Genomic DNA, 72089 nt, shown 5'->3' with positions numbered 1-72089 from the left:
AGAGGATCTGCAAGGAGGAATGGCAGAGGATACCCAAATCCAGATGTGAAAAACTTGTTGCATCTTTCCCAAAACGACTCATGGCTGTATTAGATCAAAAGGGTGCTTCTACTAAATACTGAGCAAAGGGTCTGAATACTTATGACCATGTGATATTTCAGTTTTCTTTTTTAATAAATTTGCAAAAATTTCTACATTTCTGGGGTTTTTTCTGTCAAGATGGGGTGCTGAGTGTACATTACTGAGAAATAAAATGAACTTTTTTGATTTTTGGAAAATGGCTGCAATGAAACAAAGAGTGAAAAATTTAAAGGGGTCTGAATACTTTCCGTACCCACTGTATGTCTTCAGTAGAAACAAAAGAACATAGGACTGGAAGCCACAGACAGGATAGTCAGAAGACTAACACATCGTTGGTTTTTGTCTTTTCATCTTTATTGACAATAAGAAAAATATCAGATCAGACATAATAGCGTCTAAGCCCAAAGAAAATGATACTTTATTTTAAAATTACTTAGTTTATTAGAACCACATTAATTTGAGTCCAGTGATTTCAGTGTTTTTGATAAAGACTTAAAACATGTGGAAATGAAATCAGATTAAACCTCGAACCAAGGCAAATCATGGCAGACCCGAGACCAGGTTCAAGACAAGTCAGGTGGCGAATTCCTAGAACCTGTGGACCTCAAGTATTAAATTTGTGCCATGTTTTTCTGTTAACAACCAAAACTGCCAGGAGAGCTATTTTTTATTATCCAATTTTCACTCTATAAAATGTCTCACACTCCCATCGCTGTCAGCAGCGACACAGGTTTTATGTCAATAAACATTCAATCAGGACTGAAACTCTCCTCCAGGTGTTATGAGTTTTATAATCCTGAATTCATACTGAGTCCTCTTTCTTCTTATTCTCTCTCTCTGCAGATCATTGCAAGCTTCGGAGCTTGCTGGAGGCGTGAAATCAGAGTTCAGTGACTGCACATGTTTTTTATTAAGACTTTATTGTTGAGTGTTCATTCAATAATGGTGGCACAACAATTGCAACATGCAACTGCAACATTGTAAAATCAACACACTGAAATCTGGACCTGAGACTGTATTTTCTTCTTCTTTTTTTCATTTCTTAAGCAAAAACATTCTTAAATATATAAAGCAAATATTTATCTTGACCATTGCAGAGTTTAGACTGATAGCAGGAGATGGTAATGTCAGTGAGGGACTATCTAGTGGCCCAAATGTCACAGATTATGTACCTCGTACATCTAATGTAGGTCGTTTCTGGGGAGAGACAAGGTGAGACACACAACATTAGTCTTGTGATTACCTTTATATTCACTATAAAATGTATTAGTATAACAGATAGCCTACCTATATACCTGTAATACTTCACACACACAAACCATAATCACCTTCTTTATCAATGAAATGTTTATTAATCTACAAACTACACTCTAACTTATGAACATTCAAATTAATGAATAAATGCAACAATGACTGAAGCAATCAATTCAGGCGATGAATGAATGAATGAATGAGGACCACCATGTCCCAGAGAAAGCAGTGAATGATACCTTTTCAAGGTGGATTAACTTGTGGAAACAAATGAGACTAGATCAACTAGATGAAACTGCAACATTAACCACTTAAATTTTCCACCATGCAGCAGCTGTGAAAGATTGATTGTTGGGAAGAAAAGGGGAAATACTTCAAACTATCTAATATCATGGACAGACTGGACAGGTTTCTTTCAGCAGGTTCCTTTCTTTCCTTGTTAACATATTGTGTAGAGCTCAGGGATCCAGCTGAGTTCCACGCGAAAGGAGAGAACACCTGGAAGGGCTCACGTACCATATTAGCCCGTCATCACCAGAAAAACAGCTGTATAGGTTTATCACTATGCAGGTTATTATGAACCATATTTGCATTTTTAACGGTAGCAAAGGAGGTAGTCAGATAATGTAATATAAATAGTGCCGAGGTCTGCATAAGGAGGTAGGATGCAGCACTTTTACACAGGAAAACAATGATGAGTCTCACATAAAACCAAGCAACTGTTGACTTATTTTGAGATTTATGTAAAATAGTGACTTCCATCACTTCTGTCACATGACTTGCGTAACTTTACTGATTTTACCCAAACCATGATCTTAACCTAACCATGTGGTTCTGTTTCCTAAAACTAACCTATTGACCACCCCTTTTTATGTTTTCCATGTGTTAAATGGATGTATATGTCATTTTGGAAAATTAGATGTTATTTTTATGACACTTGATAATCGACCTATTTTGTCCTTTAGGTATGAGGAAGTTTTGACCAGGAAGGCGGTTGCATAGATGAAGTAGAAGAGAGTAGAAAGAGAAAGGAGAGGAAGAAGAAGAGAACAGAACCTAAATTTTCACTCTGTAAACTGTCTCATGCTAAACACAGGTTTTATGTCAATAAACATTCAATCAGGACAGAAACTCTCCTCCAGGTGTTGAGTTTTATAGTCCTAAATTCATATTAAGTCTTCTTTGTCTCACGCTCTCTCTCTCTCTCTGCAGGTCACTGTAAGCTTCAGAGCCTGCTGGAGGAGTAAAATCAAAGTTCTTGTTACAGTTTTTCCAGTATTGTCTTTAAGGTCCTGAAGCTTTTTGAATCAGTTTTAGCCTCGCTGTAAAGAGGAAGAGAAATAATTTCTAAGTGAATAATAGATAAGATTTGACTATAACCAGTTACAAAGTTTATCATAATAAAACCCTTAAAGTTTAGTCTTTACCAACCTATGTGTAATAACAATCAAATGAAGAGAATACTTGTATTTGGGGATTCAGCCAGTGTCATGTTTAATTCAGAGGAGTCTGAAGTTTGAAGTATAACAATGAATCATTTTTCCCAGGGGGATGCTCAACATTTTCTCACAGAGGTTTAAACGTCATTGGAAAGCAACATGACTTTCCTTTGCCATTGCAGCTATTTAGGCTAATGACTCGCTGTCCTGCTGCTCATTACTTCTTGTCTGAGGACAGGCTAAAGGATGGTTTAATGAGGCAAACCAGAGTTTTCATTCCTTTCTCGTGCCGGCGCGGCTGTTAGTGGGATTTTTCTTTGTGCCACTGTGGTGCTCACACCTCTGCCTACACAGATATTTACAAAGACAGGATGTTGTACTTAATTTAATTGCACTTTAAGAAAACTGTTGACACCCTTGTCCTTCTGTGGTAATATCTGTAGTATCTGGTAGTATAGTATAGTAGTATAGTATATGTAGTATCTGGGTCCTTGATTTCAGACAGAGGGAGTGAAAAGCAGTTTCTCATTTCTAGCCAATGGCCCTTAATTTTCAACAGCTGTAATGACCACTATCTAACAGATTTTTTCAGCTGTAGCTGGCTAATTCACATAAACATACTGACTATTTGTAATGGAACCTGTAAACCCCCAAATTAATGTGGGGAACTATTTATGGGTGGTGGGGAGTACTACTGCACATTTGAAAGAAAAGTTGCATAAAGCCTTTAGTGGCTCCAGCGAGAGCTGGGTGAAATCTGATAAAGTACTTCAAATGATGTCACTTGAGTCAACTTCAGTTCGGTCTGAAAAGCAAGTTTGAAAAAGAATAAATCAGTGGGTGTGGACTTAGAAAGAAGTGAGCTCTCTGTAGGCTGCATTTACATTTATTCCTTTAGCTGACGCTTTTATCCAAAGCGACTTAAAACTGCTATTTATGTCAGAAGTTGCACGCCTCTGGAGCAACTAGGGGTTAAGTGTCTTGCTCAGGGACACGTTGGGGGACGTGTCACAGTAACATTACTTGCATAACTTAGGCAACTTACGTAACCTATGTAACTTCAGTGTGTAACTTATAGTCCTCGGAGGGTCCCATTTCCTGAGTTGTGAAGTTGTTCTTCAGACTTTACTGTGTGTTCATGTGCTCTTAAGTCGGAATGTGGAATCAACATGGACGCTACTACAAAGATGTGTTGGATTAACATTATCAAAGCATATAAACAACACGTAGACATCTAGTTCACTTTACATGGACAACAAACTAACCATATAACCATATTACAAATTACATGCTTGCAAAATGTGTATATGCAATACATTACTTTGCACGAATCAAGGTTCCGTATATTTCTTTATGTCCCATGTATTTCTCTTTCTGCAATAAAGATTTAAGGAGGAAATGGCTCATTCTAAGGTAATAAAAACATAAGGGTTTGGGGGGGTTTTTTGCTCTATTTTTCCAAGATCTGATCCTGGGGCACTTGCAATAGTTACAGCAGCTACCCAAAGAGGTTGAAAGGAGAAGTATGATTTATTCACTTTCCAAAACCTAAAACAAGTCCAGAAAAATGTAGGCTGTGGATTGTTGGTAATTTAATGTTAGTTAGCTAACACTAGCTAACTTACTACTGTATGCAACCTTATATAAACCTACTGTTCTGCTTTTTAATGATTGTAATAGTGAATAGAGAACTACCCAGATGTACCCTAAATATAGTTGTCCTCTTTCTCAATAGTCAGGTAACATGGTGGTTCACTTTTACTCTGTGATCGGTAGTGTTTATTTTTTTTCACGTCAGTTTGACAGCCTGAATACACCCTTCAAATGCACAATGCAACTGCAAAACTGTCTGCTTCTTTCTGAGATTGCTTTTTCCAAAAATTAGACAATATTTCTCTTATAATAAGTAAGTATAATTAGATTTTCCACTGCAGTTATAATGCATGGCAAGACTTAATCCAGGGACCTTGTCTGAACCTATGTAAGTAATCAAAATCAAATCAGCATAGGCAAAAATCTCCTGTGACAGGTTCTTTTAATTTTATTGTAGACTGCATTTCTTCACTTGTGCTACTTATTTTTAGTCATTTAACAATTTTTTCATATACCATATCTTGTAATTGTGTTTACCATTGTAACTAAATATAAAAGTAAATAAAGGACAATAAAATCTTTTTTATTTTGTTTTATGACTTTGCAACTTCTAGCGTTTCTGCATTTGTTGTGTTTTATCTTTTTACTTGTGTTTTTGATTTATTTGTGTATTTCTCTTTCTGCAAATTAAGATTTAAGGAGGAAATGGCTCATTCTGAGGTAATAAAAACATAACGGTTTGTTATGTAAGGTCTTTATACAACACTGAAAACATATAACATATATTGTTTTTCTATCAACAGATCCTCCTAAATATTACACACTGAACCTTTAAAAAAAAACATTCATTGTTTCACCTGGGTGAAAGTCCGGTTTCTGGCCCACACATCTAGCGCAACCACTTGCTGACTTGGACTGTTAAATATCTGAAGGGTCTTGACCATGCTCCACATTTGATGACTTGGGAGTTATAAAAGGTTGACATAACACATCCGGAATAAAAAAGTTCTGGTTCTGCTGCATCGTTTTATTCGAAAAATATCAATTGTTAGTCTAACAATGTTATAGCAGTGCAATGCTAAATCAATTTGCAAATTCATCTACATTTGCAGCAAAACATGCTGCATATGAATGGTTTAAATATGAATTAACTGATTTTGTTTCTTAGCCAAGAGTCAGATAAAAAAATGTATATGAATCTCATGTTTGTGTGTTTAGTGTGGAGCTGGAGTGAAGTTGTGGTTAGCCTAGCTTAACATAAAGACAGAAAACATACAGCTAGCCTGGATCTGTCCAACCAAATGCTGTAAAGCTTAAATACACAATGTATGCATTTTGTTTGAAGAATCCATACATAATCAGGAGTGTTAAAATAACACTTTTAGATTTTATGTAGTATTGAACTATCCACATTCCCTTCCTCTCCCTTTTCTTCTGTTTCTCATTCCTTCTTTTTCCCATCCCTCTTTGCTTCATTTTGTGTTCCTCTCTTTTTCTCTATTCATTGACTTGTCTTTTGTTTTATTTTTTCTTTCAACCTGCCACCCCATTCCTCTCTGTCTTTCTCTCATTTCCCAGTCCACTGAGTTAGATATGGGAAAACCAAACCAATCAGGCCATGACATGGTTATTATTTTTAAGTACTGATTTTTTTTTTTATTTCCTCTCTCTCACTCCATCATTATCAGTTGTCCTCTTCTTCCTTTCCTCCAATGCTTTTTATTTTCTAGCTCTCTCTCAAGCAGTATTCTGTCTATGACAAAAATAGTCATTTCCATTGGGCCAACGTGTGTGTGTGTGTGTGTGTGTGTGTGTGCCTTTTTGAGGATTCTCAGAAAAAGCCTACTCACCATGAATTAAGAAATCATATACGCACACTCAGAAGTGTGCACTGAAGTATTCAATGAGAGAGTTTTAACATGTCCCCTCAGGACAGACATTAGATTACCAAAGGTCCTCTCCAACAGGGTGATACATTCTTTGATCTCTCTTGACATCAAACTGTTAAATGCACATAAGGAGTCAGCTAATGGTGAATCTGTTATATAAATGTATGTGAGCTTGCATAGTTTGAAAAATGTGTTTATAATACTTTTTTTTAAATAATGATGATTAAAATGTAATTTCAATGTCTCTATAGAAGTTCCTGTTCCATGTAATATCCCAAATATATATGTTACAATTTGCTAGATTAATTGTATAGCAACATTTTTCCTCTCTCTCTCTCTCTCTCTCTCTCTCTCTCTCTCTCACTCTCTGTCTCTCTCTCTTATTTATATATATATATATATTCCCAAGGTTACAAGGCTACCTGTGATGCTCTCCTGCAAACCTGTACGCATACACCAACACATGTGACCCTAAGAGAGCTGTACACTGAGAAAGAAGAAGGGACATATTCTCAGATGTTCAGATCCCACAGGACAGCAGTTTTCAACTTGCCCGGTCATTGTTAGGACACTGACAATTAAGTGGTGTAACTACCCTTTAATTAGATATAGGAAAAAATAGTGTGCTCATTAAGGGCGTAATTAACTCAATCAATGAACGTTTTCGAGCAATACCAATTAAACTTCATACTCTGTATATGTACAGAACCTGAATGCATGGAGTGTGGGTGTGTGTGTGTGTGTGGGTGGGGGGGGGGGGAGAAAGAAAGAAAGAAATATCTGTTTATTTTTGTCTTGTGGTTGGGTATGTGAGGGTTAACAGTAACTTAATAAATGTATAGAGGAGAGAGTGGAGTGAGAGAGAGAGAGAGAGAGGAAGAGATTTAGAGAGCAGGATGTCCTACATGCATGGACACTCAGGTCATTCCAGATAATTATACTACCTATGGCGTTTCCTCTCTCTCTCTCTCTCTCTCTCTCTCTCTAAATCTCACTGTTTTTACTTTTCTTCAACCTCTCCTCCCTCCATCTTCTTTGTTCTTCTGGGCCGCAACACCTCAATAACTCTCTCATTCCTTCATTGTCTCACTTCACCAGCCTACCACGCCCTTCATCAGACCTCCATCTCCGGACTTTAATGCAGACATCAAAATGCTCTGAGTGAACATTACACCAGTCTAAAATCTGATGCAACTGTCCTTTGTGTTGCATTTTTTAAAGAACCCAAAATAAACTTAAATTAAAACTTAAAATTAGCTGACTAAAATTTCATTCTTGACCTTGTAGAGAGAAATGTAGAGAGAAAACAACAATGTCTAACCTTTAAACTTTAATGCATAAACGCTTGGAGAGTGCAGAGTTACTTAACTTTTATTTGAGTAAACTTACACTGGATTGTTTTATCATATTTGTTATTCTAATTTTCAGGTTTTTAATGTCAAAGGAACACAGATTTGTTTATGTCAAATTCAAGTCTTTGGCTCTAGAGGAGATTTGTCAAGTCTGAGAAAAAGTGGCTGCAAAAATAATCTCAGCTTGGACTTGAAGGCAACACATTTTTTAATAGGAAGCTACAAACTGATAATATGGAGTTTAAAAGACACGGTTATTACCAGACAGAGAGAGTCAAATGAGGTGCACTGTGGGAATTATAGGATCTGATGTTTTTGGAGCTTTACACTTACCAGGAACTAAAAGTCAGGATATCTTGGCAACCATTCTTTTTAAAATCTGCGTCTTGTGAGTTTCACAACTTTATGGATGCGCAATATTGAATCACTGGAGTAATTTTAAATATTTAGAAAAAAACTAGACCTAGCTGCACTGCTGCTCAGTGTGTCAGGACAGATAAAATCCTACTTCTAAATAAATGGATCGACACCTGCAAGTTAGCAGTCAACTCGACCTGCAACGAAAACACACCTGACACGCGTCACATTCCTCGTCATCAAGCAATCACGCCCTTTCAATTTGGCGGTCTATTTAAGCTGCAAAAATGTCCCATCTCTCCCTCTGCTCTGTCATACTGCTGCTGCCTGCATCAGTGTTGCTGCTGTTCTTTCAGCCCCAGCATCCACCTACAGGCTCCGACAGGAGGCTATAACAATTGTGATCATCCCTACCCCAGTGTCTCCATGTAAACATATCTGTGGAGAGTAAAGAGGTCGGGGCCTTGATGGCAAACTGTACCTATGTTCTGCTGTAATAAACATATTAACGTGAGTTGTCTTACCGAACTAAATGAACTCTGAGACAGAGAAGTGGAGTGGAGGGGAAGATCTTTCTCTTTTCCCTCATTTCCCCCTATCATCCTATCTTTTTACTCTGTAGGAATGATGTGCAGTTCTCTGGGAAATTGTCTTGGGAGATTATCTGTGTGTGTGAGAGTGTGTGTTTGTGTGTGTGTGTGTGTGTGTGTGTGTGTGTGTGGATTACCAATGTTTGGCATTTATTTACAGAGCTCCAGAAAGCTCTGTTTGACTTTTTCACAACATGGGGTCTTGCTTCAATCACATCCCCCCTGTGTGTGTGTGTGTGTGTGTGTGTGTGTGTGTGTGTGTGTGTGTGTGTGTGTGTGTGTTTGTTTATGGGTGCTTTTGTCCCTATGTGAGACTGGTTGTCCACTTGCTACGTGTGTCTTTGTACTTGCTTTCTTGTGTTTCAGCAGGTTTGTGTGTGTGTGTGTGTGTGTGTGTGTGTGTGTGTGTGTGTGTGTGTGTGTGTGTGTGTGTGTGTGTGCGCAAGCATGGGTACGTGTGGGTGTGTGTGTCGTCCAGGGAACATATAACTGGATTAGCAGTCATGCTTTTATTTCTGTAATGGAAACATCAGCCTCAGAAAGAAAGTAGGGCTGAGGCCAAGCAGTGTGTACAAGAAAGTGGGGGGTTGGGGGGTAGAGAGAGAGAAAAGAGGGAGGGACGTTTGCTTCATCACCACAAAGTGAAACTGAACCTATGTTGAAATACTGGAAGAATAAGAATCTTATCTTGTATTTTTTTAATCCAGAACCACACACACTGAAACAACAGTGTGTCTGAGAAGCAATAAAGGGGAAAAAAGGAAAAAGAAAGAGTCAACAGTTCATCTTTTCTGCCGCTTCCATGCTGTTTCTGTCTTTTGGATGTGGTGCAAAATATGTGTTTTGCAGTGAAGCCGTTCTTTCAGCCTCATTTTCTCTGTGGTACTGGGTGAGGTTACACAAACAACTATATCATTTAGCTTGTATTTTGGTTTATTTTCAAAGTAAGGCTGCATTTCTTGAATATCAATCAATTTGCTTTCAATACATTTTTTTATTTTTTTAAATATTATTGTCTTTTTTTAAATATTGCATTATTTTAAATTTTGAGACAGATTTTCCACATAATATATAGTAAATATATACATATTGTGTGGATGTATAGGTTTGATTGTATAGGTGTGAGTTTTGGTGTAATTTTTCTGTTTGTTTTGTATTTGTGTGTATTGTATTGGTTATTATTGTTCGTTTAAGTTGTGTATTTTCGTCTTAAAAACATGAATTAAGAAATGGAGCAGAAGGTGGAAAGACATTATCACAAACAAATTGAATCAATAAATCTGTTAGCAAATGAAAACACTAACATGATGGGATGTGTTTGCATGTGTGTTTATGTACAGTGGATCGATATACTTTCACTGTGTGTGTGTGTGTGTGTGTGTGTGTGTGTGTGTGTGTGTGTGTGTGTGTGTGTGTGTGTGTGTGTGTGTGTGTGTGTGTGTGTGTGTCTGTGTTGGACTTGATGAATGTGTGTGTTGAGAACATCTACAGGTTTGCATGACAGACAACGTAACAGAGAGTGACATGACGATGGGGGGGTGTAAAAACAGGTCACTGGACTGTGTGTGTGTTTTGTCTCAAACATTATCAGTGTGGGGATCAACATGCCTGTGTGTGTATGTGTTTGTAGAGGGGCAGATGTGCAGGGTCCCATGCCATAAGCGAGCTGAGCTTGTGTGTGTGTGTGTGTGTGGCTGTCTGTTCATGTGTGTGAAGTGATGTGCAGCCAATCAACTCAATATCCTTCCTGTCAGTGATTTCTGAGGCCGACAGCGAGTGACTGTTGACATGAGTTCAGTTCACGTTTCAGACTTGAAGCAAAGTAAGAATGTTTGAGTCTCAACACACCAGATAACCAAGTGCAAACAAAACAATATGATATCATAATAGTGTTGTAACGGCTCTGGATTTGTAGAGACAATAAAACAATTAACTCCAACAACATTCTTGTTGTTTTCTTTCACCTGCAGACTTATTTCAGTCACTCATGTGTAGGCATACTTGCACATTTTGAGGTGTACCAATGTGAGGAATATTGGCTATCTCAATTAATTAGAATACAGTAAAAACACAAATGCAATGCCCTACTGTTGCTTGTCATTTTGGTTATTTAAACAGGCTTCTTGATTTCTTGCAGAAATGAGGTCATGAGTAGTGTTTATTACACTGAACCGTAGCTGACAGTGGATGTGCAGAAGTGGAATAATGTGGCAAAATGTAAGAGGAAAAATGTGTAGAAAAGAATGATGTCTAACACTTGACATTTTAAACAAAAGCAAAAAATCTTGAGACCAAAATGATAATGTGCAATATATTAAGCATTATTTACTTTAGCATAAATTAAAATACTTTACCTAAACATAGAGTTAACACCTAACCTCTGTTATTCAGTTCAATTTTATTTATATAGCACCAAATCATAACAGAAGTCAACTCAGTGCACTTCGCATATACAGCCAGACCAGACCGTGCGGTTTAGAATATTATTTACAGAGACCCAGCAATTCTCAAGTAAAAAAAACATACCTACCTTCACATTATGTTTTTACACTCTTGGAAGTTTCACAAGAGTGCAGCTCCGATGAATTAATTGCTGTGATTACACAGAGCAGCTGCACCATCTGGTGGTTAACACAGTTACATGCACACCTGGTTCATGTATCTGTTGATTAGGGGGAATTATCACTATTTGTTAATATTGTAGTGGCTATCCCGTTCCAATATTATAGCCACTGCCCCAGCCCTAGAAGAGTAGTTTCAACGCACCTTTGTTCCTTTTTTGAATCCAGCATTCTGCCTTTGCTGTTTGGAAATAACAATCTAATTTTAATATCCTACCTATTGAAATAAACTTGACCTACCAAAACATTGTAGGCTAGTGTATGTGTGTGTAGTGTAAATGAGGGAAAATAAATAGTAACCTACAGACTCAAAGATGATATGAAATAAGGTGAGACAAGGTATGGTTAAAAAACTGTGTTTGGTCTCAACAAAGGCTAGGGCCTTCACTCCAACTTCCCTTAATTAATTATACCACACCCACCGCTACTATGGTGAGGCTGATTTGCTAATCAGTGGCCAAACTGTCCATCACACCAGTGAATCAGAACTATAACCAAAAATATGGGAAGTCTTAAAATAATAACTACTGTTCTTTAAATATAAACAAAAACTGCAATTTTGGCTCCTACATTCCGGCCCCTAATTGTGGCCGTGATTAACATAACAATTATTCCAACATAAGTCTTCATGGAGCCTAAACTTAAAGTTTCTTCATAACTTTCCCTTTTTTTTGTCTTTTTTTTTTCCTTTATAACGTGCTAGTCTTGGTTTTCAGTAGCACACTTCTTACGAGCCCTCTTGCATCAGTTAATGGTTTAATCACTCTGGCCATCAACCAGGAACTGCGTCGAGCAGTGTCATCTACAATGAGAACGACATCACCAGTAGCAAGATTCCGCTTTGAGATATTCCATTTCTGGCGCTCCTGCAACAAGGGGAGATATTCTTTGATCCATCTCTTGCCTCCATCGTTTCCTGGAATACAAATCCTGCTTGCAAAAGAGTCCGGGTGGCATGATTGGCTTTCTCTTAAGCTGAAGCAAGTGGTTGGGTGTGAGGGCTTCCAAGTCATTATGATCATCAGACATAGTTGTTATTGGACGGTCATTGAGAATCGCTTCAACTTCGCAAAGTGCTGTTTGTAAGCCTTCATCGTCTAATGCTTGCTGTTTCATGACAGACGTAAGTATGTTCTTTACCTGACGGATCAAGGGCTCCCACACTCCTCCATGATGAGAACCGGAAGGAGGACTGAAGATCCACTTTAGCCCATCCTGAATCAGCAGATGTGCTGTCAGTCCAGAAGACTGAGTCTTTGAGCACAATCTGAAGTTCTGTTTTCAACATTAAATCCATTCTGACTGCAAGCACTGCAGCTGCTAGCTCGAGCCTTGGAATGGTCATTTGCTTAAGAGGGGTGACTCTTGCTTTGCCCATTATGAATGCGATGTGAATTTCATCCAGGATGTTTATTTGCCGCAGGTAGGTGACAACACCATACCCAGACTTGCTGGCATCACTGAAATGACGCAGCTGTGCAGACTTTATAATGCCAAATCCATTTGGCTTTATGCATCGTTGAACACAGAAACCAGTCAGTTGGTTCAGGTCTGCTCACCATCTTTTCCATTGTAGGGCAAATACATCCGGTATCTTTTCATCCCAGCAGCACTTGGATTTACACAACTCTTGAAGTATGTGCCTTGCGGTCAAGATGAAAGGAGCTAAGAATCCTAGAGGGTCATAACCAGAGCAGGCTACAGAAAGAATACCCCTTCTGGTGATTGGCTGAGTCTTTGTGGCTGTTCTGAATGAGAGTGTGTCATTCTCCACATCCCAATGGACTCCCAATGCCTTTTCCACAGGTAGGTTCTCTTTTTAACGTAGCAGAGTCAGAGGCTTTCTTGAGAAACTGTTTATCTTCAATGGATAGCTCACTTTTCTCTCTGTGATGTTGTTCTGGAAAATCCTGGTTGTACTGTTGAACAAGCAGTTCCTCAATGTTGGCGATTGAGATTCTGTTTGCTTTCAAGTATGGCAGTCCATCTTCATCCATGCAGGGGTTGCTGTAGAGTGGTCCATTAACTACCAATCCAAGTTGCGTCTTTACTGCATAAGGGCCATTCCCTTCACTATTCACAACTTCCATGGTTCTAAAGCTTTAGGGCAGTTCAGTCCAATGAGTAGTCCGATATCCTTCTCAACCGTAGTCAGCTGAACTTCACTAAAATATGGCCATTCCATGATGTCATACTGTGTGGGGATGTTTTCCTTTGTAACAGGAATCTCTGAGTGAGTGTATGCCTCTGGCAGCTTCAAGAACTTGTCATCTTGAAGACTGGATACTTCCAGACCAGTTACTTTGTAGCTACTTACAGGTTGCTCCTGTCCCATTGTTTTCAGAAGAATTTTCGTTCTCTGCCCCTGAACCTTAAGTTCATTCATCAACTTCTCCGTACAGAATGTTGCAGTACTACCAGGGTCCAAAAAGGCGTAGGTTGTAGTAACCTTATGACCTTTGACATTTTTAATCTGTACAGGCAGAATAGAAAGAGCACAGTCTTTTCCAGCCCCAGTACGGTCACCAATCGTCATGGAAACCAGAGCACTAATTTTTTCTTTGGGTGTTTCCACTACATGTTTCGCTTCTTTGGAAGCGGCATCCTCTTGGGTCTTGATGTGCAGTAAAGTGGGGTGTTTCTTTTGACAGATGGCACATATGAGCCTCTTTTTACATTCTGTCCCAATAGAATGTAAAAATGTATGTCCCAATATTAAACATCCAAAACATGCACCTTTGGACCTGAGAAAATCCACCTTTACTTTGTGTGGCCTTGCTTTAAATTTTCTACACAACTCCATTGTGTGGTCTTCTGAGCAGAATGCACATGGTCTTTGATAAGCAGTTCTGTAATAAGGTTTTTCATTTGCACTTTTGTTTTTCACAGGGTTTTCTGATGACTGATCAATGGTAGACGATAGGTCATTTTTGTTCTCCTTCTCTGTCTTTTCAGGCACGGCGGTTATTGCAGTGACAAAGCTACTTCCTTTAGTGGTAGGTCTAAATGTCTTTGATCCCAAAGCTTTGTTGATTGGGCGGGGATCTTGAATGTCCCTAAAAATTGGATCTAAGCTGATCCTAGCCTGTTTTTCCGCAAAGTGTACCAACTCTTTTAAACTTGCTCTCCTTCTGTGTTTTTCTTGTATGTCACAAGCGACAGACCTGAATTTGTCCCTGAGTTTGAAAGGTAGTTTGGAAATAATTATTTTCAGGTTTGAAGGTGTGTTCATCTCTTCTATGTACTGTCCACTTTGTAGTACATTAAAACATCCTCTCAAAAAGAGTCCATAAGAGTGCAAGGCCTTGGCGTCTTCAACTTTTATGGTTGGCCAGCTGAGGGCTTTATCAATATAGGCAGCGGTGATTCTCATACCATGGCCAAAATTATCCAATAAAAGCCTCCTGGCCTCCCTGTATCCCATTGAAGGTTCCATATGGAGACAACTTTGTACTAGATCCTTTGCTTGCCCACTGGTGAACTGCTCTAAAAAGTAGAGTCGGTCTTGGTTGCTGTCAGGTTTACTTTCAATGCAGTGCTCAAAAGCTTGAATGAAAGGCTGATATTGCAGTGGTTCACCGGAGAATGAGGTTATTGCTTTGACTGGAAGTAGAGACAAACACAGCTTCTTCTAGTTGTGTTATTTGGTCTTCTGAGACTCCAGGTGTTGAGGGGTTAAATCTTTCCAGCATTTTCAGTGGTCTTTTCTGTAGCTTATCCATTTTCTCCATATAAGCATTCATGGCATCAGGAGGTGTCTTCCTTATATCGACCTGCGATGTTTCAGACGACACTTCATATTCTTCTAGTACCTTTAATTTTGCAGTGGATTCCGCTAGTCCAACTTGCACTTGCCATCTTTACTTTTTTGCTTTGAAACTTGCTTCTTCCATTTCCATCTGATGCTTCTTTTCAAGCATATTTGCATGGACCAATAGAACTGCTCTCTCGGCCTCAACCTGTGCCTTTAATCTTCTGGTGGTTGAGGTTGAGGATGCAGTACTTCGGACAGTGAAAACATCATGTGATGCACCTTCCTCTGGCCGTACATCAGGAAGCTCTTCAGCCTCTTCATTAAGCTGCTCCTCATAAGCAGCCAACTCCATTTTTCTCTCCACATCAATCAAAGATTCTCTGAACCTCTTTATTTTTGGCTCGAACCAGTCTATTTGGTCACTCTTGTTCTTCTTCTGACATGAAATTCTGGACAGAATTTTGCAACTGAATACATTTTTCCAGTATTTTCTTCAGTTTTATTGCATGTTTGTCCGACTTTCCAAATTCAGCCATGTGTGCTTGAATTTCATTCTGTTTATGTGTTAACACTCCCAGCTTTCCTCTGCGAGAGCGTATTAATTTCAATAAAGTCATCTCCTGAGCATCAGCGGGATTCTCCGCATCAGGCTCGGACCCGCCTTCCGACTGTTCCTTTAGTTCGGACATCCCGACAAGTAGAAATACCACTGTAGGTGAGCAGTTCATTCAGTAGCGCTGATCAGACGCACTGATTCAAAGTAACGCTGTAACACATTGCTTCACATTAGCGCTCCAGCCAACGCAGCGTTTCCTCCACGAGACATCCAACAACAAGCAAGCGACATCACAAGTTCCTCCTCCGCGAGACATCCATTTACAAACAATTCCTTAACTGAACATACAATGATTGCTTCATGATTAACTGCACATCCAATATTGTTCGTTTTACCTCTTGTCCCGCGGTCCATTGCAACTTTTACTTCCTCATGATCGCTTGTTTGAAATCCTTTTCTTTTGTCCCGTATCCAAGGAGTAGTGCGTGAAAATAAAGCGCAAAAGTTTTTTAACTTAATGTAGTGGCTATCCCGTTCCAATATTATAGCCACTGCCCCAGCCCTAGAAGAGTTGTAGGCTAGTGTATGTGTGTGTAGTGTAAATGAGGGAAAATAAATAGTAACCTACAGACTCAAAGATGATATGAAATAAGGTGAGATAAGGTATGGTTAAAAAACTGTGTCTCAACTAAGGCTAGGGCCTTCACTCCAACTTCCCTTAATTAATTATACCACACCCACCGCTACTATATGGTGAGGCTGATTTGCTAATCAGTGGCCAAACTGTCCATCACACCAGTGAATCAGAACTATAACCAAAAATATGGGAAGTCTTAAAATAATAACTACTGTTCTTTAAATATAAACAAAAACTGCTATTTTGGCTCCTACAAATATTCATGTACAGACAGAGAGTATATTATTTGGAAAATCGATATGAATGGAAGCTACAGCATCTAAAGAAAATGTATTGTATAGTAGGTTTTCTAAATTAAACTGCTGGATACAAATTTGATCCTTTATCTTGAATGTTATTCTTGCTCTGTTGCTTTTTCTGTCATTGTGTCTTCAACTCATTCATTCAATGAAACGTGAATTATTCATCGTCTTCAAATTCAGAGTCAGCAACATAATTTGTGTGGTGGGCATGTTGAAGCAGACTATAGATCAGTACACGAAGCACTGTGATGTGAAAACATGACATATGCCTCCTGTTTGACACTCAGTAAGGTTTAGATTAGGAGAGGGTACTTCAGGTTTCGGCAGCTGTCATTGGAGAAGACAGAAAGTAGAAAATTGTCAACCCACTTGACAAGTTGGAGTGAGAACATGCTGGTAGAGTCACGCGGAACTCATGCATTTGGTCAGGTCAGTAAAGAAGCCAGTAAAGATACAGATTACAGAAGTTAAAACTGAACAGGAAAAAACAGCACAGTATCATTGTTTTGTATTTCCTTGTGATCAGTGGGGGTTATTTGATAACTTGTTGTTTTTTGGACACCTGCAATCTGTAATTCAATACGAAACACGGAAATGTGCAGACAGTGTTCACATTGTAGTCATGACATTTTAATCAAGCTGTGAAACCACATTCATAGTGTTTATCTAATGTTGTGACGATGCATTTTCCAGCTGATCTAAGGGGGGTTTGAATAATTTATTTAGCTTAAGAAGGACATTTTTTCAACCCACAACAGAACACTTCATTCAGTTTATCATAAACATTGAAAATCATATATATATATATATTTGGAGATACATGGTTTTCACTGGACAGGGAGGGTGTGAAAAGTAACTAAAGCTGTCTGATGAATGTAGTGGAGTAAAAGTAGGTCAGGTCAGCTCAGTTTTGTACCATCACTTCTCTATAAATTTCTATTACATAGAAAAACATAAAACTAAAACCAACACAACAGCATAATTTAAAAAAGAAAAGAAAAAAACAGCACAGTATCATCATTGTTGTTTCCTTGTGAGTAACAGGTGTCATTTGATAACTTGTTATGAATGTCCCATTCTGGTCATGGCTAAAGGCATTTTAATTGGGCTGTAAAACCAGATTCATAGTGTTTACATAATGTTCTTGTGTTTGGTAGCTCTACAGAAGAACTGTCAATCAAGTGTGACACTGTGGAAATCCTGCATTTAAAACCATCCAGCTAACCCAAAAAAAAGTAGTTTATTTGGCTTAAGAAGTACGAGAAGTTTCCATAAAGGAACACTTAAGTTTATCAGAAACATTTACATTCAAAATCACCACATTTGAAGATACAGGTTTTCAGAGAACAGGAAAGGTATGAAAAAGTGTAATCAGAAAAATAGTAACTAAAGCTGTCAGACAAATGTAGCGGAGTAGTAAGTACAATATTTCTGTTTGAGATATTGTGGAGTAGAAGTATAAAGTTGCATAAAGTACCTCAAATTTGCACTTAAGTACAGTTACTGTCATAAACATGATGTATTAAATTACATTCCACCACTTTTTATAGCTTGATCTTAAATTTATGAGTCTAAAATTTCTATATCGACTACTTTGTCTACATTTGTGCCTTTAATGTTGAAGAGCATTCATCTATAAACTCTATAAGCTTGTGATTTCTCCATGACACCCACACCCACCAAGTGCTCTATGGGAACGGACTGACCCGGTACCGGGAACGTAATTGATTTTCACTGTTCTAGCTGTTTTCCATCCAAAAACTGTGTGAGGTCGGCTGCAGTCTTAAGTTTTGTTTGTGTCACCAGATATAAGTGCAGAAGAAGAGTGTAATTTGGCGGGGGCGATCTTTATTGGTGGTACACAGACACACAGATATGCCTGAAATTGTCTCATCGAGATGAACAAAATGAGCCCACCCACAGCCCTGTAGGATGTTCTGTTCTCAAGCTGTGGGCCTGTAAAGCATGGGAGTGCTTTTGGTCATATACACTGCTCAAAAAAATAAAGGGAACACTAAAATAACACATCCTAGATCTGAATGAATGAAATAATCTCATTAAATACTCCTTTCTTTACATAGTTGAATGTGCTGACAACAAAATCACACAAAACTTATCAATGGAAATCGAATTTATCAACCCATGGAGGTCTGGATTTGGAGTCACACTCAAAATCAAAGTGGAAAACCACACTACAGGCCGATCCAACTTTGATGTAATGTCCTTAAAACAAGTCAGAATGAGGCTCAGTAGTGTGTGTGGCCTCCACGTGCCTGTATGACCTCCCTACAACGCCTGGGCATGCTCCTGATGAGGTGGCGGATGGTCCCCTGAGGGATCTCCTCCCAGACCTGGACTAAAGCATCCGCCAACTCCTGGACAGTCTGTGGTGCAACGTGGCATTGGTGGATGGAGCGAGACATGATGTCCCAGATGTGCTCACTTGGATTCAGGTCTGGGGAACGGGCGGGCCAGTCCATAGCATCAATGCCTTCCTCTTGCAGGAACTGCTCACACACTCCAGCCACATGAGGTCTAGCATTGTCTTGCATTAGGAGGAACTCAGGGCCAACCGCACCAGCATATGGTCTCACAAGGGGTCTGAGGATCTCATCTCGGTACCTAATGGCAGTCAGGCTACCTCTGGCGAGCACATGGAGGGCTGTGCGGCCCCCCAAAGAAATGCCACCCCACACCATTACTGACCCACCGGTCATGCTGGAGGATGTTGCAGGCAGCAGAACGTTCTCCACGGCGTCTCCAGACTCTGTCACGTCTGTCACATGGCGCTCAGTGTGAACCTGCTTTCATCTGTGAAGAGCACAGGGCGCCAGTGGCGAATTTGCCAATCTTGGTGTTCTCTGGCAAATGCCAAACGTCCTGTTGGGCTGTAAGCACAACCCCCACCTGTGGACGCCGTGCCCTCATACCACCCTCCTGGAGTCTGTTTCTGACCGTTTGAGCAGACACATGCACATTTGTGGCCTGCTGGACGTCATTTTGCAGGGCTCTGGCAGTGCTCCTCCTGCTCCTCCTTGCACAAAGGCGGAGGTAGCGGTCCTGCTGCTGGGTTGTTGCCCTCCTACGGCCTCCTCCACGTCTCCTGATGTATTGGCCTGTCTGCTGGTAGCGCCTCCATGCTCTGGACACTACGCTGACAGACACAGCCAACCTTCTTGCCATAGCTCGCATTGATGTGCCATCCTGGATGAGCTGCACTACCTGAGCCACTTGTGTGGGTTGTAGACTCCGTCTCATGCTACCACTAGAGTGAAAGCACCGCCAGCATTCAAAAGTGACCAAAACATCAGCCAGGAAGCATAGGAACTGAGAAGTGGTCTGTGGTCACCACCTGCAGAACCACTCCTTTATTGGGGGTGTCTTGCCTATAATTTCCACCTGTTGTCTATTCCATTTGCACAACAGCATGTGAAATTGATTGTTATTATTGTCATTGTTGCTTCCTAAGTGGACAGTTTGATTTCACAGGAGTGTGATTGACTTGGAGTTACATTGTGTTGTTTAAGTGTTCCCTTTATTTTTTTGAGCAGTGTACATTGACTGTTTTTATCAATATTTCAATGTTTTGGAAGCTTTATGTTATTTGGAATGTGATTGTATGGATAGAAATAATGTTTTGAAGATAACTACCAATAAAAGTGAACATATAAACAGTATATATGGCCAAAACATGGACATTCGCCTGGTATATTTTTGAAAGATTCTGTAATAACTGTTGTATATCAGTTTCTTTTCATCAAATTTACAGTTACAGTTGTATTCCAGGTGTATTAGAAGATATTCAGGCACATTATAATCTACCTTAGGATATAAATAAAGCTTTTTTTACCAGGCAAGGATGAAAATATCATATTTTTTCTGTATTTCATTATCCATGTAGTCTGTAATGGTAAAACAAATATGTTAATCTACAATGGATTTATATTCCTTAGCTTCTGACCTTTCAAAGGAGACCAGAACTATGCATCTAGGCCTAATGGTTGAGGAGATATTACTGATTTATTTTGGGTATGTTATTTTAGGCGTTTTTCCTGGAAATAGGTGCCAGGTACCATTTAAATCATTACAAAAGACAATAACCTCTGTCACTTTAGTATTTATAGTTGACATCTAGGTCAGTGAACTTCTGGGAAAGTTCTTTGAGAAAGTTAGTTTTCTTAAATTGTCATAGGTAAAATGAAAAAAAGTTGTCAAGTTGAAGATTTACCTTGAATTGACTGAAGGGGCCTAGCAGCCGGAGATGTCCACATACTTTTAGCGGTAGTGTACATGTGATTGCTAATACTAAAAGAACATTGACATAATACTTCCCATTATCCACCAAGGATGCTGTCAGAGACAATGCTGTATTTCCATCTTTAACTTCATCATTGAGTTCATAAAATATCTTCTAAATTTCTTCTCTAAGACAGGGATTGTCTCAAAATAACAAGTCCAACATGTTTAACGTGAGAAGATTTGGATTGGATGAATTTGGAGTTGTAATTATGAAGCAGGTTTTAGTGAATCCTTAAAGCTTGTAAGGTTTCTTAGCAAACAGCTTTACAACTTTTTTGGCTTATTTTATTGAGAAGGTTAAAGGTATAAAAGCCTCTATAACACTCCCGACTTCATGTCCATACTCTCCTCATGCCTCCCCTTCATTTTGAGTGAATATACCACTATTTCCTAGAACAATAGGCTTGATATTGTATCACACCCCCCCATGAGTCTCTGTCCTTTTTGTTTGGTTTGTTCCCAGACTACCTCAAACAAGCCTGAATTCAGCTACTTTTACAGAAATCTGGCTTTGATCCAACACTACCTTATAATAACAGATCAATCTCTAAATTACCCTTTGTCTCAAAATCGTTGAAGGGCTGTTACTACTGGAAAAAGTAGAAGATAATAACATACTCAACATTTTTTTCGCAGTTTTCGCAAACGGCACAGTACTGAAAGTGCTCTACTGGAAGTCAATATCGTGTCCCAGTGAACAAACAAAGGAGGAGTTACAACAAAGAGTTGTCTTTGTGATATTTTTTAAAAAGCAGATCATTAACAGAGCAAGTTAATTCAGCTGAAGGACAGAGCTATGAACACAGTGGTGTCCTCAGAGAGCCTGACCAAGAGAAAAGATACTCTGACAGGGAGTCTGGGGAAGAAGGTCAGATGTGGGAAATACTCCTCTCAGCCAGGAGTGAAACTGACTTCTCACCAGAATGGAATCCATTGGTTATAACAATATTACAGCAGACTATGGCCCTCACAGCCAGTTACTTCCACGTATCCCTACACCTCAAGTTTCATCAACCAGTTCACAGCTCCATACCACGTTCTGTATGTAACTCAGCAGCCTAATTCATATGGATGTGAAGCAGTTGTAGCACAAGCCAGCAACCATTGAATTCCAAGGACACATGCAAGTCAAAGCTTTGAGTTTCGGTCAGCTACCATTTTCCACAGGACTAATCGGAAGTCTCTACGTGTATACCATGCACCAGGAGATCTGCCACAACCCCAAATTAGGCCCATGTGCATACTGTAAGTCGACCTCCCACTACCTAACAAACTGTAAAAGCTTAAAGGACTTAAGTACAGATAAAGTGGTAAAATGGTTGAGGGAACAAAACAGATGTTAGAATGAAGATGAGAAGATGTGGTAGAACTCATAAAGCAGTAGATGGCACTATGAAAAAACATTGCCCCAAATGTAATGGCCAGCACCTAGGCATATCATGATGTAAATATAACTAAAACAGTGAGTGTTGTATATGAACCCACTAAATATGTCACCCAAAGTGCTACATAAAGTAGTCAATTAAGACTTAGGAACAAGAATAAGACAGCTGATACTTATGCCGTCTTAGACATACAGAATATCTTGGTTTGGAAGAAGTGCCAGAAAAACGGGGGTTACGTACTGTAACCCAGATTCTATGAGTATAGGCGAAGCCCTCTAAGGCTATCGCTATTGGGTTTACCCCTTCCGTGCGCCTGCGTGGCACTGAGAATTTTAGTCTACGCCCACCCACAGTGTGGGCCTCTCCTACGTCTGTACCTTGTATATATAATGGTGAGACCCAGCCTTCGGCTCCCAAATGCCTTTTCTTCAGCACTGACAACCAAGGTCCAGTGAGGCCCACAACTTAGAGGGCTGCGCCTATACTCTTAGAATACGGGTTACAGTATGTAACCCCCGTTCTATTTCGTATAGGCTTCGCACTCTAAGGCTATCGCTATTGGGTTAGAGGCGAAGCAGGATGAGTCAACGCCTCACTGGCCCATACAGTACCACCAAGCACAACTCACCTGCCCAGACCCATAATGAGCCACCCAGTCACCCGCTGACCGCGGCAGTGGTGTCGGCGTGCGCGCGAGCACCAATGGCACGGCATGGGAGGCCTAGGGCTGACCCATGCGTAAGACGGGAAACCGAGAGGGGGGCCCCACAGCTGTACAGACGCAGGCAGGGTCACGACAGCAACCACGTCAGCTGCGCCCAAGGTAGGGCCACGTAAGCAGCGGCCGCCCCCCCAACACACCGTCCGGTGGGAGAGGGCACACCGCACACTCACAAGGAGGATCACTCAGCCAAAACACTCAGTGAGTCAGAGAGAGACGGGAGACATCCTGCAGGTAGAAATGGACGAAAGAGCACGAGAGGGTGATGACCCGCAACCGAAAGGAGCTCGTAATGTTTTTAGGCATGAATGTCGGGTTAGGGCGCAGGATAGCTGAGCAGCCGTCGCCCTGAATCCGGAGGCACGACGGAGCCACAGAGAGGGCAGCCAGATCGCTGACCCTCTTGGCTGAGGTCAGAGCCAGGAGCAAGGCAACCTTAGCCGAAAGGAACCTCAGGTCCACCGGCTCAAACGGGGGGGTTAGCGCGCCTAAAAACAGTAGCAAATCCCACTTTGGGGCAGTGTCCCTGAAGCCCTCGTGACAGGACGAAACGGCTGCAGTGTAGGTTTTAATCGTACTGAATGCCAGCCCCCTGATCCGAGAACCCCTCCACCTTAGTGATGGGAGCGTAGGTGGAGACCGGGGCACGGAGAATCTTCGGGTCCATGGCAGCACCCTCTTGGTACCGCTTAATGGGGGGGAAGCACGGCCAGACCGGATCTCGCTTAACCGGCTGGCTAAGGGCGAGAACACCAGCCATTTCATCCGGTGGGGCGAACTCCTGGGCCTGGGGAACGAGCAGGTGGCAGCGGGCGGAGGCATACATAGGCAGGAGCCCCCTCGAGGCTGGGATTGCCCTCATGAAGGCCAGATTCCTGGTCGATGTTCTCTGAAGGCTGGAACGGGAAAAGAGGAGAGCGACTGGGGGACCTGTGGGGGGAGAGGGTGGAGGAGTCCTACTCCTGCTCTTACGGCAACAGCATCCCCATCACTTTGTCCAGCGAGTGTGTGGGCTGCCACACTTCCTCGTCGAGGACAGTGAAGTTATCCGCCGGGCGTTGACGCTCCTTGGAGAAGAGGAGAGCGCAGTACAGGCAGCGTGACTCGGAGGTGAGTGCCCGCCCGGCGAGACAAGCCTCACAACAGGGATGGAGATCCCCCGGCAGGATGAAGCCCGTCTTGCAGACCTCGCACAGCCGGACGGAAGTGGCATCGCCTCGTCCCACTCTAGCCAGCAGGTAGGAAGACATTGTTCTTCTCGCTGCGGCAGATTACTCTTTTTCTTCTCTTTTGTCTTCTATGCTCTTTAGACTTCAAGCTCAGTGCTGAAGAAAATAGGGAGCCGAAGGCTGGGTCTCACCGATGTATACATACAAGGTGCGGACGTAGGAGAGGCCCTAGGCTTAGACGAAAAATTCTCAGTGCTGCGCAGGCGCGCGGAAGGGATAAACTCAATAGTGATAGCCTTAGAGGGCGACGCATATACGAAATAAAACTTGAGCTGCACATTGTGAGACTGCAAACAGAGACACAAGAAGGAAGAATCATAAATCTGACACTCTCTGCTGCCTCATTCCCTGCGAGGACATTTTCAATTGACATCACTTTCACTTCTGACATTATTATATTTGCTGAGCAGAGTTACGGTATTGATAAACTTAAACAACGTTATCCACATTTACATGGTCTCTCCTCATTGGATAAGACAATCAATTCGACAATCAAACTCCTTTTGATAAAATCAGCGACGTCCGTAGTAGTTCCTGCCAAAGGTGCGGGTCAATAATCCAAAATCTCTGGGACATTTTTAGAACAGAAGACCATTGGAGCAAAGATGCAGATGAATCCAGAGATAGAATGATGATAGAAGTTTGACTCTAAATAAAGATAATTTAAAAATAACTTTTTTATTTTTCAGATTTATCTACTCTGTCTTCTTCAAATGGTGAGAACTAAACATTGTTTTTGAGTCTTATACTGGTTTTGTCTTATACCAAGGCTACTGCTTCTGATCATATTCAGAATGAAGCGTTTACATGGAACATGAGAAACCTGGTTATTCATATGTCTGTTTAGATGATCAAAACAGTGTCCTGAATTTGGATACGGTGTTTATATAGCACAGTATCCCGGTTTCCAATTAGAAGCCAAATAGCCCATATGGCTATAACGAATCAATCTTGAAGTCTGATTTTATAGCCTATGCGGATGTGTGTTGTGGAGGACTTCTATGGCCTGTACAGGTGACCAAGGTTTTCACAGACAGGTATAGGACAGCATCAGCCACGTCTCGGCCAATCACAATGCGGGCCCAGTGACGATGCAGTGGTTTTAAACTGATAACAGCTGTGAGCTGAGCTCTATACAGCTCAATGTGTCTGTAGAAATACATTGGGACTGTATCAGACTCTATGTGTATATTTTGTGTCTTTTCCCTTTTAAATTAATCAATTCTTAGTATATAAAAGTAGATTTTAAGGAAACTGTTGAGATGTTTTTCTCCGCGCTGCTGATTCTTGCCAGTTGCGGTTTGTTCGGTTCTGTTTCGGGTTCTCCCGCTGTGGAGGAAGCGTACGGGGCTGTGGTCAGCGTCGTGTCTCCGGGACAGCAGCATCTGACCGAGGAGTCACTTCGCTCCCTCTTTAATACACTGGAGAAACGTGTGCAGTGCGGTGAAGTGTCGTGTGAAAAGGTAAGTTTTATTAGGTCTCCGCAGCCAGTTTCAGTGCCGGGTGGCGAGCTGCAGGCGCTGCGGAGAGAGAGGTCGAGGTCCAAAAGTTATTAACCAGCTCTTCATGTATGGTCACATCGGTAAACTGGATGTCTTAAATGTTAAAGGCCTAATTACAAAACAAAAAGATCACAAGGTTAGGCTAGACATTATCATTTCATTATTTACTGACGTACAATTAATAGACTATAGGTCTAGTAACAATAATCTTTATTTATAGAACACTTTTTAAAATCCATGTAGGGCAGAAAAATTAAACACACAAATCATAAAAACCATCAGGTTTTAAACGAAAAAACAGACAAACAAGATAAACATTTTTTAAAGGAATTAAAATAGGGTTAAAAGAAAATTAAAGTCAAGTAAAATCAGGAAACGGTGAATAATCTCCAACATGCTAATTTTGTCAGTCTGGATTCCAACCAGAGTCTAAATTGTATTTATTTAATTACAAATACCATAGAAGCTATCTAATTTTTCTTTTGTTATAATTAGCCTCCTGAGTTGTTTTTGATATTTTGTGTGCAGTGCGCACCTTTCACAATGAAGGATTTTTCTGTTTCTGAAATATTTAGGCCTAGTGGACTTTAATCTTGTGAAGTCCAGTTGAATTTAATCACCAGGTGTGACCAGAGTAGGCTATAACACAGACTCAGTCATAAATCTGGAAAGCCAAGAAAATAACTAGTGACTGCATCATGTAATAGGCTTCTTTTTTAGTAAGTATTCTCACAACATTATTATTTTTATTATTAGGTTTGTTAGTTAACTCATACTGTCTTAATTCCATTTATTCTGGACAAGTAATTTGCACATTGCAACTTTTTTCCATTTTAATAATCTATAAATTATTTGCATTATTTGATTGCTAAGTCAATGGAGGCAGTGCTTGAAGTGGGCCAGAACGTAGGCACCTTCACATTTTACTCTTTGGCGTACTGGGACATTTTCTTGCAATGGGACATCTCACAAGTTGCTGGTGTTCTGTCGATTTATGATATCTATGGATATGTGCTAAATGGTTCTGCGCATGCACATGACCAACAAGCGTGGTCTGTTTCCATGCCCATAAATCTGTGCAACATTGCTGCAACATGCCGTCGAGGCAGTGGTTGATCGTCAGGAAAATATAATCATAATCAATAATTAGAAACTAATATCAAATTATATTATATTATACATTAGATAAACCATCATCATTGAGTATAAATAGGCTATATTTCAAATATAATAATAAAATGAATGATCTCTTTGCTTTTACTTGTTTTTGGCAGTAAAAGTTAAAAATCCCTATTGACCAAAAAGAAACCTCCATATTGACCGACCACCCCTCTGTATCTGCATGAAATGGTTTGGTCCTGCGCACACATCAGTGACGGTGTTTAGTTGCAGTCAGGAGATGCGCCAGAAATACCGTGATCACAATGTTGCATAGTAAACCAAAATCTGGTTTTCAAAAAAGGAAAGAGAGAAAAAAGAGAAAGACAAAGGACTTTATGTCAATCTGTATCTCAGTTTTTCCCCAAGAAAGGTGGGTAGCCTTTAGTCTGTGAGTGGTTTTAACCTGTTGGCTCAATGTCCACAGTGAAATAAGCAACAGACTAGTGTTAGCCTACATTTCATCAACTTTAATCAGTGCAGGAAAACGTTTAGCAAGATGTTCATATTAAATCACTGTCCCTGCCCCTTTTAGTAGACTAACAACAGATGAGTCAGCAGTACCCCAGTCTCCCCGTAACTGTAGCCTCCCTGTCCCAGTGAAGAAGCTGAGCAACACTGTGTGAATGACATGCCAGTTAGCATCATGCCAGGGAGTCTGTGGGGATTTCTCTGTCTCTCTAGCTCTTTTTACCATAAAAAAAAGACAATGATATATTTCTGAATGACAGAAATTCAAACACAAAGTATTTTCTCACATTATGATCATTATGAAATAAATAAAATAAAATAAAAACTTCCTATCTGTACTGGATGCTGGACAGCAGTTTACCTCAGCCTGCATGTAAGTTACAGACTATATTAAAATAATCCAGTTTGATACGTTCATTTAGATTGAATTATGGCCATTAATGACATCTATAGATACATACTTTATTATTCCCATCATGAAGGGCAATTTATTTGAGACGCAAATAGTGAACTGCATCCTGTATTGCATGTACAAATCACCAGCAGTAAATAAATATTGTACTAGTAATAATATTGAACTACAAGAAGCCAGACACTTGCAAGCCTTTAATTAGAGTTATGTACAGTTTTTGATGGGACAGTTAAGTCCTAGAGAAGTGGTGACAACAGCTGCGCAGAGGGGGTCCAATTAGATTTTTTTGTCATGGGCGCCCCTGAATATAATCATTAGCAGTCTTATCAGAAACGCTACCTCCGATATCTTAAATAAAGATGGCATAATATAGTAGCCTATTTCAACATGCTCCCCATCTCCTTACAGTACACATGGAGTGAGTAGTGGTGCAATATGAAATTATTCTGTAATGGGAGCATTCTTTGATAGGGGATATTAGTCTATTTGAATACGCTACCCCTGAAATTATATTATAATAATAATAATAATATAATTTTTTTTTTTAAACAGAAGATGTCGTAATACTGTGAGAGTTATAACTTTATAAGATTGGAAATGGGAACACATAAGGTAGCATTTTTCGATAAGGCAGAGCGACTCCATAGACTCTGCTATCAATTTGCTCTACGGTAGCATTTTTCGACAAGGCAGCATATATCGTCAGAACACCGGTACTCTCCTCTGCCCTCTCCATATCTTCTCTGGGCGCTACGTGGCGCTCACCTGTTCCCGTTCTCGCCTGCCTGATTAACTCTGTCGGTGGAGAGAGACGAGTGAGAAGAGAAGCTCGGGTGCCTTTCAAACAGCCGTGTGCTGAATGTAGCTCGTCAATGTCACTTGTCGTGAACCGACCAATCACAGCCTGGATGGGGCGGGACATTTAAAAATACTGAACGGACGCTGGGGACAAATCAGAGTCAGAATGTCTCCATCACTTTTTGAAAGCTTTTGTTACAAATGTTCTGAAAAACAGCTTGCAGTGAGAAATGTTAAATAACAAATGAAACAATGCACAATAAGAAAGCATGCAATGCAACTCAAATAAAGAAGAAACAAATGCATTGTCTAAAAGCTGGTTACTGTATTATATTCCATTATAATTTTATATTTTGAATTGTCACCTGCCTCCTTCATTTTGTTTCCCTTCATATAAATAAAGACATTTCCACCATAAATTGGTGCAGAAAATGTCTCCAGAATGCAGGAAATTAAGTGTTTGATGCTTCTTCTGGGGGAGGACCGCCAGAACACCCCACTGATGTATTTCAGCATTGAATATTTATTCAAAATACTGTTAAAATATCTTCTCATCTTGTTCTCGTGATCTAAATATGCTGCCACACCCCTAATCTGAGCCCTTATGTCTTCACCACTTTACAACACAAAGTGATGCAATTAGCAAACATTTGAAATGTTGAACTCGTTGCTCTACAAGAATGTTTATTATTATGACAAGTTAATACTAAGAATTAACAAATCAGTGATTAACTACCATTTAGAGCATTTTTCTTGCACAATAATGTAATGAATGACAGGCAGGCAGACTATCCAAATAAAGTGTGACCTGTAAATACATATATTAATATTATACTAATGTTTTACTTTGTATTTAATGTTATAATATTTACAATTTTCACCTTGAGGTTGAGGATAGTGTGGGGCATTTAGCCTTTCTTAACATGACTAGAGGTGTTTGGTACTTTAACTCATTGAGGGCACTGTTAACAGGCAGTTTCAACAAAACCACATTATCAGTGTGAATGAGAGTCCCTGGTTAAGTTAGCTGTAATCTATATGAATGGACAAAAAGTATAGAGATGATAAGAAAAAACAGCTTTAGTTGATGCTTCATTTTGCTAATAAAGAACTGATATCAATGAAGCAGTGAAAGTGAAGCAAAAAAGGCCTGTAAATATAACTCCCCCATAGTTACAAGTATACAAGTGTTATAACAGATCATTTAAAATTGCAAGAAGATCAATAAAATAATAAACCTCATCTGAACCACAGTAAAAGTCTTTAAGTTCTTGCCAGATGTCAAGGAGTCCGTACAGTTTGACCTTATCAGTTCACAGCTTCGTTTCCTGTTGTGACAGTTTAATGGGTCAGTTCACTCAAATTACATCAAAGGTATTTTCTCATGTACCTCTTCTGGTGTGTAGTCATGCAGATAGTTTTGGTTTTATGTGCTCATATTTCTGAGATATCAGTCTTTCCTTTACCGCCATTCCAATACAGTGGACTAAATGAAATTTGCTCAAAGTTTTGAAAAAAGACATTTGTATCTTAAAGTTTAAGACAACCCACATCCTCACATCTCTGTCAAACTAACAGAACGGGTATATTTTTTAACCTTTCCTCCTGTCATAGTTTCTGAGTCAGGATCAATCGTTGTCAGCATTTTATGGTGCTCTTTATATTGTGGCCTACTTCCCTCCCCTTGTTATCAGAAGAAGTCATCTCTAATAAAAGGCAATAAAAGCAGCTTATTATACTATAGGTTGCTGTTAATGCAATGTGCATGTTCCTATTTCTAAATTAATCTAACCTTGTATTTGGTTGAATATAACCAAAAGGAAGTGATATGAACGTGTAGCAGTATCTGTTTTATAGAAGTGAATCAAGCTTATGAGGCTGTCGTTGCGTGAAAATGATTGTATTAATTATCTGTATGTATGCTTTCCTCTATGTGTGAATGCTTTGCATAGTGTGATCTGACAGATGCCGTTCACCAGCTGATCAGCTATCACTCCACCCATGGAGGGGATGAAACTGGAAAGGGTGGGAAAGATGTCACCATCAGCGTGTCTCAGTTCCCCGCTCTCGCTGCCGGATGTGTCCTGTACGTTGTCTCTCCCAGCCTGGCTTGCACCGCCACACGCCAGGGGAGATGGGGAGAGGAGACCGAACATTTCCTGCACAAAATCACACATGAACACGAGCACACAGACGCTGATGGATTAAAAGTGCTGCTTCAAGAGCTTCACGACCACTATGAGCCCTCAGACAGTGAGGTAAGCCTAAGACCACAACTGCAGTCTGGGTCATATGACTAGATAGCAAAGGAGAAAACAAAACAATAGTGCTTCAGAAAATCTTGTTGATTTTTTCCAACTTTGCATTTTTCCTGTCAATTACTAAAGGTTTACATTTCCACAACTTACTCAAGTTAAACTATTTGAGAAGAAAATGCCACTCTTTACGTAAATTGCTTGTCACACGTCTGTGATGACGTGCCACCGCCAAAATGGGCATGATAATTTGCTTTTTCAGTAACCAAGGAGACAGTTTATGATCCTCCTTGCTCCATGACAATATTAATTTATTACATAAATACACCAATCATGTTTTGCTTAGAGTGGTATTTTTCCTTCCTGGTATGTTTTACTGTGATCGTGGCAGTTTTTATCACTCAACATATCTTATCATACTTGGGTGATGCCAGCAGTAGATCTTCTGTACTCACAGCCTCATCACTGCAGCAATTGTCATGCCCTCTTCAAATCTTTGGTACTGCCATATTGTGAGGCACAAAAAGTAATGTCAGAAATCAAACCAAAGAAATGTAAATTAGCTCCAGCATTTCATTGCAGCAAGTATTTAAATGTCTCTGTCCTGCTGTCTGTAGTCCCGTATTTATTTATTTATTTTTTAAATAGTTGAAGCAAAATAAGGACAAGACTCCACATGTTCAAATGAGTGTTTCTGAAACCAGCATTAACAAGTTTGACAAATAACTTAACCAATATACTTAAGGCATTAACATACACAACTGCAGCACTTTCCCAAACCTATTATTATTATCACCTAAATATACCATAGTTATATTCAGTTATCTGGCAATCATTTCATTTAAAAACTAAAAGCCAGTCAATAAGAGCAATCAAACAATCCAGGATGCCAAGATATTCACTTTATAATCACATAAAGACAAAAAAGCATAAAATCCTCACAATTAGAAGTTTGAAAAGTGACTTAAATCTATTATCAAAATGGTTGAGTCAGTGATTAAAACTCTCTTTTTTTCACACCCATACCCTTTCTCTTTGTCCGTCCTCCCCCTTATCACCATGTCAACCAGAACTGTGTCACAGCCAGTGACATCATGACAGAGGTCAACACATCAACGCCACACCAGCGGCAGGAAGCAGGTGCAGTTTTGGCCCGCGTCCTGTATCACGCCTTGCAAGGTCACTGCTTCATTAGCCGGTCTCTGCCTGAGGAGAGCTTTTTCCTGGACTACATCGTGGACCGTGTGGGGTCAGAGAATTTCACCGTCGGGGGTAAAATGTCTTTCAGAAAACACAACAAATGCATGGACGCAGATACATGCAGAGACAGAGCTGCAGAGAGATTCATCACTCAGAAACTTCGACCCTGTAACCTTTAACCACTTTAAAAACTATAGTTATTTTGTCTGCAAATATTAAGTGTCAAGTGATTTTCTTTCGAGTAACTTAAGGAAAAGTTAGTCATGTTCTCAACACTTGCAACTGAAAAAAACATTGTTGTTTTGCTCAAGTGTAGGTTGTGTTTGTGTCCTGTAGATTTGGAGGCTTTCATGAGGAGTCTAAACCTTGGACCTGTCCCGGAGGCCCACGAACATGACCATCACGAAGAGGAACACGCTGATCATGATCATAGTGGTTTAAAACGGAGGAAAAGGAGCAGCCCTGAACTTCACGAGGGGCATGATAGAAACACCACCTGGGATGGGGTATACATACCAACACACAAAAAAAGAAATATATTTTTAAACCAGTATTTAGGCAGGTGTACAAGAGAAGTGATGAGGCAAAGTAACAAAAATAAGCTCCTGCACACTGTCGACACTTACACATACATTTATTGAATAGCTATATAAATGCCTGATTGGTCGCTTGACCAGAAGTATACAGGTGCTGGTCATATAATTAGAATATCATCAAAATTCTAAAAATTCAGTAATTCCATTCAAAAAGTGAAACTTGTATAATGTATACATTCATTCCATACAGACTGATATATTTCAAGTGTTCATTCCTTTTAATTTTGATAATTATAACTGACAACTAATGAAAACCCCCAAATCAGTATCTCAGAAAATTAGAATATTTTGAAAAGGGTCAATATTGAAGACACCTGGTGCCACACTCATCAGCCAATTAACTCAAAACACCTGCAAAGGCCTTTAAATGGTCTCTCAGTCTAGTTCTGTAGGCTACACAATCATGGGGAAGACTGCTGACTTGACAGCTGTCCAAAAGGAGGTCAAGACACAAAAGGTCATTGCTAAAGAGGCTGGCTGTTCACAGAGCTCTGTGTCCAAGCACATTCATAGAGAGGCGAAGGGAAGGAAAAGATGTGGTAGAAAAAAGTGTACAAGCAATAGGGATAACCGCACCCTGGAGAGGATTGTGAAACAAAACCCATTCCAAAATGTGGGGGAGATTCACAGAGTGGACTACAGCTGGAGTCAGTGCTTCAAGAACCACCACGCACAGATGTATGCAAGACATGAGTTTCAGCTGTCGCATTCCTTGTGTCAAGCCACTCTTGAACAAGACACAGCGTCAGAAGCGTCTCGCCTGGGCTAACGACAAAAAGGACTGGACTACTGCTGAGTGGTCCAAAGTTATGTTCTCTGATGAAAGTAAATTTTGCATTTCCTTTGGAAATCAAGGTCCCAGAGTCTGGAGGAAGAGAGGAGAGGCACAGAATCCACGTTGCTTGAAGTCCAGTGTAAAGTTTCCACAGTCAGTGATGGTTTGGGGTGCCATATCATCTGCTGGTGTTGGTCCACTGTGTTTTCTGAGGTCCAAGGTCAACGCAACCAGGAGGTTTTAGAGCACTTCATGCTTCCTGCTGCTGACCAACTTTATGGAGATGCAACAGGACTTGGCACCTGCACAAAGTGCCAAAGCTACCAGTACCTGGTTTAAGGACCATGGTATCCCTGTTCTTAATTGGCCAACAAACTCGCCTGACCTTAACCCTATAGAAAATGTATGGGGTATTGTGAAGAGGAAGATGCGATACGCCAGACCCAACAATGCAGAAGAGCTGAAGGCCACTATTAGAGCAACCTGGGCTCTCATAACACCTGAGCAGTGCCACAGACTGATCGACTCCATGCCACGCCGCATTGCTGCAGTAATTCAGGCGAAAGGAGCCCCAACTAAGTATTGAGTGCTGTACATGCTCATACTTTTCATGTTCATACTTTTCAGTTGGCCAACATTTCTAAAAATCCTTTATTTGTATTGGTCTTAAGTAATATTCTAATTTTTAGAGATACTGAATTTGGGATTTTCACTAGTTGTCAGTTTTAATCATCACAATTAAATTAAATAAACACTTGAAATATATAAGTCTGTGTGTAATGAATGAATGTGTAATGAATGAATATAACATCCAAGTTTCACTTTTTGAATGGAATTACTGAAATAAATCAACTTTTTGATGATATTCTAATTATATGACCAGCACCTGTAAATATAGACCAAATAGCATCAAGCTTTAAGTTATCTTAAATGTTATAATTAGTAGGTAACAAATGTGTTCTTTACAGTGATAAAACAGATATTTCACTTATACAAGGCAGAGATAGCATTTAAACCATTTTACTTACAGAATATGTTTAGGCAGTATCTCAGTATCTGCAGTTGTTCCAAGTTTCCTTTCGCCGCAGAATGAACACTGTACTTTAACAAAATTATCATAATTATAAGCAAATGTCCTTGTTTTCATTAATCTTTACAGAAAACATCTGTGCCTCACTTTTAACAGATAACCAATTTGTGCTTAAATGTTTCACTTTCCTTTCTCCCAGCTCTGTTTCTCGGCTGAAGAGCTGGTCCTGATCTATGGTCTGGCAGACAACAGCTCTAACTCCTCCGCCCTGGGTCGGTCTGACTTGGCTCTGCTCAGCCCTGCACTTGTCCAGCAGATCCTGAGTGGAGCCTGTACAGACGTCACCACTGAACCACTGAAACCAGATAGGCTCACTGTGACAGAGAGTAAGTGATTGTGATTTTGAAAGACTGACCTGTTGCTGAAGAAATTAAGAACAAATGACTCATGAGGTCTTGGTCACGTTTATCATGGCAGAACTTTCCATTCATTTTTCTTCATATGCGTTTTTGTGCTATATATTGTTGCAAAAGAGTAATAGCTAGCATGTAAAGCCAGCGTAATTATACCTAAATGTATATTTGATTACTTCATCTGGATATCTGGATGCACAGGTGTTTTTTGAACCTCCACCCCCATTTTCTCTTTTCTCTCTTTCTCTTCTAGGATACCTCTATGCAACCATTGCCAACGTGGTGATAACTCTGATTTCCATGTTTGGCATTGTGTTGCTCCTGTGTACTTCCTGTACCAGTATGTTCCAGATGTGTATCCAGCTCTGCATAGGCCTCGCTGTAGGTTCACTCACTGGAGATGCCTTGTTGCACCTGGTACCCACGGTGAGTGATTTTAACACTTTAACAAGCAATACTTTTGATACCATGGAACCGAAAGCCGCCTGGAGTTTAGTAAAATTGTAATGGCTTTCCTAAAAAGGTCATATTAGGCTCATTTTCAGGTTCATAATTTTATTTAGGGCCTGTAGTTGTACATGCGCAGTACCTAGGTAAGGACTACTAGCCAATCAAAAGCAGAGTAGGGCGGGTCCTGACAAGCAAGGTAGTGTGATCCAAAGCAAAGCTGATTCAGCCTGTACAGGCAGAACAACCCAAACCAGCTTCGCAACCTAGACTGGAGCAAGATGTTTCAGAGTGGTGAGTTATTAATTTGTGACAAATTTATCTTTCATACATAACGTTATAACTGTGCACTGTCTCTACATAACAGTAACAACTTTATGTCCGTTGACTGCCTGGAGGGTATCTAATGTTCGGTAGGGGCGTGGGGTGAGGGGAGGCAGCTGGTGGACGTCATGTAGCTGTGTGTTGAAGCTCAGTGTGTTTCTCCACCAGTGTTTTTGAGGGCATGTCGGACTAGATGCTAGCTGAGCATTATTTTCTGAGCATTACTAGGGGTGTGACGAGACACTTAACCCATGAGACAGGACTAGATCCGAGATTGGGTTCACAAGATTGAGATGAGAGGATATTTTACCACTACTTTTAGGAAATCTTTAATGCTGAATCATATTAAAAATTTTAGTATTAAACACTTTATTTCCAGCATTCTGGTGACTTTTTATGCACCAGTTTATTTTTTTTATTTATGTAAAGAGAAACACAAAATTCACATGACAGGTGACAATTCAAACTCTAAAGCCCAACTATAACAGAATCTAAGTTAGTGTAGCTCTCGGCTATTCTGTGCTGCTATCAGATATTTCTCCTGTAGATCAACTTTTTTCCTGTAATATCATCCCTGCTGGGTCATGATTTAATCTTCCTACCTCGTTGTGTTTTATTATGCCCTTCAGCCCATTTGAGTGACGCAGTTTGGCACTGCATGTTGCCTGTGAAACCAAAAGTAACTGAAACACTTCTGATCAGGCAGAAATCTCACAACAAATCCATACACACACGTTAACTTCAGCAACTCATAAAGTGCTTACAGTCCCAAACAGAGCAAGGTTGCGCCTCAGAATTTAGATGTTTATGTTGCAAAACTCTACCAGCTTCATTACCACTCTTCACAGCTGTCTGGACATAGAGCGTAAGCGGGTTCAGTTAATAAATATCAAGGTGTACGCCGATTTGGCATCGGCCAGGGCGGAGTTGATTAGCTCCGCGAGACTATGTTATCAGCTATTTATTTGTATTTCACTGCGTGAGAAAATTAATGTGTGGCTTGACAGCATGTGAAAAATGTCAATTGAGTGAGTCTCGCGAGACAGCTTTTTACCTGACGAGAAATCTCGTCACAATTAAATCTCGTGAGATCTTGTGACACAAGATCTCATCACACCCGTAATTATTACTCGTGTTACAAAGTGACACATATAGGTGAAGCAAGTAAAGACTGGACTACAATCAAGCAGTGTTTTCTGTGGGAGATGATTACTCCCTTTGTGGTGGATTTAGGCTTTTTACTTTGCAAACCTATTACATGCACAAAAAAGATATATAACACAATAAAGGAAAGGGAAAAGGCCAAATAATGCCTTAATGCCTTTATTACAAGTCCATTGTTCACTTAGCTTTTAGCTCTGGTTTGAGCACATTGCAGTTATACTGTATACTTCATAACCACTAGGCCACCAGGAGTTATCAGTTTTATCATGATGATTTACTTGCAGCATATACTCATTTTGAAGTGTCTTTGTGGCCTGTGTGTGTCCAGTTTCTAGGTTTACATGACGACACGGGCGGCCATAAGCATTCCCATGACAGTCACAATGTGGAAATCCCAGACTACATTTACAAGATGCTGGTGGTGATTGCCGGGATCTACTACTTTTACCTGATGGAAACGATCTTCTCTCTGATCACATTTAAAGACAATCATCACCACCATCAACATCATCATGGGGTAAGAGGAAAAAATACCAAACCCATACCGATGAACACATACAATTTGTAACATTTGAAATTATGGGAACCTATCACACTAGGTTCTGATCATTTAAAAAAATTGTGTTTGTCCTTAATTTGCACAACTAAATCTTGCAAAGAAAGGTTGGCTAAGAATTGTGCAAAACAGACACACAATGCAAAAAAAATCAACCCAGGAGAAAGAAAATTTTCCTTAAATCTGCTGTTTCGCATTCAAAATCTTACATCGTATTCTGTCTTTATCTCAATCTTGTTTTCTAAAATGTGCAGCAGTGTGTGCAGATTATGTCTGAATTAAAAATGATCTGTACTGCATCTAGGTGAATTTCACAATCTTTTACCTGCCCAATATGCTACACAGTACTGTATTTCATTAAGTTCTTCTTTTTCAAGATCTTTTTGTCTTTGTTTTCATTGCTTTTGTCTCACTGTTTAGGAAGAATCAGAGCCTCACCACTGTGACCACGGGAGGGTTTTAGAGATGTATCAACAGGAAAGGAAACAAAAAGACAAATCACAGTCAGCATCAAAAGCAGACCTGGTGAGAAACATACACACATTAACAGTGGGACGTTTAAGGTGGAATACTAATCACAACTGGAAATAAAAAGACCCTGTAGCATTTGCTGGAATCCACTAAATCTGTGAACAATGTAAATTGGTTATAAGTTGCCTGTGTGTCAGAAACCCTCAGCTACTTCAGCTAATAGTTTGTAAAAACTTGAAACTGTAAAGCTGTGTCCAAAGACACATTTTATGTCAATAACAGGACTTGTTAATGAATGGTTTGCGTGTGTACATTTCAGGTTGGTCATGACAGTGAGAATTCACTTTCAGTGCCGAAGGAGCGCAGCAGAGGCGAGTAAAGTTATCTCCAACACAAACATAGGCGTACTACCATCAAATTGTGGTAATCGTCGTGGCTGCTCCACCGCTAACTATTACTTTGCCTGCCTCTACAGAACAGCGTCTGGTGCCTTATATGATAACTATCGGTGACGGCATCCACAATTTTGCAGACGGCTTAGCGATGGGCGCAGCTTTCTCCCTGTCATGGAAGTCTGGTCTGGCCACATCACTAGCTGTACTCTGCCATGAACTACCACATGAACTGGGTAATAATAATAATAATAATGCACTTTAAATTTGAAGCAAATCTCAAAGTGGGTAAAGAACACACATAAGACACAAAAGTAGACATTGTCTGCTATCTTTCATTAAAGATTTCTTAACATCGTCTTGTTTTTCTCCAGGTGATTTTGCCATTTTGCTCCACTGTGGTATATCTGTCCGCAAGGCGTTGCTTTTAAACGTCAGCAGCGCCTTGACCTCGTTCATCGGCCTGTACATCGCTCTGTCTGTAGCCACTGATGTCGCAACCCAACAGTGGATAGCTGCCATTACTGCAGGACTCTTCCTGTATGTGGGACTGGCTGATATGGTGAGTTTGCGTGCTTACAGAACTGTGACATCAAAATATGATCAAGTATCAACTGATAAGATGTGCATGTTTAATCTCTAACTTCCATCTCTCCTCTTTCTCCTTCTAGCTGCCCACCATGGTCCACATCAGCAACAAGAGACCCTGGTTGATTTTTCTGGTGCAGAATGTCGGCCTTCTGACCGGGTGGGGTATTCTGTTGGTGCTGTCGCTTTTTGAAGAGAGAATCAGCTTTTAAAATATGGACAGTCACAAGATACAGTACCCTGGACTCATTTTGCTTTTGGTATAATCTATGACTGGGTGTTTTTTAGGGTGTGACTCGTAACTTGGGGGTGGTGATGGGGCATAGATAAGATGCTTGCCTTTGGTGTGGGAGACCTGGGTTCGATTCCCACTGTGAGACGTTCACCATTGTGTCCCTGAGCAAGACATTTAACCCCTAGTTGCTCCAGAGACGTGCGACCTCTGACATGTATAGCAATTGTAAGCGTGAGCTAAATGAATGTAAATGTAAATGAATAGATGTAAAATGTCCACGATTACAACCGACAGAGTGAGATGGCCCTTGTTCCGACTAAAAAAAGGGAAAATAAAATTGTCAGATGGGGAACTGATCCAGCCATGCAAGATACTGAAAGTGATTAATTAAGTGATTTCTGCGCAGATGTTATTTGACCATGTTCTGAAAGGTGTTCACTAATATTCGTGCAGTAAAATGCACCGTGGCCTCACTGTCAACTTTCCCGTATATTATTACATAACACAATCCACCACACCAACACCACAAACTACAACCAGGAAAATAATACTTCTCTGGCAGTCTCAACAAAAACAGAAAATAATTAGTTTTATAAAAGCTAGGAGTATTACTTCATATGTAATACATGTTACTTAATAGTAACATGAGAATCAATGTTGAACTGTTCAAGTCCACTGCTGTTTTTCTGGCAGTAAAAGTGTCACTTCAGATGTTTTTCTTTCCAGCACTGGAAAGAGTGTTTTGAATATGACACTAAATTCAGAACTCACACAAGTCATTTCTCCCTGAACTTCCTGGTGATTTACATGTATTACATGTAACATGGCTTTGTGCTTTTTTTTTTAATTCTTTTTATTAAAAGTTTCTGTTGATGAGCAAAACATTCACTAATATCTACATCTGATAAAGAAAAAGCCACACTGTATATAGTATTTGGTCCCACCACACACATTATATGTATAAAAATGTGCTAATTTGTGTTGGTACATACAGTATGGTGTACGGAAAATTTTGTATTGTACCTTGTTTGGAAAATTAACACTCTTTCAAAATCCATTATGCACTCATTTCTATTTTATAAGCAACAGGTGGATGAAGACTCAATATATGTTTCAATTTACATTCACATCAGTGAGCCTAAAACTGTCATGTGATGTGGTGTCTGGTGCATATCGATCAAGATTTTAATCTTACAATTTTCATGTAAAACTTTTACAAACACAAACACCTAATTTATGCACAGCTGGCAAATAAGTATTTTTTGACAATATAAAGAACCAGTATATTTGAGCATGAGGGTTCATTCTTGAACCTGATATAAGGTTTACTTATTTTTTTCAGAGATGTTGACCGTAATCGTAGTGTAAGAGTTTGACATAGTGTTGTAGTCAAGACTGCCAAAACTGAGACCAAGTCAAGACCAAGACCAGAGTTTATCGAGACGGAGACAAGACCAAGACTTTTAGGGGCTGAGACCAAGTCAAGACCAAGACCGAGGGAGACCAAAACCGAATCAAGACCAAGACCAGTTCCCTACATTCCATGACACACAGTAAAATGTGGAATGAAAATCAATATAAGCATCTTTATTCAACACTCCTTTTCCATGCCTACTATCGCGGGAAGGGTTGACAGTCGTTAACGGGAACAACACATTTTTAATTAGGGTTATTGGTTGCATTTGAAGCAATAAGTTTTACATCCAATCAAAGTTAGAATGTTAACAAATAAATCAGACAATGCAAAAGCAATTTACTGATATTCCCAAAGTTATGGTCTTGACTGGTCTTGAATTTAAATCCGGAGTCCTCAAAGAATGAGACAAGACCGAGTACAAATGCCACCAAAAATTGGTCTTAAGACCGGTCTCGAGACCAAGACCAGTCTCGAATACTACAACACTAGTTTGACAAATTCATGAAAAACATTTTGTGATTCTAAACTGATCATAGCTGAAAAGATATTCCCATTTGTGGCCACCTCTGCAGATTTATCTGGTCTAACCGAACCTTTCAGAATACAAAACATTCAAAACATAAATTCAGTTTTCTACAGAAGTGTTAGCCATCATATTAAAAAACCTGTCTGTTTGGGAAAGGAAACAGGGGCTTAAACTGACTTTTTAATGGCGGGCTTTACCCTTTTTTTTGCATTTGATCTCATATTGTGCATTAACGCCTGAAGACAGATCACAACTGTGGAATTTGTAATCTTGGTGTGAATGAAGCCAGAGGTGAAACTGGACTCTCTCTTTATCTCTCTTATCTAATCTCCTCGATTTACAAGTTATATGAACGTCTTTGTTAGGGACAGAGTCTACTGACAACTCATCGCAGAGGGAGACTTAATATGAACATCTACAGTGAATCAAGTCTGCTGTGTGTGTAGCTACAAGCATGACCAGTGTCTTCTCAGACAAAATGACCCATTTAATGACAACATCCAGGCTGTGAACTGATCCCTTTAAACACATGCTGTAAAAAAACAAATTGCAGATTACAGCATGTAGCTGCTGACAGAGGACAAGTGGATTACCCTTAAGACAGCATTCCAATAAAAGCAATCCGTCATTTTTATGTTTATTAAATTTCCTTCTACAGAACATTTTCAGAGTTTTTATGAGCCCCTGGAGTCATTTAACTTACTCTCCCCAATAAAACACTTGATAATTACCTCTAAAACTGGACCTTTGAGCTTCTCATGTACTGCATAATACAACTTTTACAGTAGGGTTGGTAGACACCGGCGGACTTTACAGACAGAAAATGAAGAAAGACAAGGGAAAGACAGAGAAACTTGTAACTCTGGATAGCAGGATTGGCAGTTTAAGAACTTCACAAAGAACGTTATCAGGCAGTCATATGATGCAGTGGCAGAAAGATAAAAGACTGAAATGAAAGAAGGAGTCCTCACTCTTTATGGATGAAACATAAAGGCAGACGTCTACTGCTACTATAAAGTCTGAAGTGTGACAGATTGTTATAGAGGCACGCGTGACTAGTAAATGACGTGCTGGCCAACAAGAGCCCTTTAACTTTTGAACTACACGGTGCTGTGCAGTACAGCTAACATTTCAAAGGTGGAGCAGCTGCATCATTTCAGTGAATGACTGTTATTAAGGTGAGATAATGTCAGTGTTACAACAGTTACTGTAAGTATTTAAATGGTCAGCTGAATAACAGTGTGTTAGCAGGGGAACAGGACAACAGCATATGACCTTGCTTGCATCCTCAGCTGTGGTTCGTGTTGACTGCTAAATGTTAGCATGCTAACAGCCCCACAGAGCTAACTCTTACTCTTGATTAAATGTTTTCTAGACATAATACAAGTAAACACAAATAATAACATATTAGCAAGTTATTAACAATTAACAAATAATAAACACAGTCAGAACATAATAAACTTTAATCTGGAAAGGTGTCCACTCTCTAATGAGCAATTACTACAAATCGTTCAAAAGTCATTCTCTCTCTTGAAATACAGGTCCCTGCATACTTCACCAACTTATTTAAATATTGTTAAAGCTTTGAATGTAATCTTCGCTATTCTTGCTCTGAGAGTAAATGTTATTTTGCTCTTACTGAATGTCACAAAGCTCTGAACATTATATCCTCAGTATAAACTTGAAGTAGTGATCACTTCATATCTGATTAGTTAGTTACTACCCCACAATGATCATGTGTGTGTGTCTTAAAGCAAAGTACACTTGAGAAGTCTTAAAAAATGCTCATTACTGCTAAAATAAATAAAAAAAATAAATATCAGTCACATTTAGGCCTATCAAGCACATGTGGAATACAGCACACTTGAGCAAGACAATACTGATGTGAACTGAAATGTGAGGTTTCAGTAAGAAAAGTAACAAATGTAAATAAAAGGAATGATGCCCGATTTTTAATGTGCTGCTCCAGTTGCAGGGTCGTGGTATTGTGCATGCTGGCTTATCACACTGTCATGCCTTACTAGGACAGGGGAGCCATCATTGTTGTTATCAGTAACACTTGTGTTTTCTATGACAAGTCAAAAAGTCTGCTTCCAAAAAGGCCTATTGTGATGGGTTTACAGGAAAGATATGGGATCAGCTCTACTTTACCAAACCCATTATCACATTTCTTTTTCTTAATCTGCTCTGCTGCTGCCAAAGTGACCATCTTGTTCAAGAATAAACATTCCCCAGGAGTGGCCGTTGATTGTGCATTGACCATTGTCCTTGACCTTTACCTAACCTTTCTCAGAAAACCTGACTTCATGACCCAGTTTTTCTTTTTCCTGTTTCTCCCACAGAGCTTCAGTATGTGTATTGTCACCGAGAAGCTAATATTTATCAGACTACTCCAATGTTCACCACTGAGTGAAGCAGAAATAACATATCCACTGAATTAATAGATGGTGGAAAGATGACCATGAATGTTTTATTTCATCTCTACAGCTCAGTCTGCTGCCAAAGACTGTGTATTTATGCTCATTAGGCAGATTTCTTCACATTTTATGACATGCTGTCAAGCGTAAAAGCAGATATGTAAAAGTCAGAGTCCACTGTTAAAACACACTGAAGAAAGCTCAGGCTGCTGCAGCAGCACCACTGGATGTTAGCATAGTTGTGTTTCATTTGCCTCATTCTGAAGAGTATGTTTTAGCTGGAATAATTTGCATGAGACAATTATTTCAAGCAAAACTGTCCTGGTCTTCAGAATAATTTGACATTTTAGAAAGTACACTTATTTGCTTCTTTGACCAGAGTTAGATGAGAAAACCGATTCCACTCTCATATCTGTACGGTAATTGAAGCTGCAGCCAGGAGATGGTTAGCTTAGCATGGAGGCAGCTGGTAGGCAGCTTGTGTTACCTTTGGACAGAGACCAGCTAGCCGTTTCCCCATTTCCAGTCTGTATGGTAAGCTAAGCTGCTGCTGACTGTAGCTAATATATTATAGAGTGGGCTGTCATTGTTACTTGCTTTTCAATTTTCTGACTAGAAAAATATTTTTACAAAACTCTACACCAAAATCAGTAACATTATAAGTGAAACAAATGTGTGCAGTTGTAGAACAGGGCTTAATTTAGTAAAAGGATTTGATTAGTTATTCCACCACTGATCTTTACAGTAAGGAGACACAATTAAACCCTGCTGTCTAAATGTCTGTAATTCAAATCATTCACGTCTGCTGAAGGTGAGTAAATAGGTAACAAAAGGTGTGAGAAAATCCCACAACATTCCAGTCAAAACAAGTTAATATTTGCAATCTTATCAAATGTTTAACTTTAGCTTCTCAAGATAACAGTGACGTTGCTAAAATGGGAAGGTACAGTATGAAGAAAAATCCCATTTTTATTCTTCCATTTTTACTTCTTTATATCAGTTCACTTCTGGGTCAGGACTTTTGAGTGTTTGTGTACGGACCAAAACAAGACAAGATAAGATTTCTTCATCTATGTGACATAAAGATTTTTTTTTTGACATTAGAGATATTTTCAATAAATGTTAAAGCAAAACCAAGCTAGAAAAATACAAATATTTTATTTAATTACAGTCTACGACGTATACAAACTTTACGCTGAAGAAAACAGATTAACTAATTCTACATGATAGAATAAAAGTCAACAAAAACAGGTGTTTCTGGCCAAATCCATCAAAACCAGTGCGAGTTAATAAATGGTGCATGAGTGCAGACCTATGCACGTGCATGCCGCTGTATGTACATATACAGTTTGGTCGGTCACTTAAAGCGAATGATCTCCTGAGTGGCCAGTCTGATGAGCTGGTTGAAGTCAAACTGGATGTACTTCCTCCAGTAGCGTCTGTCTCTGCCATAGATTTGAGCAGGATAACAAGGACTGCCTGAAACAGAGATTTTCACCTTTTTATATGCCTTAAATGAAGCACATATGTTGATCCACAGCTGATGACTGAACTTTATATCAGGCTCAGATTATTGAAACTTTGGGTAAAAATCTTGGTTCATTACCATTTTAATATATTGATAAAAATATAACATATCGGACTTTGTCCAGGATAGAATGATAAGTCCTGGATTTATTTCTATTTTTGTCCCTTGTGTTTTTGTACAATCCACCATTCTTTATCAAGACAGAGAAAATCTGGTTCAGGGCAATTTATTTATTTACAGATTAAATCAGAACCTGGGGCTCACTGGGGCAACCTGGTGTAACTTCACACCCGTTTTTCTTTGCAAGAATCTGGATAGTACAGTGCATTGCTCTCCTTGCATGAATGAAAGTAATAATAGTTAACTGCTAACAATCAGAACTCAGCTTTAGAAAGGTTAAACACTGTCAAGCTCAGAATGTATTCACTGAAACTATAACTCCCTCTAGAGGTCATGTTCATATTACTATACATAAACCATACTGACATTGCTGCTACTAATCAGACCATTATGTCACTTTGCTTGAGACAGTACTGCACTGTTAGTTTAACTACAACACTGGTCCTACTTTATTTATGTATACTGCTTGCCTTGTAACTTTGACTTTAATTGCTCTTGTATAGTTTCGATTTTTATTTCCATCTAATTTATGTATACACACACACAACTATTTATCTGTACTTATTTTTGTCCTTGTGCTGCTGCAACACCTGATTTCCCATCTGGGTATCAATAAAGGATTATCTTATCTCATCTTAATGGATACTTACTTATATGCTTGTATATTTTTTAGGAACCTTCAACAGATGTGTGTTTGTGTGCTCTCACCTATGCCATGCAAAATTCTAGCAATAGCCCTTCCAGAAAATTTCTCATCACTTCGGTTGGCAAGAAAACTTCTGATGTCCGCTGTGATCTGACTCTCCCAGTCTGACAACTACAAACAGACAGAAACACATAAGTAAACTACATTATCCAGACCATTCAAGACACAAATTGATTACCATCCTGTGTGTTTTACCTTGTATTTGTCGAGCTCCTCAATGTCCACTGGTGCGAGTGTGTGGCCTCGGCCTCGCCTTTTGTCGAAATACTCGGAGAGGAGGCTTTTCAGGTGGATACTGCGACTCTCATCCAAATCGTCAACACAGGACAATACACTGGGGAATGCAACACTGCAACAAAACACAACACAACGTTATGCAGACAAGCATACAGACAGGCAGAAGACAACACACATAAAGTTGCACAAAAGGAACAAACAGAAAGAGTCAGACACACCTGCTCACACAAACAATCAGTCTACATAACCATTTTATACTATTTCACTGCACTTTGGATGCTGATCAACTATTTTTACAGACATTTTGCAGGACTCTCTATCATCTCTGCTGGCTTTTTAAAAAGTTTAAGGTGTCAAAGCTTTACTGTATGTGAGTGTGTGTACCTCTTGAAGGCCTTGAAGCAGGCTGTCAGCTGGTACAGCTGTGTTCTCTCTTGGTTCTGCACTCGATTATGGAGGAACTGACAAACTCTGTCCATCTCCTCATCGCTGAGGTCGCCATAGGAACGGAAGTAGAAAGATAAAGAGGAGAATTCAACCTGGACACCGCTCCGACCGCCAGCTGAAACACAAATGTTTAGGATTATTTATCAGACTCTACGAGGGCCACCCCGGTGTGATTAACTTCAGAGCTCTTCTTTGTTTGCACTTTTACATCTGACATGATTTCATTTAAACAGCACCATCTGTGTTTTGCTTGTGTGTCTGTGTGGATACTTTTTGGTGTGAATTTTTTATTCTGCAAATCACATCTACACCGGGGGGAAATACAACAGTTTACTATATAAACACGTTTCGACTAGGATTAAAATATTTTTCAGACTAGTGAAGCAACATAAAGGACAAAAGGAGGAAGAAAACTGCTCCAAAGACAATAAAAAAAAAATGTATTGGCTAGAGATGTCAGTAAACGAGTTAAAGCTGTTCCAAGCAAGTTTTTTCATTAATGCATGCACATACCTCTACCAGTGCTCCACTGCAGCTGTCTGAGTCCTCTCTTTACAAGAGGAAGCTGCCATCCCATAGTGTCCGCAACCTCGACAACATCAAACTCCAGTTGATCGCATGTCTCCACTCGCTCACCTGCCATTCGCCTTCTAGCCAACACCACAGCAACTGGAGGGCAACTGTGGAAAAACAAGTTGAAGAAGAAGATAAGATATGATAAGATAAAACTGATCAAATTGCATTTGTAATGGTCAGCACGTCTATATTGTCTATACTTTATTATAAAAATAAACACATTCATGCACACAGGGTGCAAGGTGGCACAATATCAAAGCATTATTCAGCCCATCCTATTGTTCTGTTCCACCTGCTTCTTTAACATGCTATGTTACTAACTGAGTCAAACTTACACACATATCAAAAACCTCTTCAAGACAATTGGTCTCCGCACATCTAACCTAGCAGAACTAAGCATTACGGCCATTACAACCTCAACAGCACAGGACATCACACACTCACTCAACGAACCATCTTACCCGACTGGGCGCAGGTACAGAGCACAGTGGTGCAGGATGGCTCGCTTTGGGAAAAGCCCGATCCCTTCAGCCGTAGCCACCTTAAATAAAAGGCCTTGCTGAACTGGCCTGAGTGTATATTGGTGTCTGTCATTGTATGTTGTTACTGTGTGCTGTAGTTGTCTGATGTGTACAGTGCTGTGAAAATGAATTACCCCTTGAGGACAATAAAGTTATTTATGTAGCTTTTTCTGTGCCTTGTATTAGAATATCCTAAAGAATGGCAGATCTTTCATACATTTTAGTTATTTTCTGGAGTTGTCTTGGTCCATCGTAGCAGCTGATGTTACACACGGACAGTGTGGGGTGGAGAAGTTCCACAAAGCGCTGGGGGTGCAGCTCCAGGTAGCAGAGTAGCGTCTCTACACCTAAAATACACAGACACGCAAAGACAGAAAGAGAAAGGGAACTGTTTGGTTTTGGTTTACTTGTTTTTTTCATAGTTGTTTATTTATTTTAAAAAGGGATAGTGCACATTAATAAACATTTCTGCTGACATCAATGTAAATATGCCAGATTTAGCCAGAAGGTTATTTTTTTTTATCTGTAGTCCGTGGTCAGTACATGGGAGTACAAAAAAGGACATAATAAAAACAAAAAAAGATAACATAATAAAAACTATAAAAGAAATAGTAGGCTACAGTACAATACAATACACAAGACAAACATTATGTTTCATAGTGTTTCTATTTATTTCTTCTCCTATAATTGTTGTTTTTACTGGATTTACTGCATTTGAAGCACCATAGCTGCCAAATTGTACTTTATTCTGATGGTAAAGCTAAACATCTTATGTTCCCACATGTGCCTGCTATGTGTACCTGTACTCCCACTTACCTATCTATCTATTTATCAACAAATGTATTTGTGTGTCCACTCACCTTCCTCTGTGATGTCCAGAGTCTCAACAGTTTGTTGGATGGGAATTGCTCTTTCGTGTGTGTGACACACTCGCTCTGTGGGCCAATCACTGTTCTCCTCCTCCTGCTCCCTAAGCCAATCACCAGCTCCTTTCACTCCCATATCCTTGTGCTTCGTCGAACCATCAGCTTCCTTGTGTTCAACTGTCTGCTCCTCTTTCTTCTCCTCCTGCTTTTCTTTTCCTTCATCTTTATGTTCTTGGAGGGGTAGCCCCGCTGCATCGGTATGTGACGTCTCCTTTCAGTGAAACAGTTCACATCACACATTTTCTCAAATTCTGGTTTCCTTTACAAATAACTAAAATAAACAATAACTCATCAACCACACATTGTTTATAAACTTCATTTTTTCAATTTGCTTCAGTGTTAACTGCATTTTAGTGGGTGAAAGAGTAGAGTTGAGCAAGTAGTAAGAGAAAAAGATATTAAAGACCATTTTCCCTGTTAATTACCTGTGCAGTAGACTGTACAGGTATGTCTGTATGCACTCTGTTCGGCTGAGCAGGAGGGTTCAGGCTGCTCTCCTGATTACACATCACATCCATCATTTCCAGCAGCTCTGAATCTTCAACATCCTTCACACACAGACAATTTTTACTTAGTGGAAAGTTTTAGTTTTTAGTTAAAATCCCATTGTCTCAAAGCTAATCGTTGAAACAGCATTTAGACCACACAAACACATACACACACATGGGTAGAGTTACCTTTACAAGATCCTGTTGTTTCTGGTGTATCTGTTTACATTTGCACGGAGGGAAAACTTTCTGGACCAGTTTCTTTACTATGTAGTAGTCCACTGTGTCTGCATAAATATGACGACGGAGCTCATGGAGGTCAACACCCTACACACACACACACACACACACTTAATTTATACTGTGTAGGTGACAGCACCAAGAAGACCACCAGAACAAAGACAGAAACAGGCAGCAGTCGAGAATTCGGGTGTAAACAAGGACAGATGTAATTCTCCCTCTGCCACCAGTGTATTATTATATATTAATACATTTCTGTTATGAAAACTTTAGTAACTTTTGAGGAATAGAACTAATACAATATAAAACATAAAGACTGTATTCTCTAAAGTTATTCCATGCATGCTTTACATCACTGAAACTGCAAAATAACTACATTGAGTGTTTCAGAGTGTCAAGAAGCTAACTCATTTCCTAAAGTGTTACAGTTTTACCTCAGGGTCCAGAAAGAGGTGACAGTGTGCTGGTTCTCCATCTCTTCCTGCCCTCCCAATCTCCTGAACGTAACTCTCAAAGCTCTGGGAAAACATTTACTGGTAAGGCAATGCATATAAATTGTGGGTTTAAGATATATATATTATATATTTTCTAAACAGTATCTTTTGGGTATTTTCACATTGTTAATGGATAGAAAACAAGTATTCTACCATGATAATTGGGCAAAATTTCTCTCTATGGAATAAGACTGAAAGCTCCAGAAAAATTGCTAAATGGACCTTGTGGTAAAATAGTATTTTCAAATGCTTCATCTATGCTCTTGTTTACAAAAAAGACTAATGTTATCCAACCTGACACAGTTGCAGATTACATGTAAAACTTTCTCAGTTGCACAATGAGTCAGAATGAAGGAGCATTGTGTTTCAAGCTGGTTACAAAGTTTAAAGAGCTTTTGCTTTAGATAAATTAGACCACTACCCACTTTAGGCATGTTGTAGTGGACGATACCACGGACATCAGATTTATCGAGGCCCATGCCAAACGCCACAGTGGCCACAACTATTCTGAGCTCGCCGCACATGAAGTTGTTCTGGACACGACGGCGCTCTGAAGCAGACAAACCAGCGTGGTAGGACTCTGCCTGCCATTTCAGAGGTTTACGAATCTTCTTCCTTGCTAAATGTAGAAACACAGGGTAGTGTGAAAACACTAGACACTGAGTTAAAGAGAGAGAAGTTAAAATATCAAATGAAGTAAATGGTTTAGTTGGTCTAGTTTTAAACCAGGCATGTCTGATGTAGTCATTTTACACCTTCCCCTAACATGTTTTAGAAAAATAAACTCTTATATAATTAATCAAAATTCCACACTTACCCAGCTCTTTCTTTCTCTGTCCAACAGGGTTGTTTTGTGCCTGACTGCAGCTGTTGGTTTGTTTGTTTTCCTTCACCAGCACCCCCTGTAGGCAAGTCCTGAGCAGTGCTGCCACACGAGTGGTCTCCTCTCTTCTGGTGCAGTAGACGATGACGGAGTCCAGACAACCAAAACGATCGCCTTTCAACAAGGATACTAAAGCCTAAAAAGATAAAAGGCAGAAGAAACAGAGAGAATTATAAAGAGAAACATACAAATGTTTCAAGCAGGTGGCATATATACATTTGCAGAACACCGCTGTAAAACTTGCCGCTACATACACCTACAACCCATTATATATATTATTATACAGAGGTCTTGAAAATGCTTTTGTTCACTGGAACATTTAGACCCAGCATAATTTCAACTGTGGGTCAACTTGGTACTTATCATACCTGATCCTTTTCTCTATCCATGGACACAGACAGATGCAGGTTAGGAGGCACTGCTGCAGATCGTACTGCGATGCCTTCTTGATCAGTGATGTCCAGGTGACGCGCGATGTCCAGAGCAGTGGACAGTGTGGCTGTAGCAGTGAGTCCCAGCAAACACTGCACTCCTAAACGCTCCCTTAGTACCTACAAAAATATAAATCACATATTTATCTAGCATATCAGTTTATACAACAATATTGTATTGTCACATTCAGATGTTATTTGTTTAGTCCAAGATAAAATCACTAACCCACCTTACAGAGTCTGAGGTAGCACGGTCTGAAGTTGTGTGACCACTCTGAGACACAATGAGCTTCGTCTATACAGGCAAAGGCCACAGGAGGGAGCTCCTGAGCAGAGGGCAGACACCCTGAACCTGAACCGCCGCCGCCAACCAGAGCCTCTGGAGAGAGGAGCAGCACACACACCTGGCCTGACTTCACCTGGAGAAACAGAGGAAGGTGAGCATTGAAGGATGAAAATCCTGCTGACTAGATAGTTTAAGTTCAAGCTTCAAGATTTATCTTTGGTTTAATCTGCATTAGTGTTCTATCAAAATACATCTATCCAATTTACAGAAAAAGGGAATCATACATGACTAGGTTAGGGAGCTTTTTGTGATTTTTAAATTAAATCTATAGATGAATGAGAGGTTATGAAAAGTGTGAGATGGCTTTGGATTCTGAAGTCTTGCTGCTCTTTACTGTGGAGACTCCTATTGTGTCTGTTACCTTTTCTATTGCAGCTTCTCTCTGTTTCATCGTCATGTTGGAGTGGATGCAGGCTGCCTTCAGGTTGGCTGGCAGCCCAGACAGCTACACACACACACACACACACACACACAAAAATGTAACTGCGGCACTGTTCAAAGTGTGGCACTGTTAAGCGATGGCCAAATGGTGGCTGATGTGTGCAGTCTTTTTGTGAGAGAGAGAAATTTATGAAATTAATTGTTCTTGTGTAATTTATTTGTAGCTTTGGCAATATTGTAGTTATACATTCATGCCAATAAAGCAAAATTACCTGGTCATCCATTAGTGAGACTAGAGGTGAAATGACCAAAGTGATGCATGTTGATCGCTGAGCGTACAGGTACGCTGGGAGCTGATAGCACAGCGATTTACCCATCCCTGTTGACAACACTACAAGGGTAGAGAGACCTAAAGAACAAGTGAGAGACGGAGACAAACGTGAATACAGAGATTATAGATGTAGATGTGTGTTGTGTGTAATGAACATACCTGACAGGATCCTCATGATAGCTTCCTCTTGTCCTGGTCTAAATGACTGATAGCCAAGGTCTGTCAGAGCGGCATAAACCTCAGCAGGTGTTGCTAAACACAAACAAAATGTAAACTTTTAAACAAATGTACAGTATGTCTGTTTTTTATTCCAATGTAAGGAACACAGTAAATGTTTACCCTGCACTTTTCCATCTTCTTTGAGATGATAAAGAGGTTCCATCGGTGGTGGAGGAGCAGGGCGCTCATAGTCAGGGCGAATCACATTCAGCAGCACCTCGTCTTTATGGTGACTGTCCACGTCCTTTCCTTGGTACGGCTGCTCCTCATCGATACTGTGAGATGCCACTGAAACACACAAACACATCAGGATTTAAACACACGCAAGGCAAATAAACTATACATCTGTGGTGCTGCAACTAATAGTTGCTGATTTTTTTCAGCACATTCTCTCAAACTATTGATTTTTGCAAGACCGCAATTTAGAGGACACTAAAGTGATACAAATTGTATTTTATTTAATGAAAATGCGCCCCCGTCTCTAAACCTCCACTGTACTTGTTAGATGTAACATGAAAAGACCAACTGTGTTGACATATTGTTCAAATTGTCCATTTTATGACAAAAAAAATTTGATAACTAGCCAAAGTCACCAATCTTCTTTTTATACAACATGTTGATGTAACTCTACAACATTGTTTATGTGAATATTTTGTCGTTGATTTAAGTTGCATTGAAGATTGCTGTCACTAATTCTTGAGGGGACTGCACACATATTTGTTTAATGAACAGACATACCTGAAAAGCTACATTACAGATAGGGGAAAAGCAGCATGCTCACAACAGGCTGTTCAACAGGCGTACCCAGCGGCTGAGGCTGCAGTGTTCCTGTCGCCCTGGCTACCTCCTCCAGAGTTGGCAGTTCAAACGGCTCCTCTTCCGCAGGCGGGTCGTCAGGAACAGGAGGGGGAGGTGCTGCAAAAAAGGGTTCAGAGGTATTTGTTGTTTATTATACAAACAACTCAGAGGTGATACTTACAGTCCTGTTCAAAGAAACTCCCAAGCAAATGAAACAATCCTTTATTTGTGCATTGTATTACCTCGTCCCTTGCAGTCTAGGGCCCAGTGTCCGGTCCCTCCACACTTGTAGCAGGTGTCACCCTGGCGATTAAAACCCCCTCTGAATCCACCCCTCCTTCCTCTGCCAAAGTATCCACCACCTCCCCCAAAACGTTCACCTTTTAGCTGGAACTTCTGCATGTACAACTAAAACACACACACACACACACACACACACACACACACACACACACACACACACACACACACACACACACACACAGATGTGTGACAACAGTGAAACACACATTTTAATAACTCTGGATACATTTTGTATTATCATATTCTAAAACCCTGGGACAAAGGCACACAAATACATCCATTCTTAGATATTGTCGACAGGTTTTGTATATTCATTTTTTCAAAGCTGATTCATGAAGGTTGGCAAGGAATTGCCAAACAAACAAGTTTGTTTTAGAATTTAGTTCCTTCACCCTGAACTTTCGTCAAGGGCAGCATTTTCAGTTTTACCTTTAATGTTTTGACACTAGGGATTAGTCCTAGACACATTATTGTGTAAAACAAATCCAGCATGCACTCACTAACACACATACAGAAATCTTACCTGTTTGCGTAGACCAACACCTCTCAGTGCATACCCTTTGACATGAGATTTCTTCTTCAGATTTATCTTCACAAAGTTGCCCTCTGGGCCTTTCATACCTCTGTACATATAAAGAATTGTTGGTACACAGACTACAAACACAGATGTTTAAACACCATTTTGCATTGTATGATCTTACCTGGCTCTGGCAGACTGAGTGTGACACATTCTCTTAGTTCCAAATTCCTCCTCTATTTCTCCTAACAGGTTCTCCTGGGGAACCTTGACAGGAATAATACTGAAATTACTCATTTACACAAATAGATTAAACAAAGTATGCAGAGATAACAAATAAGTGACTTACCTTTTTCGGTACCTTGGTTTCTTTCTCTTCTTCCTCTTCATCTCCCTTTTTCTTTGCTCTCCTTCTCTTTCCTCCTTGAGCTGGGCTGGGCTTTACATCAGAGCTGTCCTCTTTCTTTTTGGCATTCCTACGCCTCTTCTTCACTCCTCCCTCCTCTGGCGTCTCTCCCTCCACATTCTCACCCTCTCTCTGCCTTTTCCTCCCTCTCTTCTTTGTACCTTTGGATATGTGACTAGTCTCATTGTCGTCTTCTGGCGATAAAGGCGGTGTCCAGCCTCCTTCAATCTCCCCACCTCCCTTCATTTTCACTTTTTCTCCCCCTCCTCCTTTGCTTGTTGCATTGTGTTCTAGAGCAGGTTTCGTTGTACTATTGCTGACTATTTTATCTCTAGTACTGCTTTTAATCACTTTATCTCTTCCTGAGTCTGCCTCTCTTCTTTCTCCCTCTGCATCCATTTCTTCTTTTCTAACTCTTTCATCTTCTTGTATTTTTCCTTCTGTTTCTTTTGTCCTTTCTCTCTCTCCTCTTTTCTCCAAATCTATCTCCTGGTTTCCTGCTCCAGGTCTCAGCTCAGCCCCCATCTCTCCAAACACCTGGCACCTCTCTAGCCACTTTGTGTCAATAAAACTCAGTCTGCTGGCAGGGGAGGGTTTCCCTCCCGTGCCTCCACCTCCCATCCCTTCTCTGAAACCTCCAAGACACTTTGGGCTTCCTCTCAAGCCAGTCAAAGTTCCAACAACTGCAGAACCAATACCCCCATGTGCAGTTCCTAATGTTGCAACATTTTCTTCCCCATCTCCTGAAGCTCCTATGTCTTCATTTAACTTTCCTATGGCTCCTAAATCTCTTCTTGAAGGTCCTACACTACATGGAGAAGATAACGACGACAACAGAGCAGAAGATCTGGCTGGAGAGGAAGCTAGACTAGAGACACTTTGATTTTGTGAACTAATAACTTTACTAGTACTACCCTTACTGCTATTATAACTACTAATACTACTGGCAGCACTTGCATGTTCTTCGCAAGACTCTCTGACAAATGGCTCAAATGGCTCTTCAGCCTCCACTGGTTGGAGTGTCTTTGAAGAAAGTCCCAGGCAAGTCTTTACTCTTCTGTGAACAGGAACACATACACAAGAAAATGTCACACAAAACATTTGCCAGTGTTGATAAAGAGCATGAATTACAATTAAATATTGTGTACGTAGTTGGGCTACACAAGTCATTTAAAATAAGAGGACAGGAAATTATAAAACTGCAATATTAGGACCTATGAAGCAAATAAAAACCAAACATCTAGCAATCTATTGAAAATGGTTGCTGAAAAATCAAAAATGTTGAAAAATCTGTGCCTGCATACTATATAGCAAATAATATCACAAGTACAACGTATTAATCAATCTACAGAAAAATAATAAGCAACTATTTTGATAATCAATTAATCATCTTCTGATGTTACTTCTCCAATGTGAGTCTTTTCTGAATTTCTCTGTTCTATATCTTTGTAAACTGAACATCTTCAAACATTGCGCCTTGACATATGAAGACGTTACCTTGGACTCTGGAATATATTGTATGAGATCTCATAGACTACACAATTAATCAACAAAGTAATCAGATATTATTTGATACTGCAGGGCACAAAGGAGAAAGGTCTGCATACCCATAGGCTCCGAATAAATAGTTGAATTATCTTTTCAAGGCCACGTTTCAATCTACAAGCTCTTCTTTAAATTCAAAACATAACACCTGATCTGATGATTTTTGCCTGGATGTGCACACTCTTGGTTCTCTTCTGAGATTATTCGATACTGACAATAATTGTTAGTTGCATACCTAATTGCAATGTTCAACAAATTTTCTTTTAGAGATGTACCAGTATATAATGCACTGACGCAATATGCAGCTTTACATTACATTACAATGCTCAAGGTTTCCCGCCTGTTAAAGGGGAGTTTTTCCTTGCCACTATCACCAAGTGCTTTCTCATGGTGGGAATTGTTGGGTCTCTGTAAATAATATTACAAAGAGTACAGTCTAGATCTGCTGTATATGAAAAGTGTAATGAGATAACTTCTGTTATGTACTGGTGCTATATACATACAATTTAATTAAATTAAAATAATTTCTTCCATTTAATTACCTTGGTGAGAAAGGGCTGGATTCAGGGTCACTGGAAGTGGTCTTAGTAGCCGCAGCAAAGGGGCTATTTGTCTGGTAAGTTTGTCCATCTTTCAAGGAGTTTAGAGGCACTCGACAGGGAACAAACGATTTCTTCAGTGAGATAGGTCTCTCCTGGGATAACAAAAGGAAATCACAGCACTAGTAATAAAACCAAAGAAATCGCTGTTTTTAAATGTACAGTTTGGTCAGAGAAGGTCTCACCTTACTGAGTGTAGCCAGGTTGTTTTTAAGCTTTAGGCCATAGTATTGGGCAGAGGCCTGCAGACTGTCTCTCTCCTGGGGTGTCAGTCTGGGAGAAGATGCAGGCTGTGCACTGCGGTTCAGATGGGCTCCCCAACAGTCCGACTCCTACGTAAGAAGACAAGAGGTATAGTAGACAAAGGAAACAAACTGTTTTACTTGTCTGTTGTCTGCAAACACACTTTCTTCAGTACCTTCTGGGTGGTGTTGACCTCAGCTGCAGATATGGACTGTTCAGTGTGTCCGCTGGCTGCATCACGGCTGGTGTTTTCCTTGGCTTGTTTCAAACTGCGGTACTCTTTATACAGCTCTGGAATAAAGACACACATGGAATATGCTTCTGTCTGTAAACACATAATTTACACTAGAGATGCACTAGATATGCTAGTGTTTATCTGTGTTGCATCCAGGGCACAAAATTAGCAAACGCAGGAAAAAAATATGTAATTGGCTGGTAAAATCGGATCGGAGAAAAAATTGTTGCAATTTCAGTAAAGGGATTGTAATGTTACTCACTCCTCGTCTCCTCTGGAGCCTGATCAATGTCCTCCTAGAAATGAAATAGCGTTATAATATCTAACCATTATTAAAAAAGTGAAACAAACAGACAACGACATTGTCTGCAGCAGTAACGTTAAGTGGCAAGTCTGGTGGAAACACAGAACAATGATGAAACCACAACAATAAATAACACACGTTATGCATATATATATTATTATTGTAGATCAAAGCATTGGGTTGCCGTTATGCTGCTGCCTGCTAAATTAACTCTCGGCTTAAGTTAAGTTTAGCGTTTAAATCACCTTGTTTGGTTTCTTCTGGTGCTGTTTGACAAACCCCTGCTCCCAGCTTTTCAGCAGAAGCTTCACCTCGTTGTAGCGATCCATTGTAGCGCTGACTACACGGTCGACACCGCTTAACTTAACTTACCTGACAGGTTGTTTAACTCTCATTTATTGCATAACGTTAACTTAGAGCATAATGAATGTCAGGCGAAAGCTAACGTTACAGCAACACGATAGCTAGCTTAACGTTACGTTATAAACCCAAAGTTATTGCTATTTTCAGAATTTGTCAGCGAAAACGTTATAGGTTTTAGTGAACGTGAGTTACTTTCGCTTGTTCGCCTCTAATGAAAGTTATAGCAACTTAAGCAGAAGCTTACATATGAAAACTGCGTTAAAGGGCTTTCTTCCGCTGTGTGTTGTTTACGATTTTCCCGCGCCGGAAAATGACAGCTTGTGTTGCCAGGTTACTTCTTCTATCCCCCAGTATCACGAAACAAAGCTTTCTGTTTTTACACTGATGTAAGTCACAACAAAAAAAATTATGAACGATGAGAATATAAAGACTATAGAGATTTAATAGTGTGTGTGATAGTTAATATCTAAACATTTCTAATTAATCCGTTGAAGTTTACTTACTCTAAGCATCACTTCCTCCAGGCGCCACACAGATTCTGCGTCCTTCTTAAAGGGACCGGGACGACAATAAAGCTATGCAATAAAGTCTCAAATTTTCTTTTCCACTCATAATATGATGGAATAGCTTATGGGCTGTACAAATAGAGATACAGCCTTTGTCAAAACATGGGGTGTTTAACCTGCCACCATATACAATCCTACATCAATGTCATGCAATTAAAAAGACATACAGTATACCAGTGGTTCTCAAAGGGGGGTTTGGGGACCCCCAGGGGTGCTTAAGGGAGTCCCCAACAAAAAGGGGAATCATTTATTTTCACTGTAATTCCATCCATAGAGAACACAATGACCAAATTTATGTATGTTTGGTCATGGGTTTCATACACTTTCTGTAATGAAACAAATAAAAGCAGAAACGGGCCCTGAACTTCTTACTGCTCCCCAGGTGCTGCAACGCGGTCCACTGCTCCTAATTAGGATGGGTTAAGGTTAAATGCAGAGAACAAATTCAGCATGCATGGTACTGTGTATAAGAATAATGTGTATCTGGCCAATAAAGTTGATTTAAAAAAATATATATTATAAATATAGCCGCGAGCAGCAATGATCGGGATCCAAACCAGTCACAAAAAACACAACATTGGATATTTTCAGAGGAGAAGAACAGACACAGATGACTTAAGAGATTTGGACTTTGATATAATTGCGGAAATGCAAACTTGATTTTTTCATTATCACCTTAAAATCAGAGAGTGTCATATGTTGACTACTGGGTGAAATGTTCAACCCACCTGTGACATTTTGTGTTTCCAAGATTTGAAGTTTAAGCTGCACACTTTTAAGCAGAGAAAAATAAAACTAAAGTGTCACAGGATCCAAATAAAATAGAGAACTACTATGATCTCAACATCCCCATTGTCAGCAACTCTGCCCAGGTCACCTGGGGATTTGAACCCTATACCAACAGGTCTCCAAAGTAGGTGACTTACTGACTGAGCTACTGGTGAGAGACGCCGTACATCTTCTCACAAGTGGAAGTAGTGACGTCACACGTGCCAGCCCCGGGTAGTTTTGTCAATTAAAACTTAAAACGCTTACAACTGTCAAGATGTTGAAGATGTTCAAGAAGAAAAAAATCACACACCATTCTGCCGGTTTTGGGTGTGTTGTTATTTATTTTGGTGGCATTTGATCCAAAACTGATTTAAAAAGAAAATGTTCATATTGTACAAGTTATGACAAGATACTGAATATCACTGCAGACTCCCCGTTTGACCGATCTGAAAACCCTTTAAAACACTTGATATCGGCCATCTGGAGAACAACTCTGTCAAGTTTGGTAGCGTTTGAAGAAAGACTTGTGGAGATACAGATGTTAATTGAATTAGCATATTCTGAAAAATATAGAGTGCTGAATTGGCCATAAAGCCAGTGGTTACAGTGAGGCTAACGTTAGTCACAAATCAGTGGATGTGCTGAAAACATTTCAGCACTCTAGGACACACGGATGATTTTCTTAGATTTTTTGAAGTTAGGAATGAATGAATGAAACATACATTTCTTTTAATAAGCCACGCCCACTGCGCAATCATTACCAAATTTTATACATAGCCAAGATCGTACAAACTGAATTTCATACTAATCCATCCAGCAAATTATCAAAATTCTTTCATTCCTCCAGCACAAACACTTTTTGCAAAGAAAAATTAGAAAGAAAGAAGAATTAGAAGAAGAATCAGAACAAAATCAAAATGGCTCCAGCAGCTTTGCTGCTTGGATCCCTAATAAAGTTCAGAGGTGGAAATTAATTTAACTACATTTACTCAAGTACTGAACTTAGGTACAATTTTGAGGTACTTGTACTTTACTTGAGCATTTCCATTGTATCCTGCTTTATACTAATACATTTCAGAGGGGAAAGTTGTACTTTTTACTGCACTACATTTATTTGACAGCTCTAGTTACTAGCTTCTCAAAAGTTTACACAAAAACACATATAAGCTTACAAATTGCTTTGTTAAAACAATAAACTGTTTCCCAACCTATTTTTTTGCTTGTGACCACTAACAAAAAAAAGCAGCTGTGGCCCCTTGTCCATAAGTTTGTTATAATTTACACCGAAGATACATTTTCTACAAACTATTAGTTCTGCCAGCTACACAGATGGTTTCATTTAAACAATTGTTCAAGGCTTCAATAGTTGAAAGTCTTCTATATTTGGCAAAATACAGCACAAATTAGAGGAACACCCAATATCAATTCGTGTAGCAGAACTTTATTTTTCTTCTTTCCTCTCCCAATACTCATCTCACAACCCCTCTGATTTATCTTGCAATACGTTGAAGAGGCCCAGCAGCCCCTATGTTGGAAATCACTGGACTAAACTGTAGACAGTACAAAGTAGTTCAAATTAGCTCCTCAACCTCCTGCAACTGTGAAATGTTGCTTACACATTGATGCATCAGGATGAACAATCTAGTTCAGAATGTAGATCTAATAATATCAGTCATATAGGACATTTTTCTGCAGGAGGTATTTTACTTTTGATACTTTTTCCTGATAAAACTTTTGTACTTCAACAAATCAAATAATTTTACATGTAATTGACATGTATTTTTATATGCTTGTACTTTTACTTAATTAAAGTATCTCAGTACTTCACTGGTAAAGAGACATCACGTTTTAGCTTTTGATTTTAAAATTTAAAGATCCTATATCCTGCTTTGTTACGTTATAATAATTTCCTTTTTCAGTTCACTTTGGACTGGGCAGAAAAATCTGTAGAGTGGACTGCTGTATATAGTAAGTGGGTTTTAGTTTTGCATGCAACTGGTTGTACTGGTGGTTTTACAAGAGATGGGCCCCTACTTAGTATAGAGCAGACTGTACATAGATGTTTTTATCAGCCTATTGTCACTGAGGCCATGAGCACATTTAACACCTGCTCAATCACTCTTCACTAGCCACAGTAAGCAGACTAACAGAAAATACAGTGATGACATTATAATAAGTTGATAACTGATGTAGTGTATTACAGCAACAGCCACCTATTGAGGCATTAATAAAACAGGACAACAAAAGGAAAACATTTTTATTTTTGGGAGGCACTGTATATAAAAGTAAATGATACCACAAAAGCTATGGCTCTGACAGTGAGGATGGATTTGGATTTTCAAAATGAGACATCACTTTATTCCAGCTGGGAAACCTCATGGAAGTATGCACCAAGCATCTTGATTCCCTGAATGTAGTTGGTTCTGAAAATGAAAAGATAAAAACAGCGATGAGCTTGAATCTATGAATAGTTGTGGTTTTCGTAAAGATCACTGGTAAAGAATTAAAGTTGTCGCATCTCATCTTCAATTATGACAATCACAGTGATTCAGGTAAAAATGGAAATAAGGAAATTAAGTCGTAAACTGTGACATACCTGTTGATCTTTTCATTCTGGGAGTGAGCTCCATCATCAGAGGATCCTACAGGGAGCAGCATGACGTTACGTCCTGTGGCCTCCTGAAAGGTCAGCGTGACGGGGATGCTTCCACCCTCACGAGTCAGGTCAGGCTCCACGCCAAAGACTACATATAGCACAGCAAGGAAGGGGAGAACATGGTAAGAGCGGTGAGTGAATCATCATTCGAGAAATTTGAGATATTTAGGGGGGCTCTAAAGTAGGCTATCGTAATTTTTGGTGCCACTAGGTTTTATATTTTCCTTTATATTTAGGTTTGTGAAAGAAATAATAGGCTAATAGTAAAGCACTTTCCAACGTTTGTGTTTATTCACATGCAGCAATTTCTGCTAATTTGTGTCCAATTAACACAATGCTGTTTATTACTGCTGTGGCCTTCCATGCATGTGGGCCCACTGAACCCACATCCCATTTATTGTTTCTCAGTGGAGAGGCATTTAACTTTGAATTATTTTGAAATTAAATTAAAACATTTGTTTCTTGTCTTAAGTATTTTTTGCACGTACAGTTGGCAGCACATTCTTATATGCACTTGCAAGTCTACAGTACCCTTCCATCCCTGAAAAATACAGCTCCCCCTAAAGCCATGGTGTAATCTGGACACTGGGCGTATGTGTTTTGAGTGAACTCATCCTTTAATCATCTACATTTCTATCAGTCTCAGCCATTCTACCTGTTTTCATGGCCTTTCGACCAGCCATGTAGTGCGGGTGGTTGAAGTCAGAGACCCAGGCCTTGGCTCCGTGGCCCATGCACACTTTCATTTTGTTGGGGCTTCCCAGTTCAGCAAACTTTTTCTGCAGGTAATCCACTACCTTAAAAACGAAAAATATGAGTGAAATCAAAGCACCACGAAAAATTTTTAACAAGTTTGTAAGGCCAAATTTGGACATTTTGGTCAGTGGAAATCAATGACAGTTGTTATTGATGACAAACAGCAGCTTCAGAGGCCATTAAAAATGCCAAGACATACTGAAATTGGTCTTTATTACTCCTGATTGGTCCACAGTCCAGGCCCAGGCTTGAGTTGATGGTCATTCAAAACAAAATACATCTCTTTTTCATCATTACCTTCACAAACTTGCATTTATTTAACATTTTTACCTGCTGTCGTTGTTGCTTGTATTGTGTTATGAGCACATTTTAAAAATGTTCTGTAATCTACCTGGTTTAAAATGTATCAATCCATATTATTATTCATCAGTTAAAATCTATCATTGTATGCATTCAACAAAAATACCAACAGAACTTAGTTAAATTAGCTGAGTTAACAACACAGATTAACTGACTTAAATGTGTGCACATTATTTTTGAGAGGACAAAAAAATGTTTTGCTTAAATATCATTTTGTATCACTGGTTTGTTTGTCTGTATGAAAGTGTAATTCCACTGGGCTAACTCACAAGGGACAACAGTTGTATAAACAATTGTTCTGATAACTGTACACATTATTTGTCTTGACAATGGCAGGATAACCACATCATTCACTGATTCATTGTCAAGAAGAATAGAATACATATGGTTTTTGAACAGTTTTTTTTAATAAGAAGAAACGGATCTGCTCTGTAAATCTGCTTAACTTAAATTTTAGTTGTAGATGCAATATTCTTTTCAAAAACAGTATGACTGAGCGAGTCATTTTGTGACACACTACCACAAAGTCATCAAGTTTTAAATTCCACTGGCCACTTGAATATGTTCCACACCACAACCATTATTGTGTTCTAGTCACATGAACATTTGAAGCATTTGAATCAATGTGAGATGCAATCAGTGTAAATATTTCAGGTTCTACCTGCTTCTCCACAACTTTGGGGTCCATGTCGGGGACAAGGCGGATAGAGAACTTGCCGTTGACCTTGCGGGGGATAACAGTCTTGGCCCCTGCTTCAGAGAACGCTCCCTCAATACCGTGAAGAGAAAGAGATGGGTATCTCCAGCGGTGCATTAGGATTTGCTCCTACAGGAAAAAACAACCAGTATACCTTAAATTAGGACGAATTATCAGCAGCACATTTCTATCTTTAACTGAAGTAAACAACAAAAAAAGTCCTTGCCTTTGTTTCATGCAGCAGCTGCTCAACGCCAACGTCTCTGCAATACTCTTCCAAGTCAAAATCAATCTTCTCATAAAGCTTTCTCTCCTCTTCTGTAAGAGGGGCCACGTCGTTGTTTATCCCAGGAACCAAAATCTTCCCCTTCCTGTCTAACAGGGAGCCTGTTAGGGAAGAGACAAACAACGGAAATATAATTTTCTAGACTGTACTCAAATGTGTTTTATGAGATCATAGTTAATTCGTCAGCTTCACTTGCCCATGAGCGCTATCAGGTCGGTCATGGCTTCATGAACAGAGCCGCCAAACACCCCTGAGTGTAGGTCCTTGTCACCACACTCCACCTTTAAATTTAAAAATAAAAATAAACAATCATTTTAATTTAATGTCCCATCAAAATATAGTTTCACATAATACTGGAGCACATACATGTTATACTGAAACACTGTATTAAAATAAGTCAAGGTTTGTATTTGCCACAGCTTAACTAGTTACACCAAAAAAAATTTAATTGCACTATGATCAGACACCTCAATGAAGAAGTAGCAGATTCCTCTCAGGCCGTAGGTGATGCAGGGTTTGGTCTTGCCCAGCCAATAGTTGTCAGAGATGCAGACATAGTCCACATCTTTGAAGAAGGTGTCTTTTCGAGCAAACACCAGTTCGTCCAGGCCCTCAGATCCAGACTCCTCCATCCCCTCGAAGCAGAATTTGATGTTGATTGGAAGCTCCTGCAACATGAGGAGAGATTGATAGTCCTTACTTTCAAAGGCGGATACAAAAATAGACCTTAATTTGTAAAATAACTTTTATATATGTTACAGGGTAAGCTACAGATCCTCGCCCTGGATCAAAGACTCTCCAACAGGGCAGAGGCTTTTCACAATGAGACCATGAACCTGGGTGTGTTGACTGAAACACTGTCTCCCATTATACAATGCAAGTATAGCCTGTTATTGTAAATCTCTCCTAAAAAACTCTTTGTCCATTACGGTTTCAGGGAAAACTGAAAGGTAGTTCAAAACGAGAAGCATGTGACATGATTTGGTGTAATCATTAAGTGATGGCCGGATAAGACATGCAACACGATTACAGACTTCATCCAGAGAACTTTGACCACTTATACTGTTCATGGCTCTGAAGTGATTACCAAATCAGCTCAGTACTTTAACACAGAGGTAATTCATTTGCCAGAATGCTGCACAATCATTTTAGAAATAATGCCTTCAACTCCACCTGACTATATCTAAATATTCTTCTTTTATATATCATGAATCTGTTCTTGTGTGTGTTTCCAATAAATATCAATTCTAATTGTTAGATATCACCAGTGTGTGAAGTTCAACACTTACTCAACAAACAAGGTTTTACATCAACATTCAGTTACCCTGCCATATGTACCTTTGCTTCATTTTGCTTTAGGTTTCCCAGAGTGTGTATTGGTCTAAAGGCACTTTGATATTATGTAGGTAATGGTCACAAGTTGGATTTTACTTGTTTGTCTTGTGTGCCAGCTGGAAGTTGAACTCCAGCTAAATATTTACTGACCTGAACCAAACTAAATCACTACACCACCACATATTTCCACTTCGCCATTCAAACAACATTTCAACCAGTAAATTCTGATGTTTCCCATCACCGTTCAACCACACCCTGCTAGCAAAGTCATAAATGAGCAGCTTAGGGTTATTTTTGGACAGAACAAAAACAGGTCTGTTTTCATTGCATTCATTCTTCCAAGTGAAAAGCTCTGTAACACCATAATCAATGACATTGGTTGGCTGCACATCAAGTCGACTATGATTACACCAAGTCTTATTACAGGGGTCTGGTCAACTACATCCTACATTGCAGCTTTTTGTGCTTTTTGGATAATTTACAGAAGCTGTTTGTTTCAGCAAAAAGGTTAAAGAAAGCTTTGTTTGTGTGAGTATGTGTGAACAGCAAAGCCAACTACCAAGACACTAAAACGAGCTGCTGCTGGACCAACAAGGAAGTTTGATTACTTGAAGTCTGACATACAGTAACACTGAAAACTAGACCACTGCAGATGTGGTTTTGGCAACTCCGCCTGGAACCATTTATAAACTTCATGTCCCCAATTCAAGGTTAAAGTAAGACAATACAAGTAAGAGACTTATGTGATGGGGACTTTACCTGCTGGATCTTCTGGTATGCCTCAATGCAGTTAAACCAGGCCAACACTGGTCCCTTGTCATCAGTAGAACCTCTTCCGTAGAGTTTACCTGCAAAGAGCAAACTGTATTCGTTTAAAGCCCTTAAAGATTAGTATTTGTAGAATGTTTCAAGTTATTCTGAAGTTTTTATTTGTCTAAAATAAACATTTCTTGTTAAAATGTGTATAGGTGCTTTCAACCCATTTTACTCTCAGTGTCCCTGGGCTGGACTGGACACTGACCTGGGGACAGCAGGTAACTTCCATTCAAGTTCAGTATAGCTGTGGCTGACAGCTTAGACTGATGAAAGGTGAGCCAAGTCTGACAATGTGGAGTGGATAATGAGTCTTAACATACAGCAGATAGATATTAGACCTAATCAAATAATCTACCGGTCTCACTCATTTCACTGACTATCTAGAAGTACATGCAAAGTTGAGGAACTCTTAATGAAAAGTGAAAGGCAGATCTATGGTGTCGGTCAGCACATCAAGTCAAACTCTTTAACAACTAAACAAAACATGACGTAAGCAAGAGCAGAGCTGAGCAGACAGGACTGAGACAGAAGGAAGAGGATGTGTTACTTTTTGTCAGCTGACTATCGCCAGAAAACATACGAGACTATTTGGGTATTAGTATTAGTATTTGCAGTACTTTGTAGATTTTAACAATTCAGAGTAATACATTTAGGAATACTGTGAAAATAAGTTTATCCAAAAGATTGAATGTATTACATATTCGTGTTGACCTTGACTTGTGAGGCTTGCAGATAAGTTATCATTAAGAATATTTAAAACATGAGGAACTCAGCTGGACTTTGGAAGTATGTATTGCACTGTGATATAATCACAAGCTTATAAAATCTCAAACAGCTTAAAAAACATCTCTTATTTGTCAAAACAGCATTCCAGTCTACCTTAATCAGTGTTTGTTCTGAAAAGTACTTTCCAGATCAGATTAAAACAACTTCAGGGTAATTTAGTATTGAACATAATGAAACTGAAACCTAAAAAAGTTCTGCTCTCACCATCTTTTTCCACCAGAGTAAAAGGTTCTGTATCCCATCCATCATCAATACTGGCTGGCTGGACATCAAGGTGGCCATAGATACAAACAGTCTTCTTGCCCGGGTCTGACCCCAGACGACCCAGGACAATAGGCGGCAGGGGGATCTCCTCTCCAGAGGGAAGCTGCATACACAAACAAAAACAACAGCCTACATTTTAGTAAATGTTAAGGTTTACAAAGGGGGCCTATTTACAGAACGTCACCAACCAAAATAGTGGTCATATAGGGAAAGCAATGAAAAACCAATGTGTTACTGATGATGAGATAGAGACAAATAAATATTAACAGTGCAAAAGCACACACGCTCTTACCTGCTGTTTGCCGACATCCACCAATTCCACTGTTCCCCCCAGCTTCTCAATGTCCTTGGCTGCCATCTCCATCATCTTCTTGATCTCCCCGCGCTTCTCCGGCCAAGCGGACACACTCTGGACTCCCACCCACTCTGCGAGGCGCTGGGAAAATGTGCATTATACATTTTAATATCGTCTAAGAAAATATGATGTGTTTCATACACCAGAAAATACCGAATTTACAAGTTTAAGTCTCACATTTTTGTTAAAGCTTCATTCAAACTTATTAAGTGGCATCAGAATGAATTTGTCTCGGCACATTAGGGCTTCACAAAGTTTTCTAATAGCTACAGTTAATGTGTCGCTTAAAAATTATATGATTTCATGTGGTCCAGTGGCACAACATTTCTGACGTCAGGCACACACTCTTAACTCAGAGTGAATGAGTTACAATGTTGGTTAGTATTCAAATGAAGACAGACATATGGCTGCAATCTAATCACCACAATGATTAGTTGACCGCGACAGCAACAGGTCATTTAGGGAGTAAAACATTCAACTGTGTCAAAGCGTCACCCAGAATGAGCTTACCTGCACATACAGATCCTGGTGTTCGTCCACATACTTGAAAAGTGCTGTGAGATGAGTCATCTTTGCCAGCGACAGGAGCTGAGGGTTTAAAAGGCAGAACAGAGTGAGAGTCTACTTTGAGCCACTGGCTGTCTTATGGTAGGAAACCACACCCTCCTGTAAATCTGCTGACTGCTGTTACATTTGTGGGTCCTCTGTCATGCACACAAGTGGTCAGCGTGCCAAAAGAGCATTTTACATATCAGGAAGATGAGTTTTGCTAAATTAGTCAGCGCTGACTGACCAGTTACTTTGCGTATCTTGTAGTTTTTGTTAATAATATGATGAAAAACAGTAACAAAATAGAAATGTACATCATAAAAACATCCCTATATATATATATATATATATATATAGCACTGTGAAACTGTTAATATTTACACACACACACACACACACACACACACACACACACACACACACACACCTCTGTTGAGATATTAATTATATTCTGGAAAGTGCACCTCAAAACGTCTCATTTTAAGTGCTGTGTGGCTGAGTCATGAATTAAGTTGAGACCTACTTCTACAAATCTGACCTTTCATTGTAATGCTGAGCAGGCAGTAAAGTTAAATCACCAAAGTTAGGACACCAGTTAACACAGAGACACGTTTGAACATGCATGGAGTCCAACAGATCTGTAGCTAGCTGTGAAGAGCAGCAAGGCGTCACAATGAGTGCCGTTAGCTGGCCGGCTAACTCTAAAGTAGAAACCGCTGGGTAACTTAACGCAACATTTAATGACAGCTAAGCTTCTCCTGACACACACAAACGCACGAAGAAGAAAAAACTGCCTACAAACTCACTTCGTATTTATTCCCGTAACTGTACAGCTTAAGTCCACACGTCACTCACCTGACAAACACTTCCTGTGTTTTCCTAATGACGTTGGCACGTGAGTTGAAACCTTTTTATGTACAGTCTATGGTTGAAACGCTCAAGGTTTTATTCTACGCAAAAAGCAAAGGTAACAGATGCGCTTTAACGCACCAGCGGAGAGAAAAGCGGCTGTTATATTGTGTTCATGGCGCAAAGAATTGTGGGTCAGCGCCTGCAGATGCTTCGTCATGTTCATATGGTCCGGAAACCGTCTACAGAGGAGAGTTACCCTCTGACAGATCTGCTTTAAAATGAGAGGAGCTCTGAAGGAAGCCACATAATGTGCATAGCCCTCCCTGTCAGGTCTAATGATTGGTTTTACCATAATTTAAAGCGCTTTACAGATGATTGATAAACGGGTGGAAAGGAAGAAATTAAACAATACATTTCAATGTTCCAATGCATTTTATTTTGATAGAACTGTATTTTGCATGGACAGAGCATTGTCAAATATAAATCCAAGCATGCAGCATACTCTCATATCCCTCTAACTTATACCTCTAACTACTAATGTATTTTCTTTTAGGCTTATGTCTCTTTGCACCATTTTCTCATGATTACCTTCTTTGTCGCCACTAGAGCTTAAGATATATCAGCCCTCGTGCTCTATATATTTTTCCTTGTCATGTTAATGCCACATACGCCTTTTAGGCAATTAATAATCAAATCACTTTCAGCTCCACCCATACACCAAGATCCCAGTAGTTGTCTGTTTTCTGACACTCCTCAAAATACACGTGAGACACACCGCCTTCTCTCCAGCATGGGCAGATGAAAATCTTCATTTAGTCGTCGGAGTAATCAAGAATCTGAATACATTTCAGACAATTCGTTCCACAGCGAGTTGGTAGGTGTATTCTGCACTTGACAAATTAACTGCCATTAATTTGATGTAGTTTGTGGTGTTGTTGAACTACTGCATTATTCAGAGGAGTTTTTATTGATCCTATTTGGATATTTGCATTTCCATTCCCCACTCATCTCAAATGTTGATCAAATACTGAAGATTACTCTACCAACAGTGTCCTTGTATGTTTCACTAGGCAAAGCTGGTTTTATCCCACTTAATAGTAATCCAATTTGCAGATACCAAAGGAGAGTGTGTGTGTGTGTATGTGTGTGTGTGTGTGTGTGTGTGTGTGTGTGGGGGGGGGGGGGGGGGGGGGGTTAAATCATAGCAGAAATCACAAGACCTGGTATTCTGTATAAAATGGTCCATTTATTTTTTTTCCCCTTCTCTTCACAAGTCTTCAGCAGCATCCTTATGGTGCTTTAGAAGCAAAGAATTTGATTAGACATTTAAAAAAAAACAAGCTGGTAACACATATGCAAGGTTTTGAGACTCACCTTGAGACTCATGAAAGCACCGTTGTTCACATGGCCTATCTGCTGCTAAATACACTTCTGTAGAGCATATAAAATAGATCTAAAGGGGGGAAAAGACATTCACCATGTCAAAAAATAAGTTTATACATCATATAACAGTGTTTTCCACAGAATGATCGTTGAAAGCTGTCACAGCCTCGGACAGGTAAAAAAAATAATAATTAAATGCAGTTGTTAATATTTAAGTTAAGTCTATGTGTGGGAAACACTTGCCTCTACAATACAAAATCTCAGGTGAAGGCAGTTCAATTGGAGCAAATACTTCAGACCCATAATGGCTTCCTGAATACTCACTTCTTCAGCAAGGTATTTGTGACAATTTGTGGAGTCACAGATTTTTAGGATGAACACATTTGGAGAATAAAGGTTGGGACACCTAGAGACAAACATAACTCATGGTTAGGTGGACAGGGGCTGAGGAGGATGTGGTTTATTCCACATGGAGTTCAGTCATACTTACCCTTCATAAATAAGCACCAGAGCATTCCTTGCAGAGCGAGGGTAAGCTACACAGTAGTCGACGAGGATTACCACATCTGGTTTTGGAGATATCAGGCGCAGTTTAAGATAGACTGGATTGCCAAGGAGCAGTCGCAAGGGCCCATTGTTTGTGGGCAAGTAGCTTGAATATGTATGATCTGTTGGGGTTTGACAGACAAAGAGCAAACCTTCAATGAATTTGACAAAAAGTCAATATTTGATAGCTACTCGTGTGCAATCCTACTCCAGCAGAAATTATCAAGATTGTACATTGGCATTTGGTTTGGAAAATAAGGCATTAATAAGTAATATATTAGACAATTCTCAAGTCAACAGCATATAAGGAACTGGAACTCGGGGTCTTCACCATGTAGCCAACGCTGGCTAGTGACTGTGAACCACTACCCATTTTGCTGTAGTGGCACTCAACCATAAACCTATATAGATACATGAGTTAACGTTTAAGCTTAGCATGCATGTACATGCATGTAGATACTTGGAAAACAAGCAATGCAAAGTGCAAATCTACCGCAGATTTTCCCATTACTAGAATCCCCAATAGGCCGTTTCGATAAACAGGGTGGTAGAATTGTGCCCACAGAGTCACCTGAGTAGATCACTTCTTGTAATTATGCCATACTCAAGGGTCAGTCACTTGAAATACAAATACAGAAATATCCTATTTGAACGTTTTTTAAACCACGTCTCCCTAAACAGAAGTCTCACCATCCATTGGGTAGTAGCAGGCAGATGTAGAAGAACCCACACAGCATCCCATCTTCTCACAGTCTGAGGACAATATTTCTGACTGGCCAAAAGTCACCTGCTCCCCTGTGGGGATGCCACAACCTAATCGAAGAATGACATTTTAAAATTTCCGTTTCTTTACAATTGACTCTGCTGGTCTAAGGGATCTGTTAATTTACTAAGTTGTAGGAAGCACAGGTTTTTAAACCAATCAGACATGAGCAGCACTTACTCCCATAAAATAATCTCTGAACCAAATTGTTAAAAATGGTCCAATACAGTCAGGAAAATACTGTATATTTATTTGTATGAATACACACAACTTCACAGGTGCATACCTGTGAAGTTGAAGACACACACAAACACTTCTGTTAAGATATATACCTTGGCGTGAATTAAATTCTGGAATTTGCACTTAAAAACGTTTCAAGTACTGTTTGGCTGAGTCATGATTTAAGTTTAGACCTACTTCTACAAATCTGACCTTTAATTGTAATGGTGAGCAGGCTCTCTGCCAGTAAAGTTACACGAAATACCAGTTAACACAGAGACATGTCAGCTGCCATCCCAAAAAAAAAAAATCTAAATCCTGCATAGTGATTTATTAAATACTGTTAAACATTTCTTTTCAGTGCATTTGCTGCATGCAGTTTATACTCACTTTGTGCCTTTGACGGTGCTGCCAGTACTGGGGATGCTGTGATTGGGTTAATGCACTTTAATGTGGAATTGGATTGGCCACTGGAACGAGGGAACACGCCTGGGTCAAACTTCAGACCTCTCTCACAAGATGCAGTAGCAACTTGTCTGATCAAACTTGTTGACGTACGACACCTGCAGACTGTAGCGGTCACTCTGTACTAATTCACAAAGAACTTTGAGAAATGAAATGACTTCCAGATAAGCAAAATAAAAATGTCCTGATCATTTTAAATAATTAAGTATAATAATGTCAAACATTACAGAGCCAAGGCAATTACTTCACCGTACATTTACAGAAACCTACCCGT

The 72089-nt window shown here is 39.7% G+C and overlaps 3 protein-coding genes across 6 annotated transcripts; 1 reads left to right on the top strand and 2 right to left on the bottom strand.

Moving 5' to 3' along the window:
* Positions 1-25184: 25184 nt before the first annotated feature.
* slc39a4 (solute carrier family 39 member 4) lies at positions 25185-39900 on the top strand. The gene is made up of 12 exons (XM_038725031.1): positions 25185-25519; positions 30350-30655; positions 31723-31924; positions 32189-32358; positions 34453-34639; positions 34920-35092; positions 36930-37118; positions 37578-37682; positions 37948-37999; positions 38104-38256; positions 38395-38582; positions 38692-39900. The coding sequence occupies exons 1-12, from the start codon at positions 25319-25321 to the stop codon at positions 38818-38820; spliced, it is 2055 nt and encodes a 684-aa protein (XP_038580959.1). The 5' UTR covers positions 25185-25318; the 3' UTR covers positions 38821-39900.
* Positions 39901-44342: 4442 nt separating this feature from the next.
* Positions 44343-57683, bottom strand: recql4 (RecQ helicase-like 4). Of its 3 annotated transcripts, none has more exons than XM_038725028.1 (28): positions 57273-57683; positions 56986-57019; positions 56664-56779; positions 56431-56577; positions 56189-56340; positions 54045-55158; positions 53880-53962; positions 53702-53801; positions 53118-53283; positions 52882-52992; positions 52198-52365; positions 52018-52110; positions 51800-51936; positions 51508-51591; positions 51031-51219; positions 50738-50920; positions 50304-50505; positions 49912-50105; positions 49427-49510; positions 48942-49079; positions 48690-48812; positions 48199-48475; positions 47556-47685; positions 46755-46921; positions 46179-46356; positions 45753-45906; positions 45560-45668; positions 44343-44682 (listed from the first exon to the last, which is right to left on the bottom strand). In XM_038725028.1, exons 1-28 carry the CDS (start codon positions 57354-57356, stop codon positions 44561-44563), a joined length of 4839 nt encoding a protein of 1612 aa, XP_038580956.1. In that variant the 5' UTR covers positions 57357-57683; the 3' UTR covers positions 44343-44560. The 3 variants fall into 3 exon arrangements, with proteins under 3 accessions (XP_038580956.1, XP_038580957.1, XP_038580958.1); XM_038725029.1 differs by having other exon boundaries at positions 48199-48472; XM_038725030.1 differs by having other exon boundaries at positions 56682-56779.
* A 3284-nt stretch (positions 57684-60967) lies between these two features.
* cndp2 (carnosine dipeptidase 2) lies at positions 60968-68628 on the bottom strand. 2 transcript variants are annotated; one of them, XM_038724703.1, is made up of 12 exons: positions 68443-68627; positions 67549-67626; positions 66976-67119; positions 66624-66786; positions 65577-65665; positions 63950-64150; positions 63679-63763; positions 63423-63583; positions 63161-63325; positions 62039-62180; positions 61324-61471; positions 60968-61150 (listed from the first exon to the last, which is right to left on the bottom strand). In XM_038724703.1, exons 2-12 carry the CDS (start codon positions 67606-67608, stop codon positions 61084-61086), a joined length of 1425 nt encoding a protein of 474 aa, XP_038580631.1. In that variant the 5' UTR covers positions 67609-67626; positions 68443-68627; the 3' UTR covers positions 60968-61083. The 2 variants fall into 2 exon arrangements, with proteins under 2 accessions (XP_038580631.1, XP_038580632.1); XM_038724704.1 differs by having other exon boundaries at positions 61084-61150; positions 68394-68628.
* Positions 68629-72089: the final 3461 nt, after the last annotated feature.

Source organism: Micropterus salmoides, unplaced genomic scaffold, assembly GCF_014851395.1.
Source record: "Micropterus salmoides isolate LMB-PRFRI ecotype aquatic unplaced genomic scaffold, ASM1485139v1 Ms_hic_scaffold_17, whole genome shotgun sequence".
Classification (NCBI taxonomy): domain Eukaryota; kingdom Metazoa; phylum Chordata; class Actinopteri; order Centrarchiformes; family Centrarchidae; genus Micropterus; species Micropterus salmoides.
Note: the sequence above shows the minus strand (reverse complement) of the source record. Positions and strands in the feature narration are given on the sequence as shown.

Coding starts and splice junctions, on each gene's coding strand:
- slc39a4 (XM_038725031.1), top strand. CDS start 25,319: ATGTTTTTCTCCGCGCTGCTGATTCTTGCCAGTTGCGGTTTGTTCGGT. Junction 31,925..32,188: donor AGAGAATTTCACCGTCGGGG/GTAAAATGTCTT, acceptor TGTGTCCTGTAG/ATTTGGAGGCTTTCATGAGG. Junction 32,359..34,452: donor GAAACACCACCTGGGATGGG/GTATACATACCA, acceptor CCTTTCTCCCAG/CTCTGTTTCTCGGCTGAAGA.
- recql4 (XM_038725028.1), bottom strand. CDS start 57,356: ATGGATCGCTACAACGAGGTGAAGCTTCTGCTGAAAAGCTGGGAGCAG. Junction 56,341..56,430: donor ACCTGGCTACACTCAGTAAG/GTGAGACCTTCT, acceptor TTGTTATCCCAG/GAGAGACCTATCTCACTGAA. Junction 50,921..51,030: donor GCTACCTCAGACTCTGTAAG/GTGGGTTAGTGA, acceptor ATATTTTTGTAG/GTACTAAGGGAGCGTTTAGG.
- cndp2 (XM_038724704.1), bottom strand. CDS start 67,608: ATGACTCATCTCACAGCACTTTTCAAGTATGTGGACGAACACCAGGAT. Junction 65,666..66,623: donor TACTCTGGTGGAAAAAGATG/GTGAGAGCAGAA, acceptor TGCTCTTTGCAG/GTAAACTCTACGGAAGAGGT. Junction 63,764..63,949: donor TCTGCTACTTCTTCATTGAG/GTGTCTGATCAT, acceptor TTAAATTTAAAG/GTGGAGTGTGGTGACAAGGA.